At 38.9% G+C, this 72,089-nt stretch overlaps 1 protein-coding gene across 3 annotated transcripts; it reads left to right on the forward strand.

The window, feature by feature from the left end:
* Positions 1-34,763: 34,763 nt before the first annotated feature.
* On the forward strand, positions 34,764-46,707 carry LOC107772535 (bet1-like protein At4g14600). 3 transcript variants are annotated; one of them, XM_075222767.1, is made up of 7 exons: positions 34,764-34,967; positions 42,118-42,207; positions 43,400-43,525; positions 43,627-43,716; positions 43,941-44,064; positions 45,367-45,423; positions 46,111-46,707. In XM_075222767.1, exons 4-7 carry the CDS (start codon positions 43,658-43,660, stop codon positions 46,270-46,272), a joined length of 402 nt encoding a protein of 133 aa, XP_075078868.1. In that variant the 5' UTR covers positions 34,764-34,967; positions 42,118-42,207; positions 43,400-43,525; positions 43,627-43,657; the 3' UTR covers positions 46,273-46,707. The 3 variants fall into 3 exon arrangements, with proteins under 3 accessions (XP_075078868.1, XP_075078869.1, XP_075078867.1); XM_075222768.1 differs by having other exon boundaries at positions 42,127-42,207; XM_075222766.1 differs by lacking the exon at positions 42,118-42,207.
* The last annotated feature ends 25,382 nt before the right edge of the window (positions 46,708-72,089 follow it).

The following is a 72,089-nucleotide window of genomic DNA, read 5'->3' on the forward strand; positions in this document are numbered from 1 at the left end:
AATTCCTATTTGTCTTTAGTTTTGACCAAAGAATCATATTTTTGGTTAAACAATAGCATCATTACTTACAGTCTTAAATATTCCACGCTCTATATAGCAAACTAAATAATTGTTTAAAAAATCTTCATCCATTCTATTGCGTAGATCATTTTTGATGTACTTCATCGATGAGAATGCTCTTTCCACACTTGCGGTAGCAACAGGTATAATCAAAGTCAACTTCACAAGTAAATATACATGTGTCCAAGTCTGATCAACTTTTGTCTCAACCATAACTCTAGCAAGATCTTTAATTCCTTTCAAGTTAAGAAACTTGCTATCACACTTTTGAGCATAGACAATGAAGCTATCGAGTTGAAAACCAAGTTCCCGAAGCTTGTTTTCATCAAATTCACTTGGAAAAGTACAGTATTTTGAAAGTGAAGGTCAACACAATCGATCATGAACTCCCAAAAGGCATACATACTGTCACGACCCAAACTGAAGGGCCATGACTAGCACCCGACCACACTTGCCGAGCACCAACGTACATTTCATCTAACCTTCATTATTATCTTTTAAGGCTGACGAGATCAATATAAATGGTAGACCTAGATCATGGACAACCAGCAATAAAATATGACGGCATGAACATACATAGCAGGGGATGACCAGACAATCAAGAAACTACATATAAGGTATGAGCTACCACGCTACTATGAAAGACTATACAACAAAAACTAGCCGACAAGGCATACCAAACTATACATGAGCCGACACCTGTCTATGAGCCTCTAAAAGAACATAAGTGTTGCAACATAGCCGGAACAGGGCCCCGACATACCCATAATGTCTATAACAAAAATTGCATACCAAGACCAAGGCAAGTCCGGAGAAGGGATCTCGCCAATCACCGATGAACTGGACAGTCTACTGTGGTGGGGGAGCTGCACCTGCCTATCTATCAGGACCTGCAGCACGACATGCAGCGTCCACAAATAAAAGGACGTCAGTACGAATAAAGTACTGAGTATGTAAGGCAAGGAACCATAAATACGATCAGTAATGTAAGCAAGGATAGAGAATATACAACCTGTAACATCTTAGTACCTCTGAGGGCTACTTACATGAAATGCATGATACATATGTATAAATACATAAACCTTTAAAGCATTTGCCTCTGTGGGCATCATCATCATATCGTACCCGGCCATAATAGGCTCGGTAGAATCGTACCCGGCCACGTGGAGCTCGGTAAAACCCAACTGATCAGTGGTTGCACAATAGGTGCCGTACCCGGCCAACTATAGCGTGGCTCGGTAGAGTAAAATAGATACATATATATAATGCATGCTCGACTCATGGAATCACATTCTAAACCTTTCGGAGTGACGTAAGGTCGGTATCCTCTGTACACGTTATTAGGACTAACTCTTCACTATGAACCTTATAAGAATCAGGGAGTACCAACAACATTGATAACATAAGACTAAGAGAAGCAACATTAACATCAATCGTTCCATAAGAGGGAAAACAATGTAAGTACTGCTAGCTTCTAAGAGTAGAGTATCTTGGAAGATCGTTCATTACATTATGTGCAATCGGAGTCGTGCAAAAGAAGGAAAGGGATAGACTCACATACCTTGTATATACTGCCCCAATCTCAAGCTATGCAATTGTCAAAACTCCTTAGTCTACAATAAGAGAAACGATACTATCGTTATCATTTAAGCGTCATAACTATTATGTATCGACCACAACCTATTTTACGATGAAACGGACAGCACCTACCCTATATATATGACCTCACACAATTCAAAACAATCACCAAACATCCCAAACAACATCAATAATAAACATATTGAGCCTCCCAAAATAGTCCACACACAGCCTAATCACTCCATACATACGACGACCACCGTAGTCGTGTCAAACAACCTGGAAATGTTACGAATAACTATCAGCCCATAACCCTACATATATATGGTGTTTCTCCACACCCTTCCTCCTCCAAAACTCCACAAGATAGTAGTAAAATACGCAGCCCAACAACAACGCAAAACAGTCCACAAAACAATAACATTACTTCCAAGCCTTTCGATATATATTTCACAAGTTCTAGCTTCAATGGCTTAGCTGCAACTTGGATAATCTTAAATACATATAGAGTAAGAGGTTCCTTACCTTTATACAGAAATAACAACTCCAATTTGACCTTAAATTTCCATGAAATATCCCTCCAATGCTGCCACAACAACAAAAAGCGAAACTAGCGATCAATTAGTGTTTTTCTGCACTAGAATCACTTTAGAAGGCTTGAAATCACCTAGGATTGATATTAAGAACATGAGGGAGTATTTACAGAACATAAACCCTTTAAAACAACCTCCCACACGAGCTGAAACGACACAAAAATGAGCAACAACAAGAAGAACAAGAGACTTACTAGCGCCACGGAATTCCCGACACTTGATTTGTGTTGTGTGCCCTTTTTTGGGTCTTGAATCTTGAGAGAACCTTGAGAGGATGTTCCTAGGGTTCTAAGGTCTGAAAATAGTGAAAATAAATGACTTAAAACGGGTTGGAGGCATCCTATATAGGTCCAAATATCTTAAACCGACTTAGTGGGCCCCATAGAGAGGTGCTTGGCACAGTCTCGCGAAAACGCGAATATCTCTCTACTCCGAGATCGTATCGATGAACGGTTTAATGCGTTGGAAACTAGACTCCTAGATCTTTAATTTGGTTGGTATATCACCCCGTAATTCCTTGTAAATTATGAGAAAATATTAGAAACATTTGACCCAATGTTTAAGTAAAATTATGAACCTAAGTTGCGACAACTTTTGTCGACTTTTGTTTCATAACTCGTTTGACTTCAAGACTTATGATACGGATATTATATGATTAAAATACCTTAATAAATGACCTCTTGAGTGTAGTAAGCACCGCTAGATTTCATAACTCCTTTGACTTCAAGACTTATGATACGAATATTATATGATTAAAATACCTTAATAAATGACCTCTTGAGTGTATTAAGCACCGCTAGATTACCTGAAAATACGAGTTACAACATCCTTGATTCGTTTAACTTCTAATACTGGTTAATCACCCTTATACACTCTTGTATCACTTAAGACCAATAGGATTGACTTCTTATCATCTAAAAGATAATTCCTTCTTGGATTTATGTTAACTAATATATGGCATGAACTAACACATGTGGATATGGGTTGTAACACCCTCCCCCCTTAGGAACATTCGTCCTCGAATGTAAGGGTTTATGGGGAGTTTAAATCATCGTGGATTCCAATAGAAATTTCCGATCAATTTTCCCCTATAAAATGGTCACTAGCAAAACTTGCATGTAATTAAGCCCAACATATGGCTTCACAAGGCTACACAAAGCATTATGCGTATTTACATTATCTACATATCACCATTTTGTATTAAGGGGGAGTATTCTCAAATTATTGCTTACCTCATAGAGCCGTTTCACCTTCCAATGTATCCTGTCTTCCACCAGCATCCTTGTTATCTTCATTCTGGAATAAGTAAGGGTATTTAGACTTCATCTCCTCTTCTACTTCCCATGTCATTTCTTCCATATTTTTGTTCCTCCATAATACTTTGACGGAAGCTACATCTTTTGTTCTCAGCTTGCGGACTTGCCGATCTAATATCGCCACTGGCACTTCTTCATATGATAGGTCCTCTGTAACTTGTACATCTTTGATAGGGACGACTCGAGAAGGGTCTCCAATACATTTTCTCAACATAGATACATGGAATACCGGGTGGACAAATTCCAATTCGGATGGCAATTCTAACTCATAAGCAACCTGTCCAATCCGTCGAAGAATTTTATACGACCCGATATACCTTGGACTCAGCTTACCTTTCTTCCCAAAATGCATAATACCCTTCATTGGTGAGATCCTCAGGAAAACCCAATCACCAACCTCAAACTCTAGATCACGACGTCGGACATCAGAATAAGATTTTTGCCTGCTTTGTGCCGTCCTCAATCGCTCCTGTATCACTTTCACCTTCTCAATAGCTTGGTGAATCAAATCTGGCCCATATAATTCTGTTTCACCGACTTCGAACCATCCAACTGGTGATCTACATCTCCTCCCGTATAGTGCCTCGTATGGGGCCATTTTAATACTGGAATGGTAGCTATTGTTATAGGCGAATTCTATGAGTGGAAGATGATCATCCCAATTCCCCTTAAAATCTAAAACACATGCTCGTAGCATATCTTCCAGTGTCTGAATGGTACGTTCAGCCTGTCCGTCAGTCTGCGGATGAAATGCAGTGCTGAGATTTACCTGTGTGCCTAAACCCTTCTGGAAAGACCTCCAAAAGTTAGCCGTAAATTGAGCTCTTCGGTCTGATATAATAGATATGGGCACACCATGAAGCCTAACAATCTCCTTGATATACAACTTCGCATAATCTTCAGCCGTGTAAGTTGCCTTTACTGGCAGAAAATGGGCACATTTTGTAAGTCGATCAATTATCACCCAGATGGAGTCAAACTTATGATAAGAGCGAGGTAATCCAATAATGAAGTCCATATTAATCACCTCCCACTTCCAGGTTGGAATCTCTATATTTTGAAGCAATCCACCGGGTTTCTGATGTTCTATCTTTACTTGTTGACAATTGGGACACTGGGCTACAAATTCTGCAATAGACTTCTTCATATTATCCCACCAATACTGCTCCTTGACATCATGATACATCTTTGTCGAGCCGGGATGGATGGAATATCGGGATTGATGAATCTCATTCATAATCTTCTCTCGCAACCCTTCCACATTAGGCACACACAATCGGCTCTGGTATCTCAGTGCCCCATCTTTTCCGATCCCAAAAGCCATACTTTTACACTGTTGAATGCTTTCTCTTAATCGTACTAAGATAGGATATTCATATTGTCGTGCTTTTACCTCGGCTACCAAAGATGATTCTGATGTATTCTGTACAGTAACACCTCCATCATCAGAGTCTAAGAATCTGATTCTCATATTGGCTAGATGATGAATCTCTTTAATCAACCCCCATCTACCTGCCTCAATATGTACTAAGCTTCCCATTGATTTACGACTGAGAGCATCTGCCACAACATTGGCTTTACCGGGATGATACAATATCTCGACGTCGTAGTCTTTCAATAATTCAAGCCACCTACGCTGCCTCAAATTCAACTCTTTCTGCTTGAAGATGTATTGTAAACTCTTGTGATCTGTGTAGATGTCAACATGGACGCCGTATAAGTAGTGCCGCCATATCTTCAAAGCATATATTACTGCAGCCAATTCCAAATCATGGGTTGGATAATTCTTTTCATGCTTCTTCAATTGTCTTGATGCATAAGCAATCACATTCCCACGCTGCATCAATACGCACCCCAAACCTATACCTGAGGCATCACAATATACCACATAACCTTCTGTTCCTTCAGGAAGAGTGAGCACTGGTGCAGATGTCAATCGATTCTTCAGCTCCTGAAAACTACGTTCACAAGTGTCAGACCACTGGAATTTGGTAGCTTTTTGTGTTAACTTAGTCAATGGTGATGATATAGAGGAAAATCCTTCTACAAACCGCCTATAATATCCTGCTAGCCCTAGGAAGCTGCGGACTTCTGATGGTGTTGTAGGTCTCGGCCAATTCTTTACTGCATCGATCTTCTGAGTGTCGACACTAATACCCTCATCAGATATCACATGGCCAAGGAATGCTACTGAGTTCAGCCAGAATTCACATTTGGAGAGCTTAGCATATAACTTACGATCCTGAAGCGTCTGTAATACTATCCGCAAGTGGCCCGCGTGTTCCGCCTCCGAACGAGAATACACTAGAATGTCATCAATGAATACAATCACGAACACATCAAGATAGGGCCTGAATATAGTATTCATGAGATCTATAAAAGCTGCTGGGGCATTTGTTAGCCCGAACGACATCACCAAGAACTCAAAGTGCCCATATCTTGTCCGGAAGGCCGTCTTTGGAATATCTTTCTCCCTAACCCTTACCTGATGATACCCTGAACGTAAATCAATCTTGGAGAAATACTTGGCACCCTGGAGTTGGTCAAACAGGTCATCAATTCTTGGAAGTGGATACTTGTTCTTTATAGTAGACTTATTCAACTATCGATAGTCGATACACATCCGTAACGACCCATCTTTCTTCCGCACGAATAGGACTGGTGCACCCCAAGGTGAAGTGCTAGGCCTAATAAATGTGCTGAAAATTATGTCAAATGTAGCTGGGCATTTCTCTCAATTTACTTTGAATTAAGGGGTGATATACCTAGCAAATTGAATATCAATGATCTAGTTTCTAACTCATTAAACCATTTATTGATATAATATCGGAGTAGAGAAATATTCGTATTTTCGTGAGACTGCGCCAAGCAGCTCTCTATGGGACCCATAATGGCGATTGAGATATATTGATATATATAAGACACATCAACCCCATTTTAACTCATTATTTTTCAGTATATTCAGATCCTGTACACCTAAAAATAGTCTCTCAAGGTTCTCTCATGATTCAAGACCCAAAAAAAAGGCAAACAACACAAATCAAGTGTGGAGAATCTGGTCACGCTAGTAAGTTTCTTATTCTTCTAGTTGTTGCTGATTTTTGGGTGGTTCCAGCTCGTATGGGAGATTTGTTTAAGTGGTTTAATTTCTATAAAATACTCTCCCAAGTATTTTATATCAACCCTAGGTTATTTCAAGTGTTACAAATGGATTACACCATATTTCAACATCAAAAGTTAGTTCTAGTGAAGAACAACGCCTCTTTGAGGTTGTGTTGTCATTGAGGATAGTTGTGGGCTATGTTTGGATGAAATCTCAAGTTGTTTATACTGGCTAATATGAGTATAACAACCTACTAATTGTGCTTAATATTGCTTGTATGTTGATTAAGTTGTTAGGATGATAAACTACAAGATAATACTTGGATTAGTTTAAGTCACTTCTATGGTGTTGTATTGCCATGGAGGGATGTTGTAAGCTAAATAAAACTTGGATTTCAACTTGAAGCTATTGTAGGATGTATGTGTATTGTGTTATTACATGTGGTTAAGGTTATCTTGATGTTGATTAAGTAAAATGGATGGACTAGACATGAACTAGTGAATAAAATTGATAATTGAAGATAGTTGGAGTTGTGGATTGTTCCCTTTGTTATAACTATATGTTATAAGAATGGAATCATTGATGAATGACTTCATTATCATGTTAAGGATACTGTTAAGTTAATATAGGAAGTCTATAAGGGGTGATATAGGTTATACGGATTCCTATTAGAGCTTGTCGCTCGTCGTGAAGTAGTTGTGACTTATTGCTGTTATATGGTGTCTTATTGTTGATATTTATATGTTGCTGGATTTCTTTGATTGTTATTGTTGGTATATGGTATTGGAGGAGGCCCTTGTTACAGGGGAGATGCTGCTTAAATTTACGTAAATGAGCTACTAGCTTAAGTTACAGACTTAGCCTTTGCTCAGCACTGATTTTGAATTTCCTTATGCTATGATAGATTGAGTTGACTTGTTTGAAGAGTTGCTTGGAAGGTATTAAGGACTCAACATAGTTAAGGTATGTTAAGGCACTTCCTTATTTCTTTTGACATGATCTAAAGTGAAACGAACATAAATGATACGCTATTTCATAATGGATCTACTCCTAGAAACTAAAGTTGTACATGTTGTTCTTTCCTTATAAAGTTATTCTAAGCAAGTATTATGATCCTTGAATCCTACTAAGGTTCATATCGATGGTATGGATGTCCATAATGTTAATCAATGGTGCAATGACCTTACGTCACTCCGAAAGGTTTAGAAAGTTATTCCATGAGTCCAACATGCATTATATATAGTATCTATTTTACTCTACTGAGCCGCCCTATAGTCGTCCGGGTATAGCACCTATTGTGCAACCACTGATCAGTTAGGTTTACCGAGTTTTACGTGGATGGGTACGATTCTATCGAGCCTTATGATGGCCAGTATATTTTTACCGAGTCTTCTTCGAGGCCGGGTACAATATGATGATGATTAGGACTGTTCAAAACCAAACCTAAACTGTTAACCGAACCATACTGATGGCTTATTGATATCAGATTATCGGGGTAATGGATGGGGAATAGATTATAATTAACGGTTTAACAGTTTAGGGGTGAATTACTCTATTTTCTTATCGGGTAAACCGTTAACCCGTTAAGAATTTTTATATTTACACTTTTACACATATGTATATAAAGTACTATTGAAACCATAAATGGCTAAATCCCTAATTTCTATATCCTAATTCTCAGTCGATTATTGAACTAATGTGCTTTTCATAGTTTTACAAATTTGGTTAATATGTATATGACAGTATGTGTAATCTTTATTGATGAAATGGGGTGTATGTGTAATTGAGAGTGCCTAGAATGTGAATGTGTTATGCATCTTGTATGTATTTTGGGTGTGTAAACTGTAAAGTGAATGTGTGAAAATATAAGGACGAAAGGAATATATGTTGGTTAATATGTGTATGACAGTATGTATAGCCTTGGTATTGATTGAATGATTGTTCAAATTTTTCTATTTGGTTTAGCCGATAAGCCGCCCGATAACCGCCCAATAATTGTTAATTCGATACCAATCCGCCCGTTATCTTATTGGATGGCTAGCGGATTACTACATTTATAATTCGATAACCACTAAACTGAACCGTTAAGTGTAATTATCCGCCCGATCCGCCGATAAATACCCCTAATAATGATGATGATGATGCCCACAGAGGCGTATGTTTTTAAAAGTTTATGTATATATATGTATTATGCATTTCATGTCAGTAGCCCTCAGAGGTACTCGGGTGCTACAGGTTGTATCTCATCTATCTCTCTTTACATTTTTGTTCTTATTTATGTTTTCCTGCCTTACATACTCGGTACTTTATTCGTACTGATGTCCTTTTTGCCTGGGGACATTGTGTTTCATGCCCGCAGGTGCCGATAGACAGGTTGACAATTCTCCTAGTAGGCTATCAGCTCAGCGGAAGGTGTTGGTGCACTCCACTTGCTCCAGAGTTACCTATTTGATCAGTATGATTGGGACATGTATTGACTGGTATGGCGGGGCCCTTTCCCGACCTTTATGGTATTTATGTACTCTTAGAGGCTTGTAGACATATGTAGGGGTGGGCGTTCGGTATTTCGGTACGGTATTTATGAATTACGGTTCGGTACTTCGGAATTCGGTATATCAATTGTGCATACTAAAATACCGTACCAAAGTAGTTCGGTACGCTTTGGTATTTTCTTGTTTGGTTCGATACAATTTCGGTATCGCACCATTCCTATCTAACGTGACAAGAAGTGTGGAAACTGCATAGACATATAGTTGAAAAAAGTTATCGTTTCATTGCACTAACAAACAGTTGGGCTTGGGCAGAGAAAGCTTGTCATAAAGTAAACCAAATCTTAATTAAGAGTAATATATATTGCTCCAGTTGAGAAAGTTTTTGAAGAACAAGTTCTCAGTTCTGATTAGCAGAACGATTTTCATCTCCATTCGCAAGTTGAGCTGCTTTGAGGCAGCAGTAAACAAATGCAAGGTAATTCCTAATTCCAATTGGATATTTTGGTTAGGCTGGGAAATAAAGGTGGGTTAGGCTGGGAAACAACAGAAAGAGAGTAAGGGAGTTGGGTTTAGTATTATTGGGTTAGGCGTTTAGAATTTTGGGCTAGGCCGCCGGGCAGTGTAGGATTGTAGGTAAATTCGGTATTTCGGTATACCGAAATATCGAAAACCTTAATACCGAGGACCGTACCGAAATACCGAATAACCAAAAATTTGATACTGAATTATACCGAATAAACCAATACCGAGATATCGAATTAATTCGATTCGATTCGGAATTCGATTTTTCAGCTTTTATGCTCACTCCTAGACATATATCAGGTATATGAATACTTGTATGGCCTTGTCGCCCTATGTTTTGAGTATACAAATGATCATGTCGGCCTTATAGGCCCGTACGTCACAGGTATAAGTTTCTATATCATGTTGGTCGTCCTATGTCTAGTATTCCCTCATGTTTTATTTTGGTTATCTCATGACGTCCCTTCTGGCCTATTTACCCATGATGGTATGATAAGAAAAAAATACGTTATGCTGGTACTCGGTTGGGTAAGACAACGGGTGCCTGTCATGGCCCATCAGTTTGGGTCGTGACATATGTTTATCCTAAAATACGAGTAATAATTAAACTTATATTGTGGTTTTAAAGATATATTTAATCTAATACCAATTGATAAACAAGGAATTAAATAGATAAGTTAAAGAATAAAGTAGATCAAACCAGTGTGTAAGGTAAATATCGACCTCGACTTGTTACAACCTCGAGGTATGATGATGACAAAACAACTCTGAAGAACAGTAAGTAAAATAGCTAGAGAATAATGTGCATATATTTTTTTTATCAATCAACAATAGGTTACAAATAAATGGGATCCTCCTTTATATAATATGGGAGTCCTAAATAAGGTACACTTCTAATTATAGTAGGAAATTATTGCGGCCAAACGCACACGCAAGTATACGTGGTCGTCAAGTAATAAAGTGACTAAAAGTTGGATGTCGAACCCACGAGGACTTGTGATTAACTATCAACTAAATTAGACTATCCTAATTATCTCAATAAGAATTAAACCTAGAAGTATTTGATTCTAAACTAATTAAAATAAAAAGAAAACAAATAATGAACTCTGAACAAAGGAAAAATAGCTTTTATGTTATCAATGTGATGAAAACGATCTAGGGTTATGGGCTATCTTACAATCCTATTATATTCTTCGATTGAATTGACTAACTAATTTATCTAGTTTATTGGTTGACAGGGTTAATATTGCTCATAAGAATCTGTCGAGTTCTTATTCGCCTATTCAAGCTAACCTAACGCCTATATGTCTATGGAGTTAGAATCAACAAGAACACATTTATAATTCATGTACATCAACCAAGCAAGGAAATTAGGTATATTTCTATCCTAACCGCGAATCCGTTCTCCGATGCCCAGGTTCAAGAACTTGCTCTACTCAATCCTATATGCAATTTAGAATTCTCACTTTCGAGTTTAATTCTAGATTGATAGATAGTTTGTAATGAACCGGCCGGTTCTTTCATGAGTTACTGCTCCGTTTTCCCTATTTATACTTCTTATTGCCTTGTTCAGCTGTATTATGTGTTATCGAGTTGGTTGGTTCGGGTTTGGAGAGGTTTTGGTAAGGTTTGAGACACTTAGTCTCTTTTGAGTAGGCTTAAGTTGGAAAAGTCAATCAGATGTTGACTTATGTGAAAAAGGGCTCGGATGTGAATTCTGATGGTTTAGATAGCTTCGAGAGGTGATTTGAGACTTAGGAGCGTGATCGGAATGTGTTTTGGAGGTCCGAAGTAGATTTAGGCTTGAATTGGCGAAATTGGAATTTTGGCATTTTCCGGTTGATAGGTGAGATTTGATATAAAAGTCAGAATGGAATTTCGGAATTTGGAGTAGGTCTGTTGTGTCATTTGTGACGTGTGATTTCAGGTCATTCAGACGAAGTTTGATAGACTTTTTGATCGAAAGCGAAATTTGGAAGTTTTTGAAATTCTCAGGCTTGAATCCGATGTAAATTTGGTGTTTTGATGTTGTTTTGAGTGTTCCGAAGGTTAGAACAAGTTTGAATGAAGTTATGGATTATGTTGTCATGTTTGGTTGAGGTCCCGAGGGCCTCGGGTGAGTTTCGGGTGGTTAAACGGATCAAATTTATGTTTGGAAAATAGTGGTTTTGCAGGTATTTTGTTCTTCGCGATCGCGTAGAGCGGATCGCGATCGCGTAGGCTATTTCGGGGCTGGGGTGAAGCGTTCGATGCGTTCGCAGAGAGGGGTTCGCGATCATGTGGCTTTGGGCGGTTAAGCTTCGCGAACGCGAGGATATTTATGTGATCGCGTAAGGTAAATTTTGTGCCAGTGGAGTTTGTGCTTCGCGATCGCGATGGAATTCCCGAGATCTCGATTAAGTAAATTTAATAGCTGGGCAGAATATTTAAAATGGTCATTTTCGCGATTTTTGGCCTAAGTTCACCAATTTTGACTCGGTTTTGAAGCTTCTTGAGAGAGATTGAAGAGGGAATCAAAGAAAACTTCTTGGAAGTAAGAATTATGGACTTAATATTCGATCCTATTGTGATTTCTACCTAATTAAACATGAAATTTGGGGGATTTGAAGCCTAAAATTGGAGAGTTAGGGTTTGGAAATTTGAGACCTTAATCTAGGGATTTGAGGGGTCATTTGTGGTCGGATTTTGGTATTCTTGGTATGTATGAACTCGTGGGAGGATAAGGATTTCGTTGATGTGATTTTTGTCAAATTTCGAGACGTGGGCCCGGGGGTCGGGTTGGACCAATTTCGGAATTTTTGGTATAATTTGATTATTTTTGCATGGGCTTCGTTCTCTTAGCATATTCTAATGTTATGATTCTGATTTTTGATAGATTCGGCGCGATTGAGGCCGAGGTGAGAGGTAAAGGTATCGCGGAGTAGTATTTCATCCAGTTTGAGGTAAGTAATCATTGTAAATCTGGACCTGAGGGTATAAAACCCCAGTATTTCATATTGTTTTGATAAATGAGGTGACGCACATGCTAGGTGACGAACGCGTGGGTGTGCACCAATAGGGATTGTGACTTGGTCCGTCCTGTAGCGACTATTAAGCCGTGTATTTATTTTGAAATCTTATGATATTCTGTATTTTAGAGATTGATACTATATTTTGGGTTGTATGCCATATTTGGGGCCTTGTGCCGACCTGTTGAGACCCTTAGGGGCATTTTTACTATTTTCCTCACTCTATTTGTTTTGAAAGCATATCCTCAGTCATGCTTTACCTGTTTATTGTTTAAATCTAGTTTTATCACTCTACTTCTTAAAATGTGAAAACTGTTTGGGCTGAGTTCCCTGATTTCCACTTATATGCCTGAGTGGCTGTGAGGTTAAAGACTGAGAGAGGTTGAGGATCTAATGGCGAGGGTTATATATATTACAGATTGGGCTGCACGCCACAACAATATTATATGTATATATTATGGATCGGGTTGCACGCACGAAATATGATTTTTTTTCTAGATTGGATGCGACGCATTCAACCCCTCTTCCTCTAGCTAGAGCACCTTTTCTTCATATTTTTGCACTCCAAACACCCTAAATCATCACACACAACTCCATTAGTCATAAAACCAATAATTAAACCATGTTGGCCATTTTAAAGACCAAATAGCACCAAAAAACGATTAAAACATGAGTGAAGTAATATTAAAACACATAGAAATATGCCCAACATCACCACCCCACACTTAAACCTTTGTTCGTCCTCGAACAAACCATTACTATAGTAGACGAAACAAAATTAAGCTCTTATCATTCAAAGCACACTATACCTATGACCATGGTTGTTTGCAACAATTAAGCTCTAGCATATGCATTCACATACACTTCCCTTTTTATGCCAAACTTCAAAAATATTCAAACAAAGACAACATGCTCATAACAATCCTAGCTCAAAAACCGACTTAATGTCATACTGTACTCGTGGCTTGAACACTCAACATCGTGGAGAAGTCTAATAACGTTACCTATCCCTCGTGAAACCATGTGCCCTCACAACAAGAACAAAAGAGTAAGTTGAATCCACACACTTAAATCAAATGCTCAAATATATTTTCATGACTCATATATATCAAAAAAATATCACTCACCCTCACAAAAGAAGTCACATGCATGCAATTGGCACCATAGGCTTTCCCTTAATGTAAGTCTCTACTCATGTAGGCTCACTCGATCTATTATGAGATATTATTGAGCCGGAGTGTTGAGTGTGAGTACTGTGTGATGAGAACTGAGTCACGAGTGACTGAGAGGCTTGCCCAAGAAGCTATATTTATGAGTGATATCTTGCCCGAGGGCCCATTTATGATATTTTTGTTGTTCTCACTCTTCTTTTAAAATAAGCCTATGTTGAAAACTGCTAAGTAAATGATTTCAAAGTATTTCAATAGAAAGTGAAGTTTTACGAAGTAACTAGCTTTTAAATTGTTGAGTTTGACGTGATATTCTGTTGTATACCCTTATACATGATTTTCAACTGCTCGCCACTACACTCAGACCTTATTTACTTTAGTTACTTACTGAGTTGGCATACTCACGTTACTCCCTACACCTTGTGTGTAGATCCAGGTGCCCGAGCAGCCGAGTGAGGTCCCCAGCATTTTCAGAGCTTATCGGAGACTGCAAGGTAGTTGCACGGCGTCCGAAACCCTGCTTTCCTCCTTCCTATCTTAGTTTTCTGAAATTTTTAGACTTATTATGTATTAGTCAGTCATATTGGGTTGTATTTAGAGGCTCTTGACTTGTGACACCGGATTGCTGGGTTGTGTTGGTTTATTTTTGTATTGTTTTCCGCACATTTTAGTGCTTTATATATTTCTTATGAAAATTCAAGACTTAATCAGTATTAGAAATTGTTTTATAAAAAAGAATTTACTATGGTTACTTGTTTGGATTGGCTTGCCTAGTATTGTGATAGGCGCCATCACGACCGGGGTATTTGGGGTCGTGACATAGTATTCAAATAGTGATCAAGCAATTAAATAATTAAGTGTAAGATTGAATAAATAAACCAATATGATAAATTAAGAAGGTAAAATCAGTATCCGAATAACAATAGTCATGAAAGAACTAGAACCCTAGAACGTGAAGTTTAGCTCCACATAGATATGGTAGCCAAACAACAAATCATAAAAAGAAACATAAAAATTACTAAGTTTTGTGGAATAAAAGATGAAACCCAACCTCCACGATGGCTCTATGCTCCCCCTAGGTCGAATTCCCTTCAAAAAGTATGTTGGATCACCTAAAAGGCGCGTTTTTGGCTTATATATTGCGCACAAAAGTCGTAGGCCAAAGTTCTCATATTTCTAATCCGACTCAGCTTCAGGGATTGATGCTAGGGTGGATGCTTTGTATCCACCTTTTTTTCCTCCATCTCAGTTGTGCCCATGTGCGGATGCTATGGTCCGACTTCACTGCTAAGGGTGCACGAAATATGATTTTTTTCTAGGTTGGATGCGACGCATCCAACCCCCCCTCCTCTAGCTAGAGCACCTTTTCTTCATATTTTTGCACTCCAAACACCCTAAATCATCACACACAACTCCATTAGTCATAAAACCAATAATTAAACCATGTTGGCCATTTTAAAGACCAAATAGCACCAAAAAGCGATTAAAACATGAGTGAAGTAATATTAAAACATATAGAAATATGCCCAACATCACCACCCCACACTTAAACCTTTGTTCGTCCTCGAACAAACCATTACTATAGTATACGAAACAAAATTAAGCTCTTATCATTCAAAGCACACTATACCTATGACCATGGTTGTTTGCAACAATTAAGCTCTAGCATATGTATTCACATACACTTCCCTTTTTATGCCAAACTTCAAAAATATTCAAACAAAGACAACATGCTCATAACAATCCTAGCTCAAAAACCGATTTAATGTCATACTATACTCGTGGCTTGAACACTCAACATCGTGGAGAAGTCTAATAACGTTACCTATCCCTCGTGAAACCATGTGCCCTCACAACAAGAACAAAAGAGTAAGTTGAATCCACACACTTAAATAAAATGCTCAAATATATTTTCATGACTCATATATATCAAAAAAATATCACTCACCCTCACAAAAGAAGTCACATGCATGCAATTGGCACCATAGGCTTTCCCTTAATGTAAGTCTCTACTCATGTAGGCTCACTCGATCTAAAATCAATTAGGATGTTTTTATGGTTGTAATGTGGGCTAAGGGACAAGAAGGATATATTTAGGAATAGTGACTAACCCTTCTAAGCACTTTAACACATCATATAATCAACTGTAAGCGCAAATTCTTCAGTTCCCATTTCAATATTACAGACAAAATTACCCCCAACAATGTTCCCTCTTTCTTTAAGCACTATCGTCATTTACACTTCACTAGCAAGAACAAGATATCAATTTATTCATTTACATATTTTGTTTTGTTTTCTTTTTTTCTCTTTTGCAATTTTCGCTAGTGGTGTATTCTTTTACAAAATAAGTGCACCTTTATTTCTTTCATTGGTTCCACTCAAAAACCACCCCACACTTAATCCCTTCTTACTCCTTTTAGCACTCATTTTACAATTAAAGTGCTTTAAGAGGTAAAAGAATTAAAAATATTAATTAAGAACAAAAAAGGTATAAGCTTGTAATGTAGGTGCCAAATAAAAGTCTAAAGGCTCAAAAGGGTTAACTAAGGATAAATTTTATTTGTGTTAAACAATTAAGCTCAAAAAGATAAAAGAAAACCTAAAATCATTTTTCAAATCAAGCATCACCTAAAATTTTGCTTCAACTCACATACTAGGTAAGTTCTAGACACAAGTACAATGCATAAACTACACAAAAACCTTACCACACATGGCACATGACTCACTATGGATGGTCTCATTCTGACTCTCAAGCTAATGCAAGTATTCACGGAACCACAAGATGTTAAACATTAAGCACAAAGTGAACACAAGTCAAGAAAATGAGACATAGGCATCAATAGCATGTTGTCTAATTAAGCAAGGCATCATCAATAATTTTAAATCATAGGGAAGATACTACACATGCCAAAGCCTAAATATGCTACTATCAAACAAGTCAAGCTCGCCTAGGTTCATCATTCTCCCTCCTTTTATTCCCTAAATTCCTAATTTCCTCTAAAAGTAAAAAAAAAAAACTACTCAGTTCAAACTACATCCCATGGAAAAGAACCGATGGTCAAAGAAAAACCACGGGGGATTATTACTAGCTAAAATAAACTAAATGACATATTTTTCTATATTTTCTTTGTATTTTTGGTTAGACGATAATCCCTCAAGAAAACTGTCAAGGAGATCCATCGTCGGGAAAAGTCCAATTTATTTATTTTTTTGATTTTTTTGATTTTTTTTTTTTTGAATTAAGCTACTAAAACTACTATTACTATACTACACCATTAATTCTACGAACTGTGCAATTAAAAATAAAAAGATAGATAACAATAAAAGATTAAAAAAACTAACAATATTCTAATATAATACTATATAAACTACATAGAATCTTCCACCCCACACATAAAAGAGTGCAGTGTCCCCAATATCCCATGCGCAAGATGCACAGGGGTAGGACAACCGGGCCAGGCGAAATCCTTATGGAATTTTGGAAGAATATGGGTAGGCAGGTTTGGAATGGCTCACTAGGTTGTTCAATGTCATTTTTAGGACGAAGAAGATGCCTGAAGAATGGAAGTGGAGTATGATGATTTCGTTGTATAAGAACAACGACGATAGCCAAAGTTACAATAATTATAGGGGAATTAAGCTGCTTAGCCATGCGATGAAAGTTTGGGTGAGGGTGGTTGAAGTGAGGGTGAGGAGCATTGTATCCATTTCTGAGAACCAGTTCGGCTTCATACCGGGGCGTTCGACTATGGAAGCTATTCATCTAGTGAGGAGATTGGTGGAGCAGTATAGAGAGATGAATAAGGACTTGAATATGGTGTTCATTGACCTAGAAAAAGCTTATGACAAGGTCCCGAGAGAGGTGCTTTGGAGATGCTTGGAAGCTAAAAGGGGTCTAGTAGCCTATATTAGGGTGATTAAGGACATGTATGATGAAGCTAAGACTCGGATTAGGACAACGGGAGGAGACTCAGAACACTTTCCAATTGTATGGGGTTGCACCAAGGATCAGCTCTTAGCCCATCTCTATTTTCCTCGGCGATGGACGCACTGATGCAACACATTTAAGAAGATGTGCTATGGTGTATGTTATCTACTAATGACATAGTTCTGATTGACGAGACGCGGTGTGGTGCTAATGAGAGGTTGGAGGTTTGGAGGCATATCCTAGAGTCAAAGGATTTCAAGTTGAGCAGGACCAAGACGGAATACTTGGAGTGCAAGTTCAACAACGTTACCTAGGAAGCGGGCATAAAGGTGAAGCTCGATACACAAGTCATGCCTAAGAGAGGTAGTTTCAAGTACCTTGGATCTATAATACAAGGTAACGACGAGATTGATGAGGATGTCACGCACCGTATCGGAGCTGGATAGATGAAGTGGAGACTTGCTTTCGGTATCTTATGTGATAAAAATATGCCGTTGAGACTTAAAGGTAAGTTCTACAAGGTTGTACTTAGACATACTATGTTGTATGGCACAGAGTGTTGGCCTGTCGAGAACACTCATGTCCAAAAGATAAAAGTAGCTAAGATGAGGATGTTGAGGTGGATATGTGGGCATACCAGGTTGGAAAAGATTAGGAATATAGTTATTTGGAATAAGGTGGGAGTGGCTTTTGTGGAGGAAAAAATGCGGGAGGCGAGGCTAAGATGGTTCGGGCATGTTACGAGGAGAAGTATAGAAGCCCCAGTCAAAAGGTGCGAGAGGTTAGCCTCATTGGGTATCAGGAGGGGTAGAGGCAGGCCTAAGGAGTTTTGAAGCGAGGTTATTAGGCGGGACATGACGCAACTAGAGCTGACTAAGGACATGACCCTAGATAGGAGGGTGTGGAAGTCGAGAATTAGGGTAGAAGGCTAGTAGGTAGTCGAAGGTATCTTTTTGTCGTTCCCAGTGCGCTAGTATTATTGTTTGTATGATTCATAAATTCCCATTACTACCTAGAGTTTAACTGCTTTCTTGGCTTCGGTATTTTTTATCTTGTTGTTATTCCTTCTTGTTGCAAGTACTTTTGTCATCCGTTTACCAGCTGAGGGTCTATCAGAAACAACTCCCCTCCTTCTAGGGTAAGGGTAAGGCTGCATACATCTTACTCTCCCCAGATCTCACTTATGAAAAATTACTGGGCTTGTTGTTATTGTTGTATAAAATAAATTAAGTAAAGACGGGAGGAATATATTGCGGAAAAATATTAATCACTGGGACTTAAGAATAAAATCTATTAGAAGATTAAGTATTGAAGTGATAAAAATCTAAATCATACGAAAGGAAATATATCCAATACCATATTGTTTGGTAGTTAAGATCATTAGAATACCTTGTACCTTGCAATTGAAAATGCAATATCTAATTTAATTTCAACATGAGTACCATAGTAGGTTTAGGAGTTAGTACTTTATGTGTTAATTATATGTTGGTTTGTATCTGCTTTTATATTTTCAAGGCGTTAGGAAAAAATAAATGCTTTGCTATTTTTAAATTTAATATACGAAATATATTTTTGTAATATATTTATAGATATAGCTCCATATTTTTATAAGATTAAAAACCTATCTTATTATTTAATACGATTATAACTTTAAATAAAAACCTACGATTTTATTAAAAGAAATCTAATAATCGATTTTTTCTCTATTTAAAGTAGGAGATAGACGGGTATTCTCACATAGAATTCTTGCTCTGGCATGCCCAAACCGTTAAACATAGAGAATTTAAAGATCTACTCACACCTCGGCACCCTATACAACCCTCCCCCGAGTTCCAACCTTTCAAGTCCGGCTCTTTTCTTAGTGGGCGTTATGACATAATGTAAGCACGTGATTTTTGTTTTCGCGATAATCACTCCAAAACATACAGATAAAATCAGAAACTGTTCTTCCTATTGTTGTTTTGATTTCACTTGTCTCAACCTGTTTAATCAATACTGATTCTTCCAAGTCCTAACTGAGGTTACTGGTTGTGTGTTGCATTAGTTTATTCCTGGATTTGGTCTGTCTGAGTTCTGATCCTACGCTACTGGTTATTGCTGTCATTTGCTACTTTTTCCATCGGCCATAACTGCATTCTGCACTGGAACTTGTTCTGCTGTTACTTGTTTGTCATTGCTGCTGTGTTGCTTTGTTGTTGCTGCTATCTTGTTGCTGCTGCTGCTGATTTTCTCTATCTTCTTCCTCTTCTCCTTTGCATTTTCAGCATCCCAGGTACACATTTCGAGTCCCACATTAGTGTAACTGATGTAACGATGAAAATCATGAATTGAAAGATCTGAAGGAATTATGATCATTCTGTTGTTTTACTTACAGTTTTTTTATAAATGTTGTTAAATTGTGTAAATTTTAGTTTGTAGTTCAATAGAGAATACTTTAGTAAATTTGTACTTAATTGAAGCTTATGCTGATCTAAAATCACGATATGTGATTCATTTAAGTGGTATACAGGATGTAACTATAAATCATAGAATATGCAACCATTTAGTATAATTGTTAATTCAAACTCGTTTTCCAGCATGCTTTGAATATGTAGGGTGGATGGCTTTCAAATCTCGCCAAATACAATACAGTTTTACATTCTCGAGTTTCAACTTCGTCAGGCAGTATGTAGGATCATGTTCGAATCCTATTAGTAACATTCTGGTAGTTAACTCCCTTAATCTAGTTTAAATAAGTTTAGTTAAATTCAACTCAAGAAATGTTTGGAGTAAGTGTAGCGTTTCATGAGCTTGTACATAATTTTTATCAAATTAAAAGCATGTTCTACGAGGTATAGCATCCTTCATCACGTAAACAACTAATCAGATGATTAACGGGAATCCGGAGTGGGCCAAAGCATGCAATTGAATTAAGCACGTATCCTTTTTCTTCTGTTTTTTAGAGACAAACATAATAGAAATGTAATCACTTTAGGATATCCCTTTTAAAAAATAATGAGACGAGCCTCGTCAAATAAAGATGCACGTTGCGGGGCCCTCAATAATTGATAATAGTAAATACTTAGAATCTGGGAGGGACTGTTTAGTGAATTTCACGGTCTTTCCCCAAAAAAAAATAACGCGTTAGACTCTTTAGCGCGCGAATTAATTAAGTTACATTCTTAAATTCGGGTGCGCATTTATGTGACCCAAATTCAAATCTCAACGGAGTCGAAATGTGTTAACAACCACGGGCGCATTGATTGTGACGTGGTTCGAGATTCATTTTCACGACATTGCAATTCTATAAAAATAAATGATAATAAAAGCGGTTTTAAATTCAATAAAAAGCACATAAGTCACAACATGTACTTAAATCAGATATTTAGCCATTATAACAATTTAAGCGACTGTGCTAGAACCACGGGATTCGAGGGTGCCTAACACCTTCCCTCGGGTCAACAGAATTCCTTACTTAGAATTTCAGGTTCGCAGACTTCATTTGGAAAAGTCGAATATTTTCCTCGATTCGGGATTCAAGATAAACCGGTGACTTGGGACACCAAAAGCCAAACCTTTCCCAAGTGGCGACTCTGAATTAAACAAATAATCCTATTTCGAATATTGTCACTTAAATTGGAAAAACTCCCCTCGCGCATTTAACCCTCCGAGGGCGGGCGCGCAAAAAGGAGGTGTGACAGCTCTGGCGACTCTGCTGGGGAAATAGTTCCCAGAACGTTTGTTCAGGGTACAGAATTCGAGCTTAGAATAATTGTTATATTTGGCTTTATTATCTGATCTTTACTACATGTTTGGGAATAACGTGCTAAATGTTGTCTTTTACCGCTTTGATATTATCTGAACTGTATATAAACTGTGCCGAAACCTTTCTCTTCTTACCTCCGGGGAGAAGCTCGCTGGACGAGACTCCTTATTCTATTAGTGTCAATACCTGAAATAAGAAAGAGGTCGGACAAGTTACAAAGCCGGACGATCTCGCGGGTCCCCGGTACGTAGCCCCCTCCTCGGCTCGAGTTGTCCGCTCGGGTACACAATCTAGAACATATACCCAGGTTATAAACCTAGTATAACAAAACCTCTGCTGGGGAATTAAACCCAGAACCACTGGTTCAGGGTTCAAGAATTCGAGCTTAGAATAATTGTTATATTTGGCTTTATTATCTGATATATATTACATGTTTAGACATAACGTACTAAATGTTGTCTTTTACCGCTTTGATATTATCTGAACTGTATATAAACTGCGCCGAAACCTTTCTCTTCTTACCTTCGGGGAGAAGCTCGCTGGTCGCGGCTCCTTATTCTGTTAGTGTCAATACCTGAAATAAGAAAGAGGACAGACAAGTTACGAAGCCGGATGGCCTTTTGGTTCCCGGTAAGTTGCCCCCTCCTCGACTCGAGTTGTCCGCTCGGGTACACAGTCTAGAACATATACCCAGGTTATAAACCTAGTATAACGAAACCTCATGCCGGATCCCTAGTAGGAACGTTTATTTGCATCATGTTGCATTTGACATAGGGGACTCAACACAGGGGTTGGGTCCGTCTAGGACAGGCAACCTGGAATGAAAAGACCATCCTGCTACATCCTGTTTGTTTTGCGCATTTATTTGCTTCGGATCTGCATGCCGACTAGTTTCTAAGAGATTTTCAAAAAAAAAAAAGCAGCATAGGGAGATGATTACTTCTTTTTGAAAAAAAAACCATTGTCCAAGTAGTGTCAAAACCTCGCCGGAATTCAAGATAAAAAAAAATGAAAAAAAAAATTGTCTTGTAGTTGGATTTATTAAAACATAAAAAAAAATTCACTTTCAAAATCAAAAAAATATATATATATTTTTAAAAAAATAAAAAAAAATGAAAAATTCAGAATTCAAAAAAATGTGTTGTTCTTTCGTAGTACCTCTTTTACAAATTCAGACTAATAGTCCAAATACTTCCTTAAAAAATATTTTCTTTGGTCTTTATCTCTTTTCAAAAGAAAATAAAAAAATAATATATAAAAATCCAGGAAAAAATATATTCTTGCTTTTCTTTAAAAGATTTTATTCAAAAAAAGGTTTAATTGATTTACTCTATTCACGATGGACCGAACTACGCCGGTTTGATTCTCACCGGATGTGAGATATGTAGGCAACCCCCATTGGGTTCAACCCCACCTTTTGCTAAGATAGCCAAAATCAATAAAAAAAATAATGTGTCAAAATGAGTCAGGTGATGCTGTTTTGTCAAGAATAGCTGAATGTTCCCGAAAGGGACGCCAGAAGGCTGACTTTGCATAAACAGCCATTTTTGGTCATTTTTTTTAAAAAAAAAATATTGACCAAATTGCTCAATGGCCTTAGGATCCTCGTCCCCGAGGCTCTATGAGGCCATGTCCCCAATGTCGGGTCACCATTCTGAAAAAAAGAGTCATAAATAAATCAAGTGATGTTGTTTTTTTTCAAAAATAGCCAAATGTTCCCGAAAGGGACGGCGGAAGACTGATTTGCATAAACGGCCACTTTTGGGCCATGTATAGGATTCAGGATCGATTGACCCTCGCAGCCTTAAAATCTTCATCTCCGAAGTGCTGAAAGGCCGTGTTCAAAAATCGGATCTCTCTTTTCTAAGAAATAGTCAAATCATTCTCAGTCAAATCATTTTTGCTTAAATCACCTTAATAAATGTGTAGGATGAGCACAAGGCAGAATGAACACTTGTTTCTTTATTTTTCGCACTTGTTGGTTTCGAACTACGTAATGATCTGATTCACGCGACATCGTGATACGTAGGCAATCCTCATCGGATCCGGTCGCATTTTTAACTGAAAAAAAAAATTGAAAACAGTAATATAAAAAAAATATAAAGAAAAAAATAATAATAAATAAAAATAAAGGGGAAGCTTAAAAAGAAGCCAGAATGACGCATGCTTTCGTTGCAAACATGTAGGAATTCACTTAATTGTATAGGTGCATCACGCCCCGACGTGTGATTATCTATGTATTATTTGTTTCACACTAACCAGTGCTTGCTGCTGAGTTCCAGGTTTTTTAGAAAAGGTGGTTGGTTTGGTGGAAGTCTGGCCTCACATTCATATTTCACGAGGTCAAAGGAAGTGTTCAGTTACCCGTTGTTAAGACAAAAGGGGGTATTCACACTTACTTCACAAGATCGAAGGGGAATATAGCAATGTCTTCGGAAATTCCTTTGCCGGCAATTCCTATCTCTGAGGAGAGTCCAATCTCGGCCGTCCCAACTTCCGAGTCAGCAACTACTGAGGAAAACAGGATCCTGAGGCTCCGCATGATGGAGATGTTGGATGACTGGCATAATGGAAGGGAACCACCAAGTGTTATCCCTGGATTCCTTGAGTTGCTCTACAGAACAAGTGGGACTTCAAACATTCCCATAAGCTACCCAGCTACCCCGTTCGGGTACCCGGCCATTTCAGCCCACTCCGCAAGGTCACCATCCGAGTCTTGCCCTTGGATGTCAACGACCGATGTCGCTACAAGCATCTTCACCGCACCGCCCTGTCCAATCATGGCACAACCCACTACAAATAGGCCCAATTTTGACTCTTCCTCATTCACCTTTCAAGCACCCTCCTTCTCACTGGAACCAACTCGGTTCATCACCAACACTCCCCCTCAACAACCTCAATACGAGTTTGCACCTGAGCAAGACCAAAACCCCAAAATTGCTGAACAAGATGAGATGGCCAAAAGAATGAGGAGCCTTGAGTAAAATTTGAAAAACATGCAAGGTTTGAGCAGACAGAAGGGCGTCTCCTATACCGACCTATGCATGTTCCCTCACGTGCGTCTACCTGTGGGTTTCAAAACTCCAAAGTTTGAAAAGTACGACGGGCACGGCGACCCCATCGCTCATCTCAAAAAGTATTGCAACCAACTGCGGGGAGCCGGAGGCAAAGAAGAATTGTTGATGGCATACTTCGGGGAAAGTTTGGTAGGAATAGCTTCAGAGTGGTATATGGACCAGGACATATCTCGTTGGCATATATGGGATGATCTTGCCAGAGACTTCGTAGGGCAGTTTCAATATAATATTGACATCACACCAGACAGAAATGTCTTGTCAAACTTAAAGAAGAAACCCTCGGAAAGTTTCAGAGAATACGCCATCAAATGGCGCGAGCAAGCGTCAAGGGTGAAACCTCCCATGGACGAGATAGAGATGGTCACTACTTTCCTCCAGGCTCAAGAGTCTGACTACTTCCAAAACATGATGTCAGCCATAGGAAAGCCTTTCGTGGAAGAGATTAAGATCGGGGAGATGGTGGAGAATGGTTTGAAAACAGGTAGAATCTTGAGTCAGGCAGCCATAAGGGCAACCTCCCAAGCCGTCCAAAGCGGGACCGGAGGAGTAGCAAGAGGGAAGAAAAAGGAAGAGACATCCATGGCGGCATCAGAGGCAGGATAATATCGTAATCCCAGGCCTTTTCTCCATAAAGGACCCCGCAACATTATTTCCCCCACCATAACGTGACCTATGCTCTTTAGCCTTACATGGTCATGAGCACCCAGCCTTACGTCCAGCGGCCGCGGCCAGCCAATCGGGGACAAGCTCCACATCCTAGAAATCAGCCTCCTCACCAAAACCACTACAATCCTCGACCTTCCCAGAATAATTTCCGTCCTCGGGAACCACCCAGGAGACCCAACTATACACCAATCGGTAAACCTTACTCCACTCTATTCCCTAAGCTTGTCCAGATGAATTTGTTGCAGCCCATACCACCAAACGGGCAGAACCCGGGATCACCGTCATATCAGCAGGGTGTCAGGTGTGCATACCATTCAGGGGTAAAAGGGCACGACACCAACAACTGTTGGACATTGAAACAAGCCGTAGAGAATTTGTTGGAACAAGGGAAGATTGTGTTGAAAGACGAGGATGTCCCAAATGTGACCAATAATCCGCTGCCCGCCCATAACAACGGGCCGATAATTGGTATGATTTGTGAAGACAAGGAATTTGATCTGGCGCTTAAGGCCATAATTGCTATTGCTAATACAGAAAGGAAGCCCAAGGCAACCCCGGAGCAAGAAAAATGAAAAATTGATGTATCCAAGCAGGCTTATATGGTATGGGGGACGATCAAACCACCTCGGCCGAACAAGCCAGTGGTTGTTGGACGCATACCACAGAAGCCAAAATACAGTAATGAGGAAGATGATAAGGTGTTCCCGCTCGAAGAGAGTGAGGGAATATGTGAGGCGATGAGGAAAAAGCTATGCGAAACACACATGGTCCAGCCAGGAGAGGGCACTAGCACCGCTGAGGTATCGTACATGGGACCAGGCGCCAAGCTTCAAAACTGGAAGGCTACGCCATTCTTGATCAAACGGAAATCCTAATGGACCTGTCCTGCCACTTTCTTTGCACCACGAGCAACCCCAGGGTATGACTCAGATGTTTTCTTTAGTTTCCTGTTTTTAATTTCCTGAATGTCAACTTTTTTTATCTTCCCGAAATTCCAAGAAATGAAATCATGTTTCATCGCTCACTTTCTTTTTCAAGAGATCTGCTATGTTTTCCTTTTTTGTTGCTCTCTTCAATTCTGATGATGCAGCTTTAAGTAACATGACATGCTTGCGGACTTCATGCCCAGATCCCGAGAACTCCTTCAGGCTTCAAATAATGAGTCAAAATTTGAAATATAAAGAATTTGAGAAAATAGGGACAACTAAAGAAAATTGGTTCATGATTTGGAAAATGTCCGTCACTAAAGCAGAGTTTGAGGACAGTAAATGGGTTTAGACCTGTACGGAATGTTAACCTTAATGACTGCGGTTTGTCATGAGTAATTGTACCGACGAAGAAGGGTCCATACGTCATTGGAAAATATGGCCAAGAAGAGCATTTGTATCTGGGCGACGTCGAAAGAAACGACGCCAACCCCGCTTGAAGGCAGATGCAGCACTATGTCTAGATCGCTCCGGCGATGTCTTTGCACAGTTTGAGATGATGAAGGCTTTCATTCTCGCTACCCAAACACTATCAACCCTTTGCAAACCCATTTGAGCCGGTTACTCTTCTTTGATTACCCTCTTTGGAACCTGAAAGTATTATTAAAAATAAAATGAAAGAAAAAGAGAAATTGAAATGAAAAAGACAAATAAAAAAAAAGAAAAGAAAAGAAAATAAAAGATACAATGAAAATGAGAAAAGGAAAAGGAAGTGAAAAACAGAGTAAAGCAGAAAAACAAAAAGAAATTCCAAAAAAAAAAGTGGTCTGAACTACGTTTGACTTGATTCCGAAAGGATACGTAGGAAACCTCTCCTTGGGGTTCAGTCACACCAAAATAAAAAAAAATAAAAAAATAAAAAAAAATCCAAGAATTTCCCCGAAAGTGAAACTGGGGCAGAAGTTATAATGGTTCGACAATGGTCCCGCCCAAAAGGTTCCAAAGTTGTAGTTCAATCCCAATTCTTTTCACCCCAAACCTTGTCCAAGTCCTTCTGATCAATCGGCAAAGACAGGAAAGTGGAAAACAACATTGTTGGAATCTGATGGAAATTAAATCGAGAAGAATAAAGTGAGAGAGTCTTATCGGTGAAAACCTTCGGGCACCATGAGGCGACGCGAGTAGAGAAATCGAAAATGAGAGAGAGCTTGTTTAGTAAAACTCGCAAAGAGTGCTGTCAGGCGACATAAAGAAGAGAAATGAGAGAGGTCGACTAGCGAAAACCCGCAAAGGGCGTTGTCGGCCGAAAAGATGATCCCACCTCAGAAAGTTCTGGCAAGGTTCCCGGTTTTGAAAACATAGATTCGTGTTGGAAGTGCAAGTTCTTGAAGGTCGGGCATCCAGTCCAAAAAGCATGTCATGTCAACTCAAAGTCAGCATGTTTGCCTCAGATAAGTCTTTCTTATCCCGAAAGGGACATTTTCTCTTTTAAATTCATTTTTTTTCTCTCTCCGCTTTTTGTTTTATCTTTTCTTTGAATCCCTTTGCTTTAAACCTAGATTCCAAAATGTGCTGGAAAGAAAAGGTGGCAGGATTGGTTTCACGGAGCTCCATAGTAAGAAATAAAATACCCCGCTTCAGTGGTACGTCAGTCCAAACCCGACTGATCATGTCATTGATTTACTTTCGAAGTAAATCCCCACAGGGCCTCCCTTTTGAGAAATAATAATAATAATAATAATAATAATAATAATAATAATAATAATAATAATAATAATAATAATAATAATAATAATAATCCCACAGAGTCTCTCTTTGTACAAATCCCCACAGAGTATGTCTTTGTATAAATCCCCACAGAGTATCTCTTTGTACAAATCCCCAGAGAGTCTCCCCTTGTACAAATCCCCAAAGAGTCTCCCCCAGCAAATCCCCAACGAGTCTACTTTGTACAAATCCCCACAGGGTCTCCCCAATAAAAAATCCCCATTGAGTTGGCTTCGTAAAGAATCCCCAAGCAGAATGGGATGAAAGAACCAAAGCCTTACACAAATCCGGAAATGCGAGTATGATCAGTCTAAGACAAGTCGCCTGTGAATCCAATCAATGGCAAAGTTATCAACAGGAATTAGTCCAAGACCAAGCAATTGGAACGATCAAGGCCACCGAATCAACCACCGTTTTCAAACTGACAATTTGTCTTTGTTTAGGAAAATTGAGACAGGTACAATCCAAAACAACCATGCAAGAAGCCGGTACAGCCCGAAAGAAGTGAAATGCGCGAGCATCAAACCAACTCTGCAGCGGGAGAACAACCGAATGTAAGTTTCCCCAGAACTCTTTCATGCATTTTTGATAAATAAAAAAGGGAAATAAAAAGAGACAAGAAAGAAAAATGAAAATCCCCAAAAGAAGAACAAATCATGGTAACATATGACCTCATTCCCCAACTATTCCGGCATAACCCGATATATCTTCCGACATAACCCGATGAACCTACCAGCATAACCCGATGAACCTTTCGGCATAACCCGATAAATCTTCCCGGCATGTTCCGATGAATTTTCCGGCATGATCCGATGAATCTTCCGGCATAACCCGATGAACCTTCTGGCATAACCCGATGAACCTTCCGGCATAACCCGATGAACCTTCCGGCATAACCCGATAAATCTTCCCGGCATGTTCCGATGAATTTTCCGGCATGTTCCGATGAATTTTCCGGCATAACCCGATGAATCTTTCGGCATAACCCGATGAACCCTCCGGCATAACCCGATGAACCTTCCGACATAACCCGATAAATCTTTCGGCATAACCCGATAAATCTTCCCGGCATGTTCCGATGAATTTTCCGGCATGTTCCGATAAATTTTCTGGCATAACCCGATGAATCTTCCGGCATAACCCGATGAACCCTCCGGCATAACCCGTGGACCTTTTCCGGCATAACCCGTGAATCTTCCCGAGCATTGTCTTTTAGTCAGCATTAGGGCTCCAACCCTGAACTGAACTTTTTCCATTTAGCCAGCATTAGGGCTCCAACCCTGAACTGAGTATTGTCTGTTAGTCAGCATTAGGGCTCCAACCCTGAACTGAACTTTTTCATTTAGCCAGCATTAGGGCTCCAACCCTGAACTGAGCATTGTCTTTTAGTCAGCATTAGGGCTCCAACCCTGAACTGAGCATTTTCCATTTAGCCAGCATTAGGGCTCCAACCCTGAACTGAGCATTGTCTGTTAGTCAGCATTAGGGCTCCAACCCTGAACTGAACTTTTTCATTTAGCCAACATTAGGGCTCCAACCCTGAACTGAGCATTGTTTGATAGTCAGCATTAGGGCTCCAACCCTGAACTGAACTTTTCCCTTTAGTCAGCATTAGGGCTCCAACCCTAAACTGAACTTTTTCCCTTTAGTCAGCATTAGGGCTCCAACCCTAAACTGAACTTTTTCCCTTTAGTCAGCATTAGGGCTCCAACCCTAAACTGAACTTTTTCCCTTTAGTCAGCATTAGGGCTCCAACCCTAAACTGAACTTTTTCCCTTTAGTCAGCATTAGGGCTCCAACCCTGAACTGAACTTTTTCCAGTTAGCCAGCATTAGGGTTCCAACCCTGAACTGAGCACTTTTCCATTTAGCCAGCATTAGGGCTCCAACCCTGAACTGAGCGTTTTTACCTTGTGGCAATATTAGGGATCCAATCCCGGAGTTGCATTTGGTAGACTGAAATTCTCCAATCCATTCATCAATTCTATAAACTTCCCAGCATTTAACTCACGAAATTTTCCTAGTGAAACTGGGGCAGAAAATTTCGTTCGTCTGTTTTTCTCCGCAGGTCTGGCCTCGATACACATGGATCGAGACAACCCACGAGATGAGTCTCAACCCAAAATAAAGAAAATAAGGAAAAGACAAAAAGAAGATGTTCCGAGATATTTGGAAAAATGAAGGGCGGATCGTTTCAAGATTTGATCAAGGTCCCGAGTTCTACCAATCCCGTCTTACTCAGTATCCCAGAAATAAACAGGCACCTACAACTTGCAAGCATCAAGATTCGGATCGAAGTCTACAAGCAAAATCAGCTAAGACCCAAGATCAAGTTGCAAAAGAATCATAGATAGGAATCTTGTAACTAGCAATTGACAAGCATAAGTAGTTAGTTCAGTTTCAATTTTCCTTTGGTTGTAATAAGGTGGTCAGTAAAGCAACAGCGGCAACAACAACAGCAGTAACGACAAACATTGCAATCCCATGGTAGTCCCAGCTACCAAAGTTTCCCGAACTACATTGACCTGATTCCTGTTTAGCCCAGGATATGTAGGAAATCTTCGAAGCAAAGATTCGGTCAAATCTTTCAAAATGTGCTTCACACGGAGTATTCCAATAGGCAAAAATCGCTCATATCCGCTCACTTTATCTTTGCACGAAAACTCTTCGTGTTTCCGAACAAAGAGGGGCAGCTGTGAGCACGTGATTTTTGTTTTCGCGATAATCACTCCAAAAGAAACAAAAAATAATAGCAATTGGTCTTGCTGTACAATTTTTGGATTTTACGTGGCATTTTTGTTAGTTATTTATGATCTTGTCCATTTTTTTTTATCAAACAAAATACAAAAAATATATGTCGTGTGTAGTTGAACCATAATCCGGTTATTAAAAGGAAAATCACAAAATATGCATCTTTTGTCCTATTTGTTGCCTTGGAGTGATTTTACCTATTTTAAATATTTTAATATGTGTGTAATAAATACATTAAGTGTTAATTAATGGTGTTTAATTTTGTTTAATTAGGTTTTGTGTTTTTTAAAAAAAAATTAGAAAAATAAAAGAAAAAGGGTGCAAATTGGTTTAAATCGGACTGGGCCCGTTTTCATTTGTTAATCTGAGGCCCAAAAGCATACCGGTCCAACAGACCCATCTCCCAGGCCTCCAAACGACGTAGTTTGACACCAAAACTACGTCGTTTCAGGGGGCAACCCATCTCAGCCGTTCAAGCCACCCTGATCTAACGACCCTCATCATATCCCCCGTACCCACATACAAACCCGACCCATTCAACCCCGAACCAACCCGACCCCAATACTAAACCAAACGACACCGTTTGTATTAATCCTTGAATCCAGGCCGTTGATCTCGAGTGATCTAACGGCCAAGACCCAACCATCCACCCCGTATAAAAGCCTTCATATCATACCCTGCCCCCTATCCAAGCACCCCATTTAGTCGTCTCCTTCACCAGACCCTGAACCCCATGAAAACCCTAACGCCGCCCCCTTTCCCCTCACCATTAAACCCGGCGGCAAGGACGTCGGTGACTACTGCCTTAACACCCTAGATGCACCTCACCACCCTGAATCCAAATCCATCAACCGCTGAGTTCGAATCAGTCCCTAGGTTCTCGAATCTTCATTTGAAGATTCGAGCAGAACTCCGATCTACACCGATCTACCCCAGGTTCATACCAGACACTCCCCTGACTTCCCTCGTAACCAAACCAGGCTTGGTTTGGTCCGAATCTAACCAGGGAAACATAAATCCCAAATCTGCCCTTAGGAACCCTAGAAGTTCTGATGTCCGGTCTGTGTCCGTTTGAACCAGATGATTAGGGTCTAACGGACCTTAATCGAAGTGTTCTCAGTTGAGAACACTTCGATTAAAGTCCGTTCAACCCCAAGAAAGGTCGATTCAAATCCGAGTTAGGGTTTGCTGATTTTTCCAAGACTCTAAGGTATTTTTGCTTTCCCTTTTCTTTATCAGTTCATGTGTTTGTTATAGTTAAAGGTCTGTTCGTATGGCTAAATGTCTTTAGTTGATTTGCTTTGAATTTTGATTGTCCCGTCTATTTTGCCCAAGATTTCTGTATTTGGTCAAGCCCTTCTTCATTTTGTGTGTGTTTGTAAACTGTACAATCGACTAAAATTGAAATTGGTCGATTAATTAGTTCCGAGGGTCATTTTTGTTTTGACAGTGCGATCTGAACCCCTTGTTGATACTATTGGATTTCTGATTATTGGCTTCGATTGTATGTGTTACAATTAGTATAGTCGAGTTGATATACGTAGTCAATTAGTTCAGTTTGGAATGGTGATAATCTGATCCCTGTCATTGGGTTGTCTGCTGAAATTTTGTTTGAATTCAATTAGGAACTGAGTATAGCATTGTCGCTATATATCAATTTGAATCAGAAAACATCTAAGGGTGGGGTTGTAGTTGAGACTTTGGTTTAAATTGATGGCATGAACAGCATGTGCACTATGTTCCTTTAATAATTAGAGCAAATGGGACAGCATGTGCTGTCAGACCATTTTAGGCTGCCCATACCTTTGTTTTAGTTTAATAAAATGATAAAAGGCTGTTAGGGGAATCTCATGGGAGGGGTTTTATTTTTAAATAGTTGAGTGGAAGGACAACAGACCATATGGGAGGGATTTCTGATGTGTTTAACAGGCTGTAAATGGCCTAATGCTAGGTTATAAATAGATAGACAGACACATACACAGAGGGAGACCACAAAAAACAGGCATATACAGATACACATTGAGAGAGGATATATACAGGAGAGAGATAGAGAGCAAGAGATAGAAAACATACAGATAAAATCAGAAACTGTTCTTCCTATTGTTGTTTTGATTTCACTTGTCTCAACCTGTTTAATCAATACTGATTCTTCCAAGTCCTAACTGAGGTTACTGGTTGTGTGTTGCATTAGTTTATTCCTGGATTTGGTCTGTCTGATTTCTGATCCTACGCTACTGGTTATTGCTGTTATTTGTTACTTTTTCCATCGGCCATAACTGCATTCTGCATTGGAACTTGTTCTGCTGTTACTTGTTTGTCATTGCTGCTGTGTTGTTTTGTTGTTGCTGCTATCTTGTTGCTGCTGCTGCTGATTTTCCCTATCTTCTTCCTCTTCTCCTTTGCATTTTCAGCATCTCAGGTACACATTTCGAGTCCCACATTGGTGTAACGATGAAAAGCATGAATTGAAAGATCTGAAAGAATTATGATCATTATGTTGTTTTACTTACAGTTTTTTTATAAATGTTGTTAAATTGTGTAAATTTTAGTTTGTAGTTCAATAGAGAATACTTTAGTAAGTTTGTACTTAATTGAAGCTTATGCTGATCTAAAATCGTGATATGTGATTCATTTAAGTGGTATACAGGATGTAACTATAAATCATAGAATATGCAACCATTTAGTATAATTGTTAATTCAAACTCGTTCTCCAGCATGCTTTGAATATGTAGGGTGGATGGCTTTCAAATCTCGCCAAATACAATACAGTTTTACATTCTCGAGTTTCAACTTCGTCAGGCAGTATGTAGGATCATGTTCGAATCCCATTAGTAACATTCTGGTAGTTAACTCCCTTAATCTAGTTTAAATAAGTTTAGTTAAATTCAACTCAAGAAATGTTTGGAGTAAGTGTAGCGTTTCATGAGCTTGTACGTAATTTTTATCAAATTAAAAGCATGTTCTACGAGGTATAGCATCCTTCATCACGTAAACAACTAATCAGATGATTAACAGGAATCCGGAGTGGGCCAAAACATGCAATTGAATTAAGCACGTATCCTTTTTCTTCTATTTTTTAGAGACAAACATAATAGAAATGTAGTCACTTTAGGATATCCCTTTTAAAAAATAATGAGACGAGCCTCGTCAAATAAAGATGCACGTTGCGGGGCCCTCAATAATTGATAATAGTAAATACTTAGAATCTGGGAGGGACTGTTTAGTGAATTTCACGGTCTTTCCCCAAAAAAAAATAATAACGCGTTAGACTCTTTAGGCGCGAATTAATTAAGTTACATTCTTAAATTCGGGTGCGCATTTTATGTGACCCAAATTCAAATCTCAACGGAGTCGAAATGTGTTAACAACCACGGGCGCATTGATTGTGACGTGGTTCGAGATGCATTTTCATGACGTTGCAATTCTATAAAAATAAATGATAATAAAAGCGGTTTTAAATTCAATAAAAAGCACATAAGTCACAACATGTACTTAAATCAGATATTTAGCCATTATAACAATTTAAGCGACCGTGCTAGAACCACGGGATTCGAGGGTGCCTAACACCTTCCCTCGGGTCAACAGAATTCCTTACTTAGAATTTCTGGTTCGCAGACTTCATTTGGAAAAGTTGAATATTTTCCTCGATTCGGATTCAAGATAAACCGGTGACTTGGGACACCAAAAGCCAAATCTTTCCCAAGTGGCGACCCTGAATTAAACAAATAATCCCATTTCGAATATTGTCACTTAAATTGGAAAAACTCCCCTCGCGCATTTAACCCTCCGGAGGCGGGCGCGCAAAAAGGAGGTGTGACACATAAGAATTTAGAAATTTCGGGAAAAAAGTGAGAAATAAATTCAAGTAAAATGATATTTGAAAATTAGAGTTGTGTTTGTACATAAATACAATTTGGAGTTGTTTTTGAATTTTTTGAGTGATTTGACTTCTAGAGTTTTTTAATTTTTAAAAAATTCTGAAATTTAAATTTGAAATAAAAAAAATGAAAAACTTGGGGACCTTAATTGCTCTTTCCTAATAAGATCACCTGTACGTACTTAACATGTGTCTTCGTCATGTATTAAGCCATGAATCTCTCTCTCTGATCTCTGTCCGTCTTTCTCTCTCTAACGTCACCGCCGCTTCATTTTTCTCTCCATCTAGGGTTTTGAAGTTTCGAGGTTTTTTTTGTTGTTGTTGTTGAAGATTCATAGCATTTCTACTTAATACTAGGGTTTTCCAGTTCGCCTTTACGGGATAAAGCAGGTTTGAATCCTTCTTCTCCTTCGTTTTTAGCTAATTTGAGTTTATTTTTATTTTGATTAATTATTTATGCATTTTTATCAGCTCTTTTTTTAAAAAAATGTTTTTTATGAGATTTGGTAACTGTTTAATTTAGAGTTTTAGAGTTAGGTTTAATCATACTTTAGGATTATTTTTATGTTCCGTGCACTTGTATGCAATGTGTTGGTGTGGTATTGATTTTGATTAGTTTCTCACTCTCTTTCTCTCTCTCTCTCTCTCTCTCTCTCTCTCTCTCTCTCTCTCTCTCTAAGTTTTAGTTTTTAAAGTGACTGACACTGATACGTGCTGTTTGATTATTATTTTTTGAGCTTAATTCGAAATGGTTTTATTTTATCTGTTCGTGTTGTTTTTGGAAGATATCAGAGTAACAGCTTAATCCAAATTCATCTCATTTGTTATCTTCTATTCTATTCTTGTTCAATTGCTTTTGTTTCTTGCACTTTTCTGCTTAAATTCATTTTGTAGCTTTGAAATTGAGACTGATGATTTGCGATGACAGCTTCTTTTTTGGCTGCATTGATCCGATTTCTTGGGGAGCACGTGCTGTTTGTTTGTCGTTTTGCTGTCCGAATGTGTTAATTGTGTTGGGGTTTGAATTGGGCTTTTACCAGGGTTTCTGAAATAGAATTGGTTTGCTATACTTGTTGGGGTTTCTGCTGGCATCGGTGTATTGGAACGTTCTTTGCCAACCTGAAGATGTAGTTCACAAGTCATTTATTACTTGGAATATTGCATTTATAACTAATGGTGTTTTGTGTGCGGTGTTTTGTGTTCTAGTTATTGGCAGCTTTCGCCTTGGGAATTTGGTTCTATAAACGTTATGTGCATAGTTAAGCTGGAATTGTTAAATACGGAGAATTCATTAAGAAATACTCCCTCATCTCAATTTGGCTTGGCGGTAGTTGTCTAGATGCGGAGTTTAAGAAAGAAAAGACTTCTGATATAAGCTTCAAGTGCCTTTGGTACCAATTTTTTCTTTTTTGTATTTAGTGGGATCTAGAACATGTCATGTCAATGGTAAAATAGGAATGTGATAATTATTAGATTGTAAATAGTAAGGTACCAATTTTTTTGAGATAAACAATAAAGGAAAAAGTGCCAAACAAATTGGCACAGGGAGTACTAAAATTGGTATAGAGATTTTAAATATTTAACCAGTTCTTAGGATTAGTTTGTGTTGAATTTGATCGGTGTTCTTCGACAAGTTTCATGTTATAGGAGGTTGTTCTTTCTATGCTTGGATGATGCCATTGTGCTTTCAGTGACTTGGTTATTGCACTTAATACCATTGATCCTTTGAATGTAACGGTGATGGTCTTCCTTGTTCCGAAACACATGGGATTTCATTCTATAGATTAAGGTTTTCAACTGACAGATCTATATTATGTAAGATTGCCCACCAAGCAGAAGGTGTAGAATTGCCTGTTTAGCCTGTTTTTAATGATTAATGATGGCTTAATTGGGTATTTGGTGCATGTACTCTTTAATGCTCGTGCGATTGAGATGATTTTCTGGTTGTATATACTTGCTGCTTGTACACCTGAAACCAAATGAATGGGATTTGAGGATGGAACCTGGAAGTTTGTAGGAAGCGAATTTTATAAATGTAATCAAACAAACAGATCAACCTGGTGGAGATCACAGTTGTCAACTTTGGATAAGTGATTTTTTTTCCGTGGCTTGCTTATTTGTGAGGAGAGGATGAAATATATGTATCGACTCTGATGCATATCTTTTAAGGTATATTGTTCTTTTATTGGTTTGGTCTGCCCGTGATCATTTTCTCTATGGCCTTTTCTAGTAGTTTCGGGGATGGAAATTTCTTCAAAAGGTTGACTTCTATTTGGTGAGTTCAATCGAAAGTGGGTTGAGGTGGTTGGTTTTCTTTATTAGTTTATGATATAGAACCAAGTTAAAATTGGACTTTTATGAGTTGTCTACCACTAATAAGTCAAACTGAAGACTTGTAACTATCTTTAACCTTTAGCATAATCTTTATGCTAAAGGTTTTTCTACTTAATTTATAGAACTTGTTACCTTCTCAAAAAAATAAGTCAAACTGGAGCCTCAAGCCAATTCTGTTATATAGTACTTCATCCTTTAGGTGAGTACTGAGTGGGTTCAAGAAGTTGTTCCGGGAAGAACAGATGGAGAAAATGGTTGGAAAATTATAAATAATGTGAAACAAATCTACTACCTCTGATTCTTGCACAAATTGGATGCACCTTCTCCAATTTTGGGTCAAAACTCAAAACTATTGCAATAAGTCCCTAAACAAACAAAAGCCAAAAAGAAGCAAGAGTAAGAGTCATTGCCTTGTGAATGTCGTGATATTACTGGAAGGAGCACCATGTGTTGCATCTCATAGAAAAAATATAATGTGCTAATACTTTTTGGATTTAGACCCTAATACTAGCCACATCTCACAGGAGCTCATCAAGAGTTAGATTAGTTTCATAATAGTTGTGCTATTACACTAATGCTGTATTGTGGTCCGGGCCCGGGCCAAACGGGCCTAAACGGGCTTGGGCTTGAGGCGGGCCGGGCTGAGGCGATCCTGGGCCAAACGGTCCCAATGTGTGGAACCGACCCACGGCGGTCCTAAGCCCACATGGTCCCGGGCTAAATGGGCCGGACCCGCGGCCTAACGGGTTTTTTTCGTTTCGGGCTATTTTTTTTTAATTTTTTGTAAACTATATATGTATATACTAGTATAAATTGCTTATATATAGCTATATAAATATATATAGTATATATAGTATGTATAGTATGTATATATAAGGGTGTATTATGTGTATATATAATTATATATTGCCTTATGTAATATATATTGCCTTATATATATGTGAGGCGGTCCCGGGCCAAACGGTCCCAATGTGTGGAAACGGCCCACGGCGGTCCTAAGCCCACATGGTCTTGGGCTAAATGGGCCGGGCCTAACGGGCTTTTCACGTTTCGGGCTATTTTTTTTAATTTTTTTATCTAAGGCACTTTCTTGTAAACTATATATGTATATACTAGTATAAATTGCTTATATATAGCTATATAAATATATATAGTATATATAGTATGTATATATAAGGGTGTATTATGTGTATATATAATTATATATTGCCTTATGTAATATATATTGCCTTATATATATGTATATATATATATATATATAGTTTATATGTATTAGATATATAATATATATACTATATCAAATTTAAACACAAAATAAATTGCAAAGAAATATTCAAGGGAATGTCTTATATATTTTACTATTACGACATTAACAAAGAATGACAATATCTTTCTTAGTCTTCCTCCCCCAATGGAATGAGCACAACAAGGTACTAATACCACCATTAAAAGGAAAAAAACTAAGGAAGATGTGCCAAAATACAAGTTACATGTTAGTCTATGTATTATCTCTAACAAATCTCATAAATCCTTGAAGGTCCGGAGGAATTTCCGTTGGTGGTGGTGGAAAAGAAGCTTGTTCATCACCGCTTCCGGGCGAAGCAGCATCCTGCGCAAGTTCCGCTAGCATTTCTTCATAAGCTTCATCTATCTCCGGTTGTGATTTTGCAAGTCCAAAATTTCTTCTTTCCGAACGGATCCAATCTCTGAAGAGTACTGATTTTTCCAAGCTTTCCCTCATAGACGCTCTATGATCACCGATTTGAAGCCTCGCTTGACTGAATGCGCTCTCCGATGCCACTGTTGAAGCTTGAACACCTAAAATATCTCGAGCCATCCTTGAAAGAATCGAATAGTGTTTTTGTTTGTCCTTCCACCATTCCAAAACATCGAAGGAGCCGTCGGGATTCTCTGATTCAAGTCTGCAACAAATAAACTTGAAGCTCATTTAGTTGTGAACTATCACCAAAATTATCACCTTGAGAACCCCCTGAACTCCGTCCAAGAACTAAGGGCTTTTAGGCCCGCATTTCTTTTAGATGCTTGCGAACTAGACGAAGTAGGAGTTGGAATATTTGATCTAGCTTGATCTAAGACAAGTTGATAAGCATTATAAATAGTTTGAGCATTTATTTTAATTGAGGCTTTTGCATCTCCAAGTGTAGCAAATTCCTCAGCTGAAAGTGATAAAGCGTTATAAACTTTTGAATACCAAAAGTGAGGACCTCCTAATTTCATTGTAGGATTTAACAATGCAGCAACATCAAAAATAGGGGGGATATGGAAAAAATATTTTTTAAACTTAACTTTCATAGAATTAATAGCTTCTTCATAAATTACTCCACCCTCTGAAAATTGAGCAAATAAATCTACAAGTGCTGCAATATAAACTAAACAGTTAGAAATAGTAGGATAATATTGGCCAAATAATTCATTTGTAGCAATATGAAATTGTTCTAAAAAGTCTACAAACATTTTAACATTACTCTAATCTTGATTTGTAAGGTGCTCATCATCATCACCATCACCTACACGAGCATTATACGTTGCGCTTATTGGGTTCCTATATTCATATGCAACAACTAAACTTTCATACATATAATTTCATCTAGTCGGACAAGGTTTAGGAACCTTTCTTTCTCTAAGGCTAACTTCATCACATTTTTTAAAATAGTCTCTAAGTCTACTTCTACGGTTTGAATAAAAAAGCCAATTAAGAGTCATTTTAACCTTTTCAATTTCTACATTTAAAACTTTCATACCAGCACCGACGATTAAATGGTAAATATGACAAATACATCTAACATGAAAAATATTACTAAATGCAGGATTTAGTGTAGTTGTAAGCAAGCCTATAGCATTAGTGTTACTAGAAGCATTATCCATTGAAACCGACATAATTTTATCTCTAATGCAAAAATATCTACAAATATCTGCAACTGTGTTAGCAATAAACTTACCTGTGTGGCATGAATTAATTATTCTATAAGCAATAATGCGCTTTTGCATTATCCACTCCTCATCTATTCAATGACTTGTAACAGTTAGATAATCACAGTCATTACCACTTCTACCAATATCAGTAGTAATAGCAATGCGACAATCTATATGAGTAAATAAATAGCGCAAATATTGTTCATATTCATGTTTATATTTATAAATATCGCTCTTTACGGTTGCGCGAGGCCATCCTTTATAAGTAGGATTAAAAACTCTTCTAATATAATGCACAAAATGAGGGTTAGAAGGAAAACTATAGGGTAAGCACATAACAGTAACCATTTTTGCCAATTCTTCACGATCTTTATTTGGATCATAATATAAAATGCCACCGGTAACAATGTTAATTCCCGGTTGAACTAGATTTGAACCTGTACTAGGGTTAACCGTACTATCTACACTTGTCCCCTCTTGCGCAGCTTTCATTTGTAAAAATCTAGCTTTATCTCTAGGGTGTTTCAATATGTGTCTAGTTAAACTGCCCGTATCGCTACGGTCTCCAGTAAATTTATGAACTAGTTGAAACCCACAACTTCTTTAGCCTTATTTTTTTCTCTTAGTTGAGTAAAAAAATGGCAAACAAGAGATGTTTCGGGCCGTTTAGAAGGTTGTCTATTAAAAGTAGGGGTTACTACAGGAGGGTCAGGTGGGGCATCAGTTGGGTTATTAACAGGACTAGTAGGTGTATCATCTAAATCCGGTTGCGTTTCATCTAAATCATCATTTTCCTCATCATTTTCAAAGATAGTTTCATTAGAATAAAGAGCATTCATAACTTCTTCATTTAATTGTTGACCCGGTGCAACATCATGGCAAAATTGACTATCGGAAAATTGAAAACAAGAGTTATCACTATCAAGAATAATAGGTGGAGGAGGACGGGTAACAGGTCTGGGTCGGGGAGCCGGGGGAGGAGTAGTAGCTTGGCTACTAGATTCACCAATTTTAGATTTTCCCTTACCCTTACCACCAAAAATATTTTTCAAAGAAAATGCCATATTAATTATAATTGTACTAAATAAAACTAACAAAACTATAATATTAAAACTTAAGAGTTGGAACGAGTTTACCGAATTGACGAACAACTTCTTGAAAATTGAATATCGTTGAAGACTTGAATACTTCAATTCACCAACTTCACAATTTTTCACGAAATTGCAATAATAAAGTAAACAATTATAGAAGAAAATTATAGAGAGATTGATGAATTTGTGAGTAAAAATGAAAGAATAGGGGGTATTTATAGTTGAGAATTGGGAAAAAGTGTAATTATAAAAAGTTTGGGGTTAAAGCAAAGTTTGGGGGCCAAATGGCTATTTTTTAAAGTGGCCAACGGATAAATTTTGAAGGCCAACGGCTAGATTTTAAAAATCTGACCGTTGGTCTTTTTTTTAAAAAAAACAAATTTTAAAAAAATTAGCCGTTGGAGCCGACCCAGGCCCGCCTGTCGGTCCCGGACTCATGGGCTAATTGTCTTGAACCGGCCCACCACGGGCTTTTGCACCACTAGAGCCCAGGCCTGGTTGAACCGGCCCGTTTGGCCCGTTAGGCCCGCGGTCCTGGGCCGGTCCCGAGCCAGGCCCGGGCCACAATACAGCCTTATATTACACTGGATGAACTTCAAATCCAGGTGAGGTCTAGGTTTGCACGCACCAAGTGGAAATTAAATTGAGTGCAGCTGATGGAAGGGGTGGTCACTTGGTTGTAAAAGAATGCTTAATTCTAGTTCGCTTGGTTAAAGGTGGGTGCCCATAACATGCAAATAGGTATTGCCTATAAAGAGGAATTGGTCTAAGGAGCTGGAGGGAGAACTTACTTTCTGGGACCATTCAGAGGTTGTAGAGTGCATTCATGATACCCGAATCTCCTTTTGTTTGAAGTTTATTGGACATGAATGAACCCGAACAGACGTACCTGCTGCTTCTGCTTTATGCCATATGGGTTCAGTTTCATAATGTTATAACCGGTCTCCATTTATTATCTTTTATTTAACAAATTTGTGAATTGCTGAAATAAAGTAGTTAACAACCTAATAAAAGGTAAAGTTCATGAAATAAATACACTCTCATTCACCATTAAATGGAAGTTTAGTGATGAAGTCTGTCACATGTTTTCTCTTTGTTTGAGTTTCATTCCTCTTAAATCATTCCATTTTCCCAGGATTTTTTCAAACAATCAGTTGTTTTTTAAACCGGAGTTGTTTTAGTTTTCGCAGCCATAATTACAGAGAGTGAGTGAAAACATATGCATGTCATAAGTGAATGTCCCAAAATACAGGACTGCTCGGGCATTGGAGGTTTGTTTCTTTGCCTCTGTTACTTTTGTTGGAAAAGAGCAAGGCTGATTTGTGGCTAAATTAAACATCATGTAGTACATAGCTGTTCCTTTTCTCTTTTTCTACCTAAGATTTCCTTACTGATAGAGGTTGTATTTCTATTCAACTATAAATAAATAGAGGTTGTATTTCTATTCAACTATAAATAAATTATGGTTTAAGTATAATTTTAAACCTCTTGATTTTCTTTGATTTATACCCCTCAGTTTTTTAAATTGACAGATAAGGCAGTGAAAATATTAAAAGTCTCCATCTATTAATAACAATAATATTATTATTATATGCTGGAGATTAGCTTTCTTAATTCAAACTGTAAGATCATACAAAGGTGAGTTGGTAGATTTGAAGATATGTTAGGGGAGGAGGGTAGAGACGGACCATAAGATTGTAGTTTTAAATGAAACGAGACTTTCAACACAATTGAGATCATTCGGAGCTTAAAGAATTTGATGTGCATTTCATAACTTTTATGCCATGTTGAAATTACATTGTTTGAATTTCTTTATAACCATTATCATTTTCAGATTAAGATTTCTAAGTGTTTAGCAGTTGGGGGCGCCAAGGATATCATAGAGCTAATGTGCAGCTCATTAATAAATAAATGTTGAAGTTCCTGGCGAAAAATCACTAAGCACTTGGAAATTTAATGTGTGACAGAAGAATGATTAAGAGTAAAATGTGTTAATGGAGATCCTTTTTTTTGGTTTATTAGATGTAATGGATATTCCTTTTTTTGGAGGGATGATAGTTTTTTTCCATTTTCCTGACCTGGAGATGTACTTGTATGAAAAATGTACCTATTGTTTTGGGTCTTTCCTTGAGCATGTTATGTGTTTTTCCTTCTTTCTTAGAAGTTGAAAATCCGTAGTGGTCTTCTATTTATATGAACACATGCTTTGTGTTAATGTATTTAACTGTTTATTTATGCAGTACCACTTGCTAATGAATATTACGGTTTTAATGGGATGATGTCTTGTAACCATATTTTATGGTGGAACTAAAGAACCTAGCTTTGTTGCATATAATCTGTACATTTGTGGATATTAAAGGGCAAGGGCTCAAATTAACTTCATAAACAAGGAAGCAAACTACCTGATTTAACATGCATTTGAATTTGGTTTCTGATACTGCTGCATTAACATTCCTTGTGCAGGATGAAACAAATAGCCCACAAGACGGTTCATGATAGCAGTTAATGGACAATATGGTTGAAAAATAGGCTGTATTACAGAGTAAATAGCATTTTTTGGTGAATAGAGTTGTAACAAACATATTACAGGTTACTATAAATTTCTCCTCTGATCTTTGGTAGCACAGAAGTATTTTTTGACGTGCTGAAGTTTCAATCCTTTTTATTGATACTTTTTTCGCGAAACCTAGGGTTTCGAGGTTCCTTCAGTTTTTTCTTTCAATGGCTTCTAGCTCTCATAGAGGCGGTGATTTCTACGGTGCTGCTTCCTACAGATCCAGGTATCTATGAAAAACGGGAAAAAAGAATCGTCTTCTTAAGTTATAATTTGTTATGGTTCTAATTGCTTGCACAATTTGAATTGTTATAGAGAAGTGTTTGTGTAACAAAAAGTTACCAAAAGCATAACCTAATTAGGAGAAAATTAATAGAAATACATTTTTTTCATTTTTTGGGTTTATTTTTGAGAAATTGAGTTGTTTTCTTTCATTGTTTGATTGATCAGAGATGGATTGAGTACGAGGCAAGTAGGTGGTTCAGATGAGATACAGGTGCGGATTGATCCGATGCACGGGGACCTAGATGACGAGATTACAGGTCTTCGCAAACAAGTAAAACAGCTTAGAAATGTATGCTTACCTATCACCTTGTCTTTGGCTTTATATTTGTATTTTGTATTTTTTGTTGGAGGACTTTTTTTTTTTGGCATAACTGGTGGCATCTTTAATATGCATGTACATGTCAAATTTGGTGATGTGTTATGTCATGGATCCATTTCAAATAAGGTGATGTGTTGTCTTGGGACACTGATAATAGTATTTCTTAGAACACCACTGTGAAACTTGTTAGGCATATAGGTTGAAGATAGTTGAAGTCTCTTCCACGAGCAAACGAAAGCGTAATGACTATACTGTGTTCGGGATTGAGCGAAACAAGGCAATGTTGCATTCAGGAATGTTCTCTATCCTTTAATTTAGGATTTCATCTTAGAATTGGGAATGGAAATGTTGATTTTATGTTTTACCTTTAATTTATCGTATCATACTGGATTAATAAAGCTGTTCATCAACCCAAGGTTGTTGCCTAGTAGTCAATGAAGTGAGTTCAACCCTTGGAGATCAGGGTTTTAGTCCTAGCAGAAACACAAAAACACTAGGTTATTTATTTCCATATGCATAAGCCTTGGCGGGTGGAAGTACCCAATACTTGTGCCAAATTGGAGGTAGCAAATACTCGGTTAAATGGCTGAGGTGTGCACAAGTTGGCCCACACGCCACTGTTATGAGAAAAATGTTAATTCACTCTTTGGCTTTACGTTTTCACTGGTAAGACTGCATTGTTTTGGAAACACACCAACCGTCAAGATATTCTGCGCCCCCCTCCCCCCACCCCCCGAGATATACTTTGCATAAAAGACACTGTATAGGAACTTCTTGTTGGATGGAATCAATTGTTAGATTAAGAAGACATGAGGTTTGACTGTATATGGAGCAAGTACTGACTTATTCCTGGTTACCAATCTTGAAGAAAGGTTGTGTTTTCACACCCATGACTCCTTTTTCTGGTGGTTACTTATGTCTATCTTCATTTTTTTATATTGGCATATATTGATGCTTTATCATGCTGACATACTTCAACTGGTCTTGAGGTGGATGCTAGAGAGACATCAGCACTTATTTCTAGGTTGTAAATCTGTCCTAGTGAAATCTGAGAATAGGGGGACCAGTGTCATGTTATCCATATAGTTCATTCACGACAGGCTGAGAGAGGTTATCATTCCTATATCCTGTCCGTGGATCCATACAATGTTCCTTATAGGTCATTTTTTCCAATGTCTCATTTGTCCGCCTTGTCATTTCACCTTTGTCAGGGTTTCAGATTTTTATTCCAACTTACCCTTTGCTAGTACTTATAGATATTTCTTGCTGCAGGTAGCCCAAGAAATTGAGTCTGAAGCAAAGTTTCAGAATGATTTCATTAACCAACTGGTATGCCATGAACTTGTTCTCCTTTTCTTCCAAGATATTTGATATTCTTTAAGTCCTTTTGTCACTTTTCCATATATTTATGTACCTTAACAATTAAGTTTTTGTATATTGGAGCTTGTTTTGTGTTTATGTTCCTAAGGCTGGATAACAATCTAACACTCTCTCTCCCTCTATAAATGCTAGGAATTGCAATTGTTATTACTGTAAATATTTTGGAAATGACAGTGTACTCGTAGTCTTTGTTTGCCTTACGTACTGCCAAACCAACCTGCCTGAATGCCTTTGTTGCTCTATGCTTTTCTTATAGGTTTTCTAGTACTTTGAAAGATGCATCCTTGTTAGATCTAATAAAAAGCCCAAACTTGATTCCATTTTCTCTTTTTTTTTCTTTGTTCTTGAGGGTAATTTGTGCGGGGATATTGAACTACACACCGCATATGTTCAACTGATTGTAAATCTGTATTTCTAATAGTTATCCCGTCTAGCAAATTGCTGCAATAGATTGCTTCAAGCCGTTGAAGTAGTAAACTTGCCTAGAGTTAGTGCGGCATTGTTTATAAATGTGTTGGTTGGTCGGTCTATCTGAGATTCTCATGATGTATGCTTATTTTATTGATTATGGAATCATTCTTGTAAGTTACATGATTTCCCCGTTTCCTTAAAAACTTGGACCTCCCATTATCACAGCAAATGACACTGATCAAGGCTCAAGCAGGGGTGAAGAACAATATGAGACGATTGAACAGAAGTATCATCCAGGAAGGATCAAACCATGTGATGCATGTTATTCTTTTTGCACTATTTTGCTTCTTTGTGATATATCTGCTGTCCAAGTTTTCACGGAGATAAAGGCGATCTTCTGCATTGTTTTGTTGTTTCCTGGTGCAAGTCTTGATGAAGATAAGAGAAACACACAATCTATTCAAGGCATCATACAAATGCTGCAGTGGTTAATTTTTAGTGATTGGGGACAGCAAGGGTGCAACTATAGGAACTCCATATATCAGTCTTGTGTAAAGTTTCCTTATCTTTAGTAGCAGTGAGGATTGTTATTAGTTTCTTGTTTTCTCTTTTCACTTTTATTTTTCTTTGTAATACTTGCTATATGACAATGATAATTGTGTGCTTATCCTAGAAAAAAGTTGATTATTGTCAATGGAAAATGCTCTATACTTCATTTGTTTAAACAGCAGAGCCTGTTTTGCAGATGATGATGTTCGGCAAACAGTGCATACATGATTTTAACTCTTACAAAGTCTGCCCCAAACAGAAGGCTAGCATACACATGCTTTTGAATCATTTTGTTGCTTGTTTGCTTGATAAGCTGAGGCTTGCTCCACTTTGCTTAGCCTAACTTGATCAATGACTCTTCTATCCCGTTCTGCAAAATAGGTTTGTTGTGTCCAACCATGCCATCTTTATGAAAATGAAAGCATTGCAGACATCTTTTGGGAATGGACACTCCTCGCCTATTGGATCTAACCATGCACCTTGGTGTATCATCCCTGATTGATTTGCCATCCGGTGGGAGCCGAAGGAAACCAAAGCTTCATCTTCGGTTTTGAATCAGAGACGTTAAAAATAATAATCGGCGTCGACTATAACCCCTAGCCTTTCAAGCTTACGATGCCGGTTCTATTCCGTCTATCCGCTCTATCTATGTATTCTAAATATTTTAATCTATTCATTAAGCTAAATTTAGTTTATTAGTATTAGTACATCATTGAATATACAATTCCAAAAATTCTTTGATATAGGGTCAAATCCTATTAAACGGAATTTACTTCAATATATTTTTTTAGATTTTGGATAGCATGAAGGTTGTTTGAATATTTGAATCTGAGACGCTTGATTCCTTTTTTTATTAAGATTAAGACAAAAGCGATCAATGTTTCTTTATGCTTGTTCCTGAAGTATAAAACAATTCATTTGTTCCGGAATAGATTCTTCATAAGGACTTCTGCTTCCTCGGTAAATGTGTTGGCAGAAGATATGATTTCTTGGAACTGAGGTTTATTAGTTTTTAAGTATATTTTCAAAGTCTTCCTAAAATTAACAAAGTCCTTGATTGATTTTTGAATATTAAGATGTTAAAATATTCGTCCTAAGATGAATAAAAACATATATAGGATAAATTATCTACTTTATTGAGTTCATCACAACGCTATTGTTGATGAACATAATGACTTAATAGTGGATGCAAATCTTACTGCACTCACATTTTCCACAATTACATTTTACTTGAACAATAATATCCCAACAATCTTCTATGATCACATTGTTGGGCTCGTGCTTTATGTCATGGGCGACTTTCCAGCCATACCTCATGATTCCTTAGACGCGTCCCATGGCGTCCTGGCAAGCCTCCCAATGCCTAGTGCCATGGACGACCCCGTGGTCTTAGCCGCGCCAAGTGACAAGCGCGTTTGTGCCTATATCTCCCCACCGATAGCCCTCACTGGCGCCTAGCCGCAGGCAGATGCCAACAGTACCGTGCACACAAACAGTGCCGCACACAGACTCTGATGCTAAAGACAAGGTTGCTGCCAACGGACCTGCTTGTTTGTAGGCCTATGATGGCTGGACCCCCAGCATCTCTAGAAGAAAGGGGAAACTCAATCATGAAACTGAATTTCCAAGCGGAAGGATGAGAAAAAAAAATCCACTATTGCAAAAAATCTTTCCTTCTTTTTTAGTAAGGGCGTCAGCCGCAAGTATGAGGGGATATTCCCCGGAGCCGATGAAATTCTTTCGGAGTTCTTCCCCGCTGACGTCTAAGCTCTCAAGGACTCGGATTAGTCAACAGGAATGAAATCTAAGAAAGTTGGTAGCAAATTCGTCCTTTTCAGTATAAAAATTTATTTCATGTATTTCCATTATGTCTCGCTAGCTTAGTTAGGTCAAGTCCTATAACTTTGGTTTATTTTTTTTTAAGCACTATTATGGGGGATCAAGCAATCAAATTTTCTAGCAAACAAACAATTCTCTATATTGGTGTCTCTCTCCCTTGACACCGTGTTGCTTTTCTGTAATAGCTTTCATTAATGCAATCAAGCTTTCTTTCATTCTCAATTCTCTTTTCTGTTCTCTCAATTTCTCTTGACATTAGTTTTCCTGTACAACACTGATAATCTCCTCTAGTGTTCAGAGGGAACCCCAATTGGCGGATAATAACTATACGGACATCGGTTGTTTAACCTTACGCCTTCCTTTCACGGAATCTAAGGAAGGTGCCATGTAATAGTTGGTATCAAAGCCTAGGCTCGACATCGGACGAGGGAACACATTGTCATTACCATTATTTCTGACCATGGTGAATCATGGGGACTGCATTGCGTCCCGTGAAGAGACGATTGACGTATTATGAACCATCGTGAATATGGTGTCTGATCTAAGAACCAGTCTAGTGCAAAGGTTAGACGACCTGGACCGCAGGTTGTGGCAGGCCGAAGGTGACACAATGAATATCGGTCCCCACTCTGAAGGAAACCTGCAAACGGTAGTCACAAAGTCAGCCGAAAGTTTTGGTAAATTCGAGGGCCTCCAACATGAGCTTGCCGAGGATTTAGCCTATAGAGCACAAGATGCAAACAGGGTGACTGCCATGCAACAAACCATAGATAACTTGACAAGCCAGCTCAATATTGTCAATACTGCACTATAAGGCCTACTTCGTGGAGGTGGAAACCAATTTGGGGGTGTTGTGAATCTCGCCCCTATGTCACAAAAGCTGAAGATTCCTGAGCTAAAACCATACAATGGAGCTCAGAATGCCAAAAAAGTGGAGAACTTCATCTTCGACATCGAACAGTACTTCGATGCTATGGGGGAGTTAGAAGAAGCAAAGAAAGGTAGCAATTGTTGCCATGTATCTTTAGGGTGATGCTAAACTCTGGTGGCGAGTGAAATACGAAGCCATCAAGGGCATGTGAAGATACTCTTGAGATGTGGACAGAACTGAAGGCAGCCATACGCCTACAACTCTTCCCCGAAAATATTGAGTACAATGCACGAAGAAAGTTACGGGAGCTCCGCCTAACCAAGTCAGTGGGGGATTATGTGCGGGAATTCTCCGTGTTCATGCTGAACATACGGGATATAGGGGACAAAGACAAAATCTTCACATTCCTAGAAGGTTTGAAACCTTATGCACGTATGGAGCTGCAAATACAAAGGGTAAACACTTTACCCAAGGCAATCCAAGTAGCGGAATGCCTTGGGGACTATCAAGTGGTAGCTCGGAAGTATATGCCTTAGCCGCCTGTCCGAGGGGGATACAAAGGGGCCAACCTAGAAATAGTGGCCCTAGTAGAAGTGGAGGAGATCGGAGTGCAACCAAATCTGAAGCTCCTTCTTCAGGCAGTAATAGTGTTGCATCTAACAACAACGATCGGGGGAGGAAGCCCCTTTAAGAATGTCGTCATTGCGGCGGGTCAGATTGGAACAATGAATGTCCACATGCACAGATGAACGTCCATCAAACTTTGATGATGGGACGGGTGACGACACATAAGATGCTGACCAGATAGAACTAATAAGTGCCTTCAACGCACTTGTTTGTTCTATTTATGATGCCTTAGCGGGAACCAGTGCTAGTATCCGTAAGAAGAAGGACTCATTCCCAATCACCAAGAAAGGAAAAATAAATAGGGGGCCTCCTCTTAACCAAGAGAAGATCTTGATGTTCGTCGAGATAAAAGTAAATGGCAAGTCCATTCGGGAAATTATAGACACGAGCGCCACTCACAACTACCTAGTGTCACACCTCCTTTTTCCGCACCCGCGAGGGTACAAGGGAGTTTTTAATTAAAGGACAATCGAAACGGGATTTGTTTATTTATTTCGGAGTCGCCACTTGGGAGATTTAGGGTGTCCCAAGTCACCAATTTTTAATCCCGAATCGAGGAAAAGAATGACTCCATATTACAGTCTGCGTACCAGAAATCCGGATAAGGAATTCTGTTAACCCGGAAGAAGGTGTTAGGCATTCCCGAGTTCCGTGGTTCTAGCACGGTCGCTCAACTGTTATATTCGGCTTGATTATCTGATTTTATACAAATATGAACTTATGTGCAAAATTTAACTTTTAACCGCTTTTATCATTTACTGTTATTTTTATCAAGAATTGCAATATCGTGGAAACACATCTCGAACCACGTCACATCAATGCACCCGTGGTTGTTGGCGTATTTCAACTCTGTTGAGATTTGGATTTGGGTCACATAAATGTGCACCCGAATTTTAAGAAAATTAAATTATTGAAGGCGCGCCTAAAGCGACTAGCGTATCATTTACTTTGGGTAGGGCCGTGGAATTTTGCTAAACGGTCCATCCCGAAGTCTAAGCAATTTTAAAGCAAATATTTACTGAGGGCCCCGCAATTTGTATTTTTATTCGGCGAGGCTCATCTCATTCTTATTTTTTAAACGAATTTGCAACGTCGTGGGCATGCATCTCGAACCACGTTACAATCAATGTACCCGCGATTTAGAGACACATTTCAACTCCGCTGAGATTTGGATTTGGGTCACATAAATGTGCACCCGAGTTAGGGAGAATAAATTATTAAAGGCGCGCCTAAAGCAACTTAGCGCATTATTATTTTGGGTAGGGCCGTGAATTTTGCTAAACGGCCTGTCCCGGAATCTAAGTATTTAATACATATATTTTGTGAGGGCCCCGCAATCTATGTGTTTTATTTGGCGAGGCTCGTCTCATTTTATTTTATTTTTATTTATTTATTTATTTTTTAAAAAAATAAGATAAGGCTAAAATAACTACATTTTTACTACTTTGAGAGGTCATGGGCTGCAGATTGAACTTATTTGATGAAACGAGTATTTTTCTGTGGAATTAAAATTACTACTATAATTTTAACATTACTACTACATGTATAAACAACTATTAAGACGAACTAACATAATTAACACCTTTCATAATATATGCAAACCCCTATTATGACAAATATTTGGACAACAACAATCTAAACATGAAGAAACAAAATGCCAAATAACTACTTAAAGTAACGAAACAAAGGAAAAGACGTTCACGGCCAAATTCCAATACCATACGGAGTTAATTAACAACAATAGCAATTCACCAACATCATGTATATATGTCTTGCTTACTTGCATACTATTCGCATGAACTAGGATTGTATTTCAACAAACACATATACATATTACTAAACAGCAAATATGAAGGACATAGGCAGAGATGACCTACTTGAGATTAACGTCCGATGCGTTGGACCTGCGACGAAACCTCGAACAACAACCTCGATGTACCGGACCTCGACGAACAAAAAATGACCTCAACGGATCTCACCCCGGACAGAACTTCTGGGCTATTTTTGAACGTTTTTTCGGTTAAGTTTCAGCTGGTGTGTATGTGTGTTTTCCGGTCAGTCATGGCAAGGAGGGAGGGTCGTTCATGGCTGGACATTGCAGGAAGTCGTTTGGATGTGGGGGTGGCGAAATAGTAGTGACTCCGACGAGGAAGCAGCAGCAGCTTGATAGCAGCTGAGGCATGGAGAGGGTCTTGCTGGTCGGAGGTGGTGGTCGTGATGGGTCTGTTGAGGGAGTGGTTTTCTGGTTTCGTTTTCCGGCCAGTTATGGAGGTTCGCTGGAAGGGTCGTTTGGTGGTGGTCGTTTGCTGGGCTGCTTGGGCAGCAGCAATCGAAGGGCAGTGACGACGGGGAGCTGGTGGTTTGGACGGTAGGGTCGACGAAGCAGCAGCAATAACTGCTTCTTGACAGGGGGTTGCTGGACGATGCAGGGTCTGTTTATGGTGGTTTCACGGTGAGGAAGACGATGGGTGGTGGACGCCGGTGGTTTCACGGAGGTGGACAGTAGGGTTTTGTTTAGGGTTTTCGTGAGGAAGAAGAAGCATGAACATCCCTTCAAAATTTTTCCAAAGTTCTCTCCCTTTTAAAAATCAGTCCGTGTGTTTTTGTAGCTTTTGCCAAGGAAATGGACCCCCATGCGTGGTGGGGTTCGAGACTTGTGTCCCCCATGCGTGGTGGGGTTCCCCGTGTGTGGGGTTCCGTCCGTGTTCCCCACGCGTGTCCCCCATGTGTGGTGGACTCGGATTATTATGGGCTAGGTCCGAAAATTAGGCCTAAAAATGGGTAGTTTGAACCCGAATATTATTCTTTTGCCCGGACCCGAGAAATAGGAACACGACGTTGCTCAACTGATTAAGCAAAATAGCTACCAAAATAAGACTAATATTTAAACAAAACTATATCTTTTTTAATATTTTTCAAGATTAAAATAGCTACAAAATATTAATAAAACTATTTTTTTGTAATTTTCATTTTTATATAAAGATAAAATATAAAGTAATATTTTTGTATTTTTCAAAAATTAAAATGACTACAAAACATTAATAGAACTATATTTTTTGGTAATTTTCGAAATTATATAAAGTACAAAAAATAAGGTACGATTTTTTTGTATTTTTTTCAAGTTTATGAGAAATACATAAACTAAAATTTATATATATATTTTTGTAATTTTTCCTTTTTGCGACGAAATAAAGTAAAATAGTTAAAATAACTATATTAGACCCGATTTCACATATTCACGCTAAAAATGTGAAAATTCTCGGGGAGGGTCAAAAATCAGGTGTCTACAGCTGCCCCTCTTTGACTGGAAACACGAAGAGTTTTCCGACAAAGAACGACTAGACATGTTTTTGACCCGACCATTATTTGGAGGGACTACACTAAGGAAAGGAAGGGGATGTGACCGAGCCCTAGTATCTGAGCTGCCTACATATCCTTGGTTATACAGGAATCAGGCCACATGTAGTTCGGAAATGAGAGAGATGGTAGAGTGTACCGAGGTGAAGAGCCGGTCGAGGTGCCGTTCCGTTGAGGTTTCGGTCCGCGGTCCTGTCATTACATCAAATATAAAAACTGAAAATAGACTAACTAAGCCTATCAGCTACTAGTTACAAGGATTCCTATCTTTAAGTCTTCTGAAGCTTGATCTTGAGTCTTGAACGGTGCTTCATACAGACTTTGGATTTGAACCTTGATACTTGATAGTTGTAGGCGCTAGTTCTTGAGCAGACCACATATGTTCTCCACTTCCATACTTTGGATTCCTTTTTCTTTTTTTTTTCTTTTTTTTCGTGACTAGCTTCTGTTGATCATCTCAGATTGTTGACTCGCATTCTTGAGGCGAGCTTCTGCCATTTACAACTTGGATTGAATGCTGGAGATTTCTGTTATAGCCTTCTGCCTTCCAGTGGGTTACTGCTTTATCCTCTGTTCTACAGGCGGACTCCTGACTTCTTCAATCTTCGACATACAACAACCTCCGCTCTACAGGCAGACTCCTGACAACCAAAACAAACAAAACAAACGAAAATTTCCTAACCCAGTTTGCACTGGGAAGATTTGTAAGTCGTTAGCAAAACTGTAACCCACTTATACTACTGATGCAATGATGAGAGTAAACAAAAGACTAGACTAGGATGTGCATCTCCTACAAGTAAAACCAAAAACTCTTGCTAGCAAAAGTGTCTGCTAAGCTAAAACCTCAATGATTCAAACTAGGAGGTGCGTCTCCTATGGTTGAATCGGAATGAACTAAACTAGGAAGTATGTCTCCTAGGGGTGAAAACTTCAGTGACTAAAACTAGGAAGTGTGTCTCCTATGAATAAAATCTCAATTTAAGAAGTGTGTCTCCTAAAAAGAAAAACTTGAAAGATCTGGATTAGGAAGTGCGTCTCCTACAGGTAAAACTTCAATAAACTAGACTAGGAAGTGCGTCTCCTATGGTCGAACTTAAAATGAATCAAACTAGGAAGTGCATCTCCTAAGGGTGAAACCTCAATTCCGGAAGTGTGTCTCCTGAAATAAAATATAACCTGGAAAAAAACCAAACTAGGAAGTGCGTCTCCTATAAATGAACTATCAATATTAGGAAGTGTCTCCTATGGGTAAAAATCTCAATGACTCAAACTAGGAAATGCGTCTCCTACGAATGAAATCTTAAATGAACCAGACTATGAAGTGCGTCTCCTAAAGCAAAAATATGACCTGAACGACCTAAACTTAAAAAGTGCGTCTCCTATGGGGTGGAACAAAACTGAGGAAGTGCGTCTCCTACTGGTAAAACTGAACTTAGGAAGTGCGTCTCCTATGGGTAAAATAAACTTAGGAAAGGCGTCTCCTATGGTAAAACTAAACTGAGGAAGTGCGTCTCCTATGGGGTAACACTAAACTGAGGAAGTGTGTCTCCTATGGTAAAACTAAATTGAGGAAGTGCGTCTCCTATGGTAAAACTAAACCGAGGAAGTGTGTCTCCTATGGGGTAAAACTAAACTTTAGGAAGTGCGTCTCCTATTGGTAAAATAAACTTAGGAAGTGCGTCTCCTATTGGGAAAAACTAAACTTAGGAAGTGTGTCTCCTATTGGTAAAACTTACTTAGGAAGTGCGTCTCCTATGGGTACAACTATACTTTAGGAAGTGCGTCTCCTATTGGGTGAAATAAACTTAGGAAGTGTGTCTCCTGTTGGTAAAACTGAGCTTAGGAAGTGCGACTCTTATTGGTAAAATAGATTTAGGAAGTGCGTCTCCTCTTGGTGAAATAAATTTAGGAAGTGCGTCTCCTATTGGTAAAACTAACTTAGGATGTGCGTCTCCTATTGGCAAAGCTGAACTTAGGAAGTGCGTCTCCTATTGGCAAAACTAACTTAGGAAGTGCGTCTCCTATTGGTGAAACTATCTTAGGATGTGCGTCTCCTCTTGGCAAAGCTGAACTTAGGAAGTGCGTCTCCTATTGGCAAAACTAACTTAGGAAGTGCGTCTCCTATTGGTCAAACTATTCTTAGGAAGTGCGTCTCCTCTTGGTGAAACTTAACTTAGGAAGTGCGTCTCCTATTGGTGAAACTATTCTTAGGAAGTGCGTCTCCTACTGGTGAAACTTAACTTAGGAAGTGCGTCTCCTCTTGGTGAAACTTAATTTAGGAAGTGCGTCTCCTATTGGTGAAACTTAGCTTAGGAAGTGCGTCTCCTATTGGTGAAACTATTTTTAGGAAGTGCGTCTCCTACTGGTGAAACTTAACTTAGGAAGTGCGTCTCCTATTGGTGAAACTTAACTTAGGAAGTGCGTCTCCTATTGGTGAAACTATTCTTAGGAAGTGCGTCTCCTATTGGTGAAACTTAACTTAGGAAGTGCGTCTCCTCTTGGTGAAACTTAACTTAGGACGTGCGTCTCCTCTTGGTGAAACTTAACTTAGGAAGTGCGTCTCCTATTGGTGAAACTATTCTTAGGAAGTGCGTCTCCTACTGGTGAAACTTAACTTAGGAAGTGCGTCTCCTCTTGGTGAAACTTAATTTAGGAAGTGCGTCTCCTATTGGTGAAACTTAGCTTAGGAAATGCGTCTCCTATTGGTGAAACTATTTTTAGGAAGTGCATCTCCTACTGGTGAAATAACTTAGGAAGTGCGTCTCCTATTGGTACGACTAAACTCTAGGAGGAAATGCATCTCCTATGGGTAAAATAAACTTTAGGAGGAAATACATCTCCTATGGGTAAAACTAAACTTAGGAGAAAATGCATCTCCTATGGGTAAAAATAAACTTAGGAAGTGCGTCTCCTATGGGTAAAACTAAACTTAGGAGGAAATGCATCTCCTATGGGTAAAACTAAACTTTGGGAGGGAATGCATCTCCTATGGGTAAAAATAAACTTAGGAAGTGCGTCTCCTATGGGTAAAATAAACTTTAGGAGGAAATACATCTCCTATGGGTAAAACTAAACTTAGGAGGAAATGCATCTCCTATGGATAAAAATAAACTTAGGAAGTGCTTCTCCTATTGGCAAAACTAGACTTAGGAAGTGCGTCTCCTATTGGTAAAGGCGTGGAATGTATTCCCTTGTTATACAGGTGGGCGCCTAATGGTAAAGACACGAAATGTATTCCCTTGTTATACAGGTGGGCGCCTAATATGTGAAATGAACAGACAAAAAAGTATTCCTCTCGTTATTCAGGTGGGCGCCTGTCTTCAACAACAACTTTGAAAATAAAATCCTATTCGAGGGCGGATGAACCCGACATATCCTATTTGAGGGCGGATGAACCCGGACTATCCTATTTGAGGGCGGATGAACCCAACATATCCTATTTGAGGGCGGATGAACCCGAACTATCCTATTCGAGGGCGGATGAACCCGAACTATCCTGTTCGAGGGCGGATGAACCCGACATATCCTATTCGAGGGCGGATGAACCCGGACTATCCTATTTGAGGGAGGATGAACCCAACATATCCTATTCGAGGGCGGATGAACCCGACATATCCTATTCGAGGGCGGATGAACCCGACATATCCTATTCGAGGGCGGATGAACCTGACATATCCTATTCGAGGGCGGATGAACCCGAAATATCCTATTCGAGGGCGGATGAACCCAAAATATCCTATTCGAGGACGAATGAACCCAAAATATCCTATTCGAGGGCGGATGAACCCAAACTATCCTATTCGAGGGTGGATGAACCCAAACTATCCTATTCGAGGGCGGATGACCCGACATATCCTTAAATTTGAAAATATCTTACCTCAAAACTTGTTGGGGATAACACTGCTGAGGACTTATTTACTTACATGTTCGCTGGGGATAACGCTATTGGGGGATTTTCATTCCTTCAAAATTGGTGCTCCACTCTTCTGAAGCCTGTCGGGAGCGACACTGGACCTTTGCCTTTCAAACACAAGTTTCAATCTTTTTGTTCGGTCCGCTGGGGATTCAGCTTCCTTAAAACTTGGGGATTACACTGGTTCAAAGATCAGCTCCCTTGAGACTGGTGTTATCTTTATTCTTCCCCAAATGGGTACATGCCTTCAAGAAAATTTTCACAATGAGAAAATTTTCTACCCCGGTTTGATGATTTTATTTATGGCCTGTCTTTCCGCCATCAATAACGTTCATTTTCCCTGTTTCTAAATCAAAGAAAAAATTGTTAGTTTAAAAACATGGTAAGCGGTCATGTCACTCTTGTTGGGGATGGTTTCCTCTTTCTCCTTTCCCAGCTTTGTGTTCCATTATGCTATCAAAACTTGCTGGAGATGATACTAATTGCTGACACTGGCCCATCCCTTTTATCAATCTCATCTTGATGAGGATACCCTTCTTGACATGGGTTTTGCGCCTGTTCCTTCCTGACCTATACCACTTGGGTGTACTAGTCAGATCCCGTCTTGCATAATTGGAAAGCTGATGGCCTATTTTGAAGTCATTTCCCACTGGTTCTGACCAAACAGACTCTACTAGGGAATGTTCCTATGAAAGGAGAGAGATAAACAAAAGGGGAACTGAATAAAAGACAAAGGAAAAAGATGACTCTTTAACAAATGAAACTATAAATAAAAGCCTATCAAAGGCCGACACCGACTCTAATAATCATGACATGCACATGTGGCCTATTCTCTGCCGTCAATCATCTTTCAAGACCTTCCCTTGACGATTCCCCATCTGATTCCCAATCTTATCCGACTTGTAGTGCCCGAAGCGTTTTCACTATCAAGCCTCTCTCATTTTGGTTTTTCTCTCAGCTTTCATCGCCTTATGGTGCCTGTGAAGGTTTTCACCGATAAGACTCTCTCATTTGTATCACTTTCCAGCTGGGGATTTGGAGTGTTGCCGGTATGACTCTTTCTGCTGAGGATTAGAGTCCTTTCTGCTGTGGAACAGAATGTTATGTTCACCGATAAGACTCTCATTTGTCTGACTTGGCATCTTTTGAAGACTGATCAGAAGGTCTTTCTTTGGACCGTAATGTGGGTTTTGGATAGGGCTAGAAAGAAAGGGTATTAAAGGCTCGAAAATGCATCGATTTTTGGGTTATTCATTACAACCTTCGGAACTAGATTTATTTACAACAAACGCAACATTTGCCCCAGTTTCTTGCTTGGGATTATTTTAATTGATTTTTTTTTTCATTTTTCAAAACTATGATCGAGTCGTGAAGCGCCTACGTATCCTCTTTGAGGAATCAGGTCAAACGTAGTTCCCAATTCCTCTTCTTCTTCTGACTTTCTTTTGTTTTTTGTTATCATTTTTCTTTTTCCATCTCTCCTTTCTTTTCGTCATTTTTTTTCTTTTTTCTTTTATTCTTCTTTTTTCGTTTTGTTGTTTTTTTCTTTTTATTTTTTATTTTTTATCTTCCATGTTTTGTGTTTCTAATATGTTGTTACCGATTCCGAATGAGGGGTATGAAAGGAAAATAAATAAGGCTCAAAAGGGGTTAACGAAGGATAAAGTGTTTAGGTAGCAGAACAAAATGTCTTCGTCATTCCAGTCTTCAAAACATGCCAAATGCAAACAACACAATTTAAACAAGGATTTGTAGCCTCTTCCGATGGTGCTGGACTTGACAATTATATTCAACATTTGCTTTTTCATTTGTCCTTTCTAAAGCACCGTTGGGCGACACTCTCATTATCATGAACGACCCTCATGCCAATTTGGCGAATCTTGCTTTTAACGGTTTTCTCTATGCTTTACTTGCCCTAGTTCCACACGACTCGGGTCCAAATAATCTAAAACCGTTTTTATTTCCATTAAATGCTTTGATCCCCTTCCCAGGGTTTAATGATTAACTTTTTAGATTAGGCCCAAACTGTGTGCGCATGTCATGTCACTAGAATCGGCGTTGAATAACAATGAAAAAAGGACTAAACAAAAGAAAACTGGAAATAAAAAGGAGCGGATTTTGCATTAGATTACCGGTGAAATGGCTTGAACGACAAGACAAACAAAACAAACCAGAATAAAATCTTAAACAAACTGGACAAAACTTAAACAGACCACTATGACGAAATGAAAGATAAGAAGGTTTGACACAAGACAATATCCGGATTACAACCCTAAGAATAATCCAGACAACAGAAATGACTACAAAATAAACCATCAAAGATCCTCTCCGGCTGACCCAAAATGGAGTGTCTTTCCAACTGCCAAGCATGGCCTTTTAGCCATTGAGCTCTATATCAGCATTGCCAAGACCATCACCAACTTCAATATCATCAACATCAGTCAACAAGTTCTCAAGAGGATTCGCGTGCTCCCTGTCACTGTCATCGATCATAATTGCCCCTTCCTGAATCATTCTTTCTATTTCCTTTTTCAAAGAACGACAGTCTTCAATGCTATGTCCTTGGACATTAGAGTGGTACATGCATTGTACAGCAGGATCGAATCCTTTTGCATATGGGTCTGGAGTATCGCCAAGGAGCGGCTCAATCAGGCCTGAAAGCTTTAGCTTTTCAAACAAACTTGCGTAGGACTCCCCAATTGGCGTGAAATTGTTTCTTTGCATTTGTTTCCCCCCATGCCCCTGTTTTCTAGGGTCGTTGGGTGCTTGAAAACGTTGAGAAGGAAAGAATGAATTATGTGGTGCTGGATCTCGCCATCGGGGGTGACCTGATGGTTGACCCTGCGACCGGACATTGTTGTGAGGATAATACTGAGGCGGATTATATGGAGCTCGGGGGCAGGTTTGGGCATGATGGGCTGAAAAGAGTGGCTTTGATGGTGGGTAGTAGGGTTGTGGAAGGTTGTATGGAGTGTGTGGATAATTTGGGTGACGGGGTCTGGGCTGGTAGTGAGGGGAAGGACCTCTTAATTTGGACCCAGTACCTGCTTCGAGTGATGCGACCTCGAGCGCACCTCCCGCGCCGCTCTGAATAGCCTGGGTCGTTGCCTTGAGCGCTGAGTAATTTAGGATTTTTTCAGACCTTAGACCCTCCTCTATCATGACCCCTATCTTTACCACTTCATTGAAGGATTTCCCAACCGCTGTCACCAAGTGACCAAAGTAAGTTGGATCCAGTGTTTGTAAGAAGTAGTCCACCATTTCTCCCTCTTTCATGGGAGGATCAACTCTGGCTGCTTGTTCTCTCCAGCAGAAACCAAACTCACGAAAACTTTCCCCGGGCTTCTTTCCAGTCCTCAGCAACGTGAGACGGTCAGGGACTATCTCGAGGTTGTATTGAAAGTGACCTGCGAAAGCCTGCGCCAGATCATCCCAAGTGTACCATCTGCTGGAATCCTGCCTCGTATACCATTCTAGTGCCGATCCACTCAAGCTTTGACCGAAATAAGCTATCAGTAGCTCATCTTTGCCGCCTGCCCCTCTCATTTTGCTACAAAAACCCCGCAAATGTGCCATGGGATCACCGTGCCCTTCATATAAATCAAACTTAGGCATCTTGAACCCAGCCGGGAGTTGGACGTCCGGGAAAGGGCATAGATCCTTGTAGGCCACGCTGACCTGGTTGCCCAATCCGTGCAGGTTCCTGAATGACTGCTCCAGGCTTTTGAACTTCCTCATCACCTCATCTTGTTCGGGGATTTTAACCGGCTTTTCGATCTCTGCCGGTACCTCTAAGTGCGGGTTGTAGGTGTGGGGTTCTGGTGCATGAAATGTGGGCTCAGGGGGATAGTATTGCGTATCATGAGCCTGAAACAATGGCTCGCTGGTTGATCTTTGTAGGGTGGCTGATGTGGGTCCCACAAAAGCGGGAACATTTGGTGTTAGGAGAGGTTGATGGGGTGGTGGAGCTTGGGAATCATGGGGGCTTCTCTCCTGATGATAACGGTGATTCGGGAGGCTTGTTGAAGGGTCGGAGTGAGGGTATTCCGGCATGTGACCTAGTGTCTCAGGGCTCTTTTGTGCTTTGGCTAGATCTAACTGCATTGCATTCATCTCTAGTCCCATCCTTTCTATTTTTCCCATCGCTTCTTTTAACAACTGGCTCAACGGCCTCTCTTCCTCGGTACTATTCTCTGAAGTAGTCATGCTTGTTGTTGCCGGTCCTTTGGATCTGGTTTGGTAAGGGTGTGTTGCCAGAATTCTTTAACAACTAACTGTCTTGATTGAGACAACAACAAACTTTGTTAGCGTTAGAGTTTAACAGATTTGGATAACAACACATTGATGATGCAATGCTCCTAGGCAGTTAACCGTTTCTAACATGCTTTACTTCAAACAACATGTGTCATCCCGGCTTGCTCATTTGTCCTTTTAAAGTACTTTGGAAAACCCTGTATTTTATTTTATTTTTGTATTTTCTTCTCTCTTTTTTTCTTTCTTTATTAATGGCGGTCGAATCTTATGGAGAATGCCTACGTATCATGACCGCGCATGAATCAGACCTTGCGTAGTTCGGAACAATAAGAGATAAATAATACTCAACATTTTATTTTTTTTATTTTCATATTAAAACAAACTGGGTTTCAAAAGTTTGAAGATGACCTACAAACTCGAAAATCAAACAACCCACGTGTTCTAATTAAAAGATTTACAAACTCCAAAGCAAATGGCCAGCTTCCTTCCTCCATTTGCTAATTTTAACCAAATGGTTGTTTTTGCAAACGTGGCCCTTTCCAACTTTCACATGAATTTTGAGGCCGATGAGGATTATTTTATGACACTTTACAAACTTGTCCGTTCTTTTACGAAAATAACCTTTCGACAACTGAAAGATACTCTAAGGCTATTTCGGCAAGAACGATTTTAAGACGCGGCCGAAGCTGGCTCGGCTTATTATGACTAAAAATCCAAACGATATTCACCTTACCGCTGAGTCTTCTTTTTTTTTCAAACAATAATAAAAACCTGGTGTTGCAAACACGGCCCTTCAGTGCCTCGGGGACGAAGATTTTTAAGGCTGTGCGGGTCAACTGGACCAAATCTAAAACAATGACCCAAAAGGTGGCTGTTTATGCAAAGTCAGCCTTCCGGCGTCCCTTTCAGGAACATTCGACAATTTATGACAAAACAACATCACCTGACTTATTCATGATTCTTTTTATCGTTTCTCAAATTAGCAAACTCAATATTGCAAACACAACCTTTCAACGTCTCGGGGACGAAGATTTTTTAAGGCTGTGTGGGTCAACTGGACCAAATCTTAAAAAATGACCCAAAGGTGGCTGTTTATGCAAAGTCAGCCTTCCGGCGTCCCTTTCGGGAACATTCGGCTATGTCTTGCCAAAACAGCGTCACCCGACTTCTTTATGACAGAATTAGAATTTTGACATGTTTTTTTTTATTATTTGTTTTTGGCTATTTTAACAAAAGATGGGGTTGGACCCGATGAGGGTTGCCTACGTATCTCATATCCGGTGAGAATCAAACCCGCGTAGTTCGGGCAATCAAGAATAAGTAGATGAACTAACTTTTTTTTTTTTGTGAATTTGTGAAAGAACTACTTTAAAAGAAGAAAGGAAGTATTTTTTTGGATTTTTGATTGATTTTCTTTTTTAAAAGAAATACTTCTAAGATATACTTTTTTTTTTGAATTTTCATTTGCTTTTTTTTTTATTCTAAAGAAAAAGAAGAAAATATTTTTTGGAATTTTACCTTTAATAAAATAAATGCTTCTAAAAATGTTTCTTGAATTTTGAATTTTCTTTTTAATTTTGAAAGAAGAATCAAAATATTTTCGGATTTTTTTTTATTTTATTATATTTTTTTTTAACAATTAGAAAGACTTTCTAAAGAAGTCAATAATGGAAAATATTTTTGGATTTTTTGTTTTGAAAATTTGGGGGTCTAAAAACTTTTCTAGATTTTTTGGCAAGACAAGTGTTCTTGCAACAGATAAAGATATATATACATTTTTTGGAAATAAAGAAAAACTTTTTGGATTTTTTATATATATATATATTTGCAATAAATAATAAAACCACTTTCAACGCCCGACTCTTTTTTTTTTAATAAATAATAAAACTTTTTGGACTTTTTGAAAACAAGACTGCTAATAAAACAAACTAATAAGACATTTTTTTCATTTTCTCAAAATTTCGGCAGAGCTTCGACACTACTTGGACATTTTCTCTACGCTATTATTTTCTCCTCTTTTTCACGATTTTCTAATTTGTGGAAAACGATGACAACATACAAAATCTTTTTTTTTTGAATTTTCAATGCTTTATATATATATATATATATATTTATTATTATTTTCAAAAATGTGGCATGGGAGACATAAGGATTTCCAAGACATCTTGGATTCCGCAAATGTTCCCCATGCGCTTTTCCCAAAATATGAAGCATGTGGGACATATGGAATACCAAGGCTTCTTGAATTCCACAATGTTCCCCATGTGCTTAATTAACATAATAGCATGCTTATCTAAAAAATCGTGCAACTTTCTTATTTAACGTGATCAGCATGATAAGGAGTGTCATTTGTCCGCAAATATCATTGGTCCGCCAAATGACCCATTCACCCTTGAATAAATACAACATGTAGCACATAGGATGCCAAAAGATGGTCTATTATTTTCAGGTTGCTTGTCCTAGACGGACTCAACCCCTGTGTTGAGTCCCCTAAGTCAAATGCACATGATGCAAATAAACGTTCCTACTATGGGATCCGGCATGTGGCTTTGTTATACTAGGTTCAGAACCTGGGTGTTTGTTCTAGACCTGGCTTACCCGAGCGGACAGCTCGAGCCGAGGGGGAGGCGGCAGTCCGGGAATACAGAAGCTTCACCGGCTTTGCGACTTATCCAAACCTCGTTCTAAATTGGGACTTGACACTATACAGAAAAGAAGTCGTACGAAGTACACCCTTCTTCATGATTCAGAAGACTCAGAGAGAAGATGGGTTTCGGCACAGTTTATATACAGTTCACAAAATATCAAAGCGGTAAAAGCAATTAGTTAGCACATTAAGCACAGATCATGTAACAAAATCAGATAAAGCTGAACATAACAATTTATTCTAAGCTCGATTTCTAACCCTGAACCAGTGGTTCTGGGTTAAATCCCCAGCGGAGTCGCCAGAGCTGTCACACCTCCTTTTTCTGCACCCGCGAGGGTACAAGGGAGTTTTTTCCAATTAAAGAACAATCGAAACGAGATTTGTTTATTTATTTCAGAGTCGCCACTTGGGAGATTTAGGGTGTCCCAAGTCACCAATTTTTAATCCCGAATCGAGGAAAAGAATGACTCCATATTACAATCTGCGTACCAGAAATCCGGATAAGGAATTCTGTTAACTCGGGAGAAGGTGTTAGGCATTCCCGAGTTTCGTGGTTCTAGCACGGTCGCTCAACTGTTATATTCGGCTTGATTATCTGATTTTATACAAATATGAACTTATGTGCAAAATTTAACTTTTAACCGCTTTTATCATTTACTGTTATTTTTATCAAGAATTGCAACATCGTGGAAACACATCTCGAACCACGTCACATCAATGCACCCGTGGTTGTTGGCGTATTTCAACTCTGTTGAGATTTGGATTTGGGTCACATAAATGTGCACCCGAGTTTTAAGAAAATTAAATTATTAAAGGCGCGCCTAAAGCGACTAGCGTATCATTTACTTTGGGTAGGGCCGTGGAATTTCGCTAAACGGTCCATCCCAAAATCTAAGCAATTTTAAAGCAAATATTTACTGAGGGCCCCGCAATTTGTATTTTTATTCGGCGAGGCTCATCTCATTCTTATTTTTTAAACGAATTTGCAACGTCGTGGGCATGCATCTCGAACCACGTTACAATCAATGTACCCGCGATTTAGAGACACATTTCAACTCCGCTGAGATTTGGATTTGGGTCACATAAATGTGCACCCGAGTTAGGGAGAATAAATTATTAAAGGCGCGCCTAAAGCAACTTAGCGCATTATTATTTTGGGTAGGGCCGTGAATTTTGCTAAACGGCCTGTCCCGGAATCTAAGTATTTAATACATATATTTTGTGAGGGCCCCGCAATCTATGTGTTTTATTTGGCGAGGCTCGTCTCATTTTATTTTATTTTTATTTATTTATTTATTTTTTAAAAAAATAAGATAAGGCTAAAATAACTACATTTTTACTACTTTGAGAGGTCATGGGCTGCAGATTGAACTTATTTGATGAAACGAGTATTTTTCTGTGGAATTAAAATTACTACTATAATTTTAACATTACTACTACATGTATAAACAACTATTAAGACGAACTAACATAATTAACACCTTTCATAATATATGCAAACCCCTATTATGACAAATATTTGGACAACAACAATCTAAACATGAAGAAACAAAATGCCAAATAACTACTTAAAGTAACGAAACAAAGGAAAAGACGTTCACGGCCAAATTCCAATACCATACGGAGTTAATTAACAACAATAGCAATTCACCAACATCATGTATATATGTCTTGCTTACTTGCATACTATTTGCATGAACTAGAATTGTATTTCAACAAACACATACATATTACTAAACAACAAATATGAAGGACACGGGCAGAGATGACCTACTTGAGATTAACGTCCGATGCGTTGGACCTGCGACGAAACCTCGGACAACAACCTCGACGTACCGGACCTCGACGAACAAAAAACGACCTCAACGGACCTCACCCCGGACAGAACTTCTGGGCTATTTTTGAACGTTTTTTCGGTTAAGCTTCAGCTGGTGTGTATGTGTGTTTTCCGTTCAGTCATGGCAAGGAGGGAGGGTCGTTCATGGCTGGATGTTGCAAGCAGTCGTTTGGACGTGGGGGTGGCGAAACAGTAGTGACTCCGACGAGGAAGCAGCAGCAGCAGCTGCTTGATAGCAGCTGAGGCATGGGGAGGTCTTGCTGGTCGGAGGTGGTGGTCGTGATGGGTCTGTTGAGGAAGTGGTTTTCTGGTTTCGTTTTTCGGCCAGTTATGGAGGTTCGCTGGAAGGGTCGTTTGGTGGTGGTCGTTTGCTGGGCTGCTTGGGCAGCAGCAATCGAAGGGCAGTGACGACGGGGAGCTGGTGGTTTGGACGGTAGGGTCGACGAAGCAGCAGCAATAGCTGCTGCTTGACAGGGGGTTGCTGGACGATGCAGGGTCTGTTTATGGTGGTTTCACGGTGAGGAAGACGATGGGTGGTGGACGCCGGTGGTTTCACGGAGGTGGACAGTAGGGTTTTGTTTAGGGTTTTCGTGAGGAAGAAGAAGCATGAACATCCCTTCAAAAATTTTCCAAAGTTCTCTCCCTTTTAAAAATCAGTCCGTGTGTTTTTGTAGCTTTTGCCAAGGAAATGGACCCCCATGCGTGGTGGGGTTCGAGACTTGTGTCCCCCACGCGTGGTGGGGTTCCCCGTGTGTGGGGTTCCGTCCGTGTTCCCCACGCGTGTCCCCCATGTGTGGTGGACTCGGATTTTTATGGGCTAGGTCCGAAAATTAGGCCTAAAAACGGGTAGTTTGAACCCGAATATTATTCTTTTGCCCGGACCCGAGAAATAGGAACACGACGTTGCTCAACTGATTAAGCAAAATAGCTACCAAAATAAGACTAATATTTAAACAAAACTATATCTTTTTTAATATTTTTCAAGATTAAAATAGCTACAAAATATTAATAAAACTATTTTTTTGTAATTTTCGTTTTTATATAAAGATAAAATATAAAGTAATATTTTTGTATTTTTCAAAAATTAAAATGACTACAAAACATTAATAGAACTATATTTTTTGGTAATTTTCGAAATTATATAAAGTACAAAAAATAAGGTACGATTTTTTTGTATTTTTTTCAAGTTTATGAGAAATACATAAACTAAAATTTATATATATATTTTTGTAATTTTTCCTTTTTGCGACGAAATAAAGTAAAATAGTTAAAATAACTATATTAGACCCGATTTCACATATTCACGCTAAAAATGTGAAAATTCTCGGGGAGGGTCAAAAATCAGGTGTCTACACCTAGCCTCAACTCAAGTAGAGCGCCTTGGTCTAGTTGTGGGAAAGGGCAACAGTCTTGTCAAGGCTATCAACTTACCACCTCAGCTAGTGGATGGAATATCCAAAGGAGTGTTAGTGAAGTTGGCTCCTTATGAAGGAAAATTAACTTGCGCGTGGTGATCATATATGACTTCGAGCTGATAGTTGGGTTGGAATTCATGAGGCAAACCAACACCATTCTTGTACCTTATGCATATATGATGCTGATGATGAAAGCCAATGGGTCCAAGCCCTGCATTATCCCATGCAAAACCATAAATATGGTCGCGGAGAATATTTCGGCCTTATAATTTAAGAAGGGAGTCAAAATATATAAACCTACGTTCTTGGCTACCCTCTGTATTGAAGATATTGAACGCTCTTCGGTTCTCATTCCTGCGCCTATGAAAGAGCTGCTAAGGGAAGACATTATGACACAGGACATGCCAAAGCGACTTTGGCCTAGCCGCACTGTGGACCATGAGATTGAGTTGGTGCAAGGTAAAACCACATGCCGGGGTGCCTTACAGAATGTCACAACCCGAACTCGTCGAGCTTTAGAGATAGTTGACAGAAATGCTAGTTACGGGGATTATTGTGCCCTCGAATTCCTCTTATGGGTCCCCTATGCTATTCCAAAATGAACAGGATGGCACCATACGACTCTGTGTGGACTATCATGCGTTAAACAAATCACTATGAAGAACAAGTACCGTATCTCGCTAATGACAAACTTGTTCAATTATTGGGTGGTGCTACAGTGTTCACCAAAATATACCTGAAGACAGGTTACTAGCAAGTCCGAATTGCTGAGGGAGATGAACACAAAACGACCTGTGTGACAAGATATGGGTCGTACGACTTCCTAATCATGGCATTCGGCTTGACTAATGCTCCAGCCACATTTTGCACCTTAATGAACCAAGTCTTCCAAGAGTACATTGACGAGTTCATAGTGGTCTACTTGGATGACATTGTGATATATAACATGTTACACCCCGCAATATTACGATGATGTTACGCCTTGCAGTATTACATTACGATGATGTTACGCTCCACAGTATTATATTACGATGATGTTACGCCTTGCAGTATTACATTACGACAATGTTACGCCCTGCAGTAATGTACGTTGAATTTGTCGTAAAATATTTGACATCTGTTCAAGGACAAGATTATTTGGAGATTATAAGTATTATGCTATTTCAAATAAGCGACGAGTATATTCGTGAAGGAGAGAGGGTAAGCAAATCGAAGAAAATAAATTTTGTCGAAGTTTGGCATTTTGGGTTAAAATACGGCCCGAGCTAAATATACCCGGTATTTATGGACTAGTACCATACAAGGTACCCCATATCCATGATAGTAAGGTCTATAAGATGTGTTAAAAGTTAGTAATATTTTAAGTAATTTGAAATAATTCTTAATTATGTGGGTAATTGGTTAATTATTGGTTAGTGGGAGATTAATAAATTCACAATTATTTAGAATTGTGGATAAATGTAATAAATCTTATCACTAAATGTGGAATCAACATAATGAGTCATTAAGTGACTCTTACACCACTTTGCTAGGTGGCACTTTGGAGAGGATTCTTGGCTAAGCCATAAAAACCTCTAAAATTTACAAAATATAGGGAAAGGGTGACGTGCTTTATAAAAGACATAGAAGATTTCTCAAATTCAATGTCACATAAGATTAGGATTAATTCACCAGAGAGCTACAGGAATTCTTGGATTAGAAAAGGAATCCATACGAAATTATATTGCGTAATAGCAACGGAATTTTGCAATTCTAAGGGAGTACGGTGCAATTTTTCTCAAGAATATCATACGGATTTTCCTCTACTTCGATCTGCCGTTACGTGTAGTCGCAATCAATGTTTGTTAAAAGGGATTGTCAAGAGAATCGATTCAGGTATGTTAAGGTTATCCCTTCTTTCTTTTTGGCATGATCCATACGATACAAACGAAACGTGCAAATGCACAAGTTCCATAAATGACTTTATTCATAGAAGTATTAGACATATCTATGTTCTTGAATTTCCACGTGTCATAATATTTTATCATTTGTTCATGGGTCTCAGAAAAATACGAAAGTTGAAAAGAGTTTATTTTATGATATTACTCAAAGGCAAAATGGTCTTCTGACAATTCGAAAGATTTTATTAACGTACTTTTCATGCATTGCATTCATGTACATTGACTTGTGACCAGATGGCATTATATAAGCATATATATATGTATGTATGTATATGTATATGGGATATGAGAAAGGTTATGGCGTTATATACGCACCATCACCTAATCAGCTGGTATACGTTGATGATTTTGCCCACAGTGGCCGATATGATATGATGGGATGCCCTCAGAGGCTGATAATATTATGAAATATGTACATATGCACGACATGACATTCATACGCATATGCTCATACTATAATTATTTCATGATTTACAAAATTATTCAAACTTACAGGTGGAGTCATGTACTCTATATTTCCTCCACGTCTGTTATGTACTTATTTATGTGTCTTACATACTCAGTACATTATTCGTACTGACGTCCCTTTTTGCCTAGGGATGCTGCGTTTCATGCTCGCAGGTCCCGATAGACAAATCGAGAGCCCTCCAAGTGGGCTATTAGCTCAGCAAAAGATGTTGGTGCGCTCCATTTCCTTCGGAGTTGCTTGTTTGGTTAGTATGAGTTAGATGTGTATTATTTGGTATGGCGGGACTTTGTCCTGACCTTTATGAAAATTATGTATTCTTAGAGGCTTGTAGATAGATGTCATGTACGTAAAATATTGTATGGCCTTGTCGGCCTATGTTCAGTGTTCAAGTGATTATTTTGGTCTTAGAGGCCCATATATCTTATGTATGATTTGGCATTACCTGTTGTATTCTACCTATTTCATAGAAGCCTCTCCAGCTCAGTTATTTATGATAATATGACATGAAAAGATACGTTATGTTGGTACTCGGTTGAGTAAGGTACCAGGTGCCCGTCGCGGCCCATCGGTTTGGGTCGTGACAAAAGTGGTATCAGAGTAGTTCTATCCTAGGGAGTCTACAAGCCGTGTCTAGTAGAGTCTTGTTTATGGGTGTGTCATGCACCACACTTATAAGTAGGAGGCTACAGGGCATTTAGGATTGTCATTCTTTCTTCTTACTATAGATCGTGTGGTAGAGCTTAGTTGTAAGAACTCAATTTCCTAAACTCTATCTTATTCGTAATACAACGATGCCTACATTCAGAAAGACGGTCGGTAAGAGATATAGCTGTGGAAGTGTTGAGTCAGAGGAACTCGATTTTGCATCATGCTTATGATGAGTAAATGTGAGGTCTTCAGCAGACCATGCGTGTACAAAAAGGTGTAAGGTTATTGATAAGGAGTTTTAAGGCAAGAATACTTATCCACTCTTACAGTAAAAAGGAATAACAGAATCGGAAGGTAGACACAAGTTTCAGCAAGTAAAAGTAAGCAATGTGAGCAAAATTAAGCTTAACAGACTATATGTGCCAGTTATAGTAATTGTCACCTCGCAAGTAAGGAATTTCGTTATCCTTAGTACAAAAGGATTACCGCAAGGAGAGTAATGGTTATCGATGATGTGAAAGGCTGCCAAAAATGAAGAGGTAGAACATCTATAGACAGATTGTCGTAGCTTCAATTTTTAGTACTCCCCAAAAAGGGGGAATATGGAATGACGTGACATTACGTCAGAATTAAGTGGTTCCGGTAATTATGGAATGGTAAAGGAAGAATACGATAAAACGAAAAAGGGATGAGATTGCACTTATTCAAAGCCTACAGTTATGCCACGATACAAGAGAATTATTCAAATACGATGTCAGTAAAAGGAAGTAAGGGTTCCTGCCGAGATATTATTAATTAATATAGAGCCAGTGCGAGAGGCAAGTTAAGACAAAGAAAATGACTCAAGAAAGATTACGCAGAATATTGATACGGGAATGGGCCAACAAACAATTAGTAGTTGATTCAAGAAGAGCCTAGCTATGACTAGATAAGAGAATACAGACAAATTAATAGATCGTGCAAGATAAACATAGGGAACCCCAATATGAGGAATTCAGCCCCACAGTTATGACATTGTGATCCTGGAAAAGCATCCATATAGGAGTTAGGTAAGTTAAAATGAGTGTTGCGTAAATAAAAGAAAGTACCACCGTGAAGACAGTCAAAATATTAGTTCAGGAGTAACCCTACAAGCACAATGGCGTGGAGATAAGTAACTACGGGTAATTATAGGCAAGGAAGAACATTGAAAATTCTGCCAGGCATACAATGTGATAAGCTCGCAGCCTTACAAGAGTCAGAGGACCCTCCCTAAATACTACAACGAAAGACTAAATGAGAAAGTAAGGAAGAAGGCTTCAACCTAAGCTCAGTGACCTAAGGAGAGAATGGTCGTGTAATAACAGTCTCACAACAACATTGGAAGCACTCCAAAGGAAAGTGGCACCTACCGTGGCTAATGAATAGGAAGTAAAAATTAAAAGTAATACTCGAGATCACATGAGTTGCACGAAAACTCTGGCATGTGTGGGCACTGAAATAAGCCAAGTATGGACGCAACACGGGGGTAGAAAGACTAGGAAAAGTAATAGCTTATTTGAAAGAAAGCTAAGATGGAACGAAAAATTTTATACGATCAATGATCCAGAGTTGGTTACGTTATGATCGCACTTAAGGGTTCGGGGCTTTATACATACAGTATATACAGCCGTAGAAGATTCTGGTATACGTTAAAAGAAAGAATTGAGCCCAGGTCATAGACGAAGGATTGAATTATTAAAGGGTTCTATAATGGATATTCCTCAGCATCCATAAAAGGCTAAAGTAATAACTAATACCATGAGCCGTAGGTCAGGAGATAGCTTAAGCCTACATAAAGGCTGATCTGAAGAAGGAGG

The sequence above is a fragment of the Nicotiana tabacum genome, chromosome 10 (genome assembly GCF_000715075.1).
Source record: "Nicotiana tabacum cultivar K326 chromosome 10, ASM71507v2, whole genome shotgun sequence".
In the NCBI taxonomy this organism is placed as follows: Eukaryota; Viridiplantae; Streptophyta; class Magnoliopsida; order Solanales; family Solanaceae; genus Nicotiana; species Nicotiana tabacum.

Coding starts and splice junctions, on each gene's coding strand:
- LOC107772535 (XM_075222767.1), top strand. CDS start 43,658: ATGGCTTCTAGCTCTCATAGAGGCGGTGATTTCTACGGTGCTGCTTCC. Junction 43,717..43,940: donor GCTGCTTCCTACAGATCCAG/GTATCTATGAAA, acceptor TTGATTGATCAG/AGATGGATTGAGTACGAGGC. Junction 45,424..46,110: donor ATGATTTCATTAACCAACTG/GTATGCCATGAA, acceptor CCATTATCACAG/CAAATGACACTGATCAAGGC.